General features: G+C 46.2%; 4 protein-coding genes across 4 annotated transcripts; 2 read left to right on the forward strand and 2 right to left on the reverse strand.

Annotated features, from left to right (window-relative positions):
• Positions 1–3,045: 3,045 nt before the first annotated feature.
• On the reverse strand, positions 3,046–3,951 carry LOC109780605 (protein AUXIN-REGULATED GENE INVOLVED IN ORGAN SIZE-like). Its single transcript, XM_020339186.4, has one exon. It carries the CDS (start codon positions 3,510–3,512, stop codon positions 3,195–3,197), a length of 318 nt encoding a protein of 105 aa, XP_020194775.1. The 5' UTR covers positions 3,513–3,951; the 3' UTR covers positions 3,046–3,194.
• Positions 3,952–21,577: 17,626 nt separating this feature from the next.
• Positions 21,578–27,345, forward strand: LOC109780611 (guanosine nucleotide diphosphate dissociation inhibitor 1). The gene is made up of 13 exons (XM_020339191.3): positions 21,578–21,904; positions 22,597–22,659; positions 22,867–22,950; positions 24,240–24,347; positions 24,499–24,671; positions 25,139–25,250; positions 25,434–25,514; positions 25,609–25,671; positions 25,746–25,847; positions 26,043–26,167; positions 26,277–26,487; positions 26,572–26,646; positions 26,917–27,345. Exons 1-13 carry the CDS (start codon positions 21,818–21,820, stop codon positions 26,968–26,970), a joined length of 1,338 nt encoding a protein of 445 aa, XP_020194780.1. The 5' UTR covers positions 21,578–21,817; the 3' UTR covers positions 26,971–27,345.
• A 3,874-nt stretch (positions 27,346–31,219) lies between these two features.
• On the forward strand, positions 31,220–38,501 carry LOC109780612 (guanosine nucleotide diphosphate dissociation inhibitor 1). The gene is made up of 13 exons (XM_020339192.4): positions 31,220–31,522; positions 34,335–34,397; positions 34,520–34,603; positions 34,897–35,004; positions 35,138–35,310; positions 35,734–35,845; positions 36,106–36,186; positions 36,282–36,344; positions 36,435–36,536; positions 36,720–36,844; positions 36,967–37,177; positions 37,266–37,340; positions 38,122–38,501. Exons 1-13 carry the CDS (start codon positions 31,436–31,438, stop codon positions 38,176–38,178), a joined length of 1,341 nt encoding a protein of 446 aa, XP_020194781.1. The 5' UTR covers positions 31,220–31,435; the 3' UTR covers positions 38,179–38,501.
• Positions 38,502–40,568: 2,067 nt separating this feature from the next.
• LOC109780608 (uncharacterized) lies at positions 40,569–42,681 on the reverse strand. Its single transcript, XM_020339188.3, has 2 exons — positions 41,851–42,681; positions 40,569–41,730 (listed from the first exon to the last, which is right to left on the reverse strand). The coding sequence occupies exons 1-2, from the start codon at positions 42,582–42,584 to the stop codon at positions 40,899–40,901; spliced, it is 1,566 nt and encodes a 521-aa protein (XP_020194777.2). The 5' UTR covers positions 42,585–42,681; the 3' UTR covers positions 40,569–40,898.
• Positions 42,682–71,218: the final 28,537 nt, after the last annotated feature.

A 71,218-nucleotide genomic window follows, 5' to 3' on the forward strand; every position in this document is an offset into this window, starting at 1 on the left:
CGGTCCGCCATACTATCCCAACCACGAGATGGTCTGTCCGCATTGTGTGATGGAGGTATGGGATCTGGTGCCTCCTCATCGAACTGAGGTAGCAGTCTGCGTTTTGGGTAACTCTTGGCTGGGCGCTTGAGGTCATATTCTTCGGCTACTAGGACATCGGTCCATCTATCGATGAGTAGGTCTTGATCTTCTTGGAGCTGTTGCTGCTTTTTCTTTAGGCTTTTTGCAGTAGCTATGAGCTGGCGCTTAAAGCGCTCCTGCTCGAGGGGTGCCTCGGGTACGATGAAGTCCTCATTGCCAAGGCTCTCATCATCCTCGAAGGGTGGACGATAACTATCATCATCCGCGTCATTGGGCGTGGTCTGTTTACCAGGGTTAACTTGCCCGTTGTCTTGTTCCTCCTGTTCGGATGCGGCCCCGACGGGGTCTTTATTGTTTTTGGCGTCGCCCGGAGTACTATTCTCTCCGGTGCCAGTGTTGCCGTCTTTTGAGCAACGTGACTTAGAGCGGCGTTTAGGGCGCCGGCGCCTGGACTGCGTCTCAGAGGGTTTATTCGCATCTGGCTCTTCTGTGTCGTCGCCAGATCCTTTAGGTGTATCAACCATGTACACGTCGTACGAAGAGGTGGCCGTCCAACGTCGAGTGAATGGCGGGTCTTGGCCTTGCTCCTTGTCGGCATCGTCGTCCATACCGTCGATGTCTTCAGAGCCATAATCGAGCTCGTCGGTTAAGTACTCGACGGTAGCTATGAAGTGGGTGGCAGGTGGGAAGCAAATTTCCCCATCATCAGCCTCTAACTCGAACCGAACATAGTTCGGCTGCGAGTCCTTCTCCAAGGACAAATTCTTTAAAGAGTTCAGCACATCGCCCAAAGGTGAGTGCTGGAAGACGTCTGCGGCGCCGGATTCGAAGATCGATAACCGATCTAGCTCGGTGTCCGCAGGCGTACACGGTCCGGAACTTATAGCCGGAGACGAGTCCGAAGTTTCGTTGACGCAAATATCGCAGGGTGTTGGGTCCGTGTGCGGCTCCAACGTCGCGGACTCTATGGCTTTGGATGACACGATCTGCTCTGGTTCTAAGACCGTTGCAGCAACAGGAACCATCTCCTGGATGTGATCTGATGACAGATTTAAGTCATGTTCATCGGAGCGAGGGGGAGCGATCGCCGCGGTCTCAAATCCATTGAAGATCAAGTCTCCATGGATATCCGCGACGTAGTTCAAGCTTCCAAATCTGACCTGATGGCCAGGGGCGTGGCTATCGACCTGCTCCAGATGGCCAAGCGAGTTGGCCCGCAGTACAAAGCCGCCGGGCACAAAAATCTGTCCGGGGAGGAAGGTTCCTCCTTGGACAGCGTCATTATCGACGATTGAAGGGGCCATCGAACCCTTTGCCGACGGCGCAGTCAAACTCTCAATGAAAGCACCAATGTCGGTGTCAAAACCGGCGGATCTCGGGTAGGGGTCCCGAACTGTGCGTCTAGGATCGATGGTAACAGGAGACGGGGGACACGATGTTTACCCAGGTTCGGGCCCTCTCTACGGAGGTAATACCCTACTTCCTGCTTGATTGATCTTGATGAATATGAGTATTACAAGAGTTGATCTACCACGAGATCGTAATGGCTAAACCCTAAAAGTCTAGCCTGTATGACTATGGTAATGAATGTGTCCTATCCGGACTACGCCCCCCGGTTTATATAGGCACCGGAGGGATCTAGGGTTACATAGGGTCGGTTACATAAGAAGGAATCTTCATAGTAGATCGCCAAGATTGCTTTCCACGCTAAGGAGAGTCCAATCCGGACACGGGTACAGTCTTCGGCCTTCATGTCTTCACAGCCCATCAGTCCGGCCCATGGATAACAGGCCGAACGCCCGAGGACCCCTTAGTCCAGGACTCCCTCAACAGTGCCTTACATCATCTATGTTAACGCGGCGCCGCTCTTCTCCGAGTATTCTTCCCCGCAGCTCGTCCGAGCACGGACGGCGGGCGGGGAGCACATGGTTGCCCGCACGTTGTTCGCTGCAATGCCTAGAGCGGAGGAGTCAGCGTACAACGACCCGCACAGGGAGATGCTCGACATCACCCACGACGGAGGCGAGGGAGGAGGTGGGGGTTATGAGGACGGACAGGAAGAAGTGGGAGGTGGAGAGGGCAAAGTGGGAAGGTGCGGCGGCCAAGCTGATGAAGAGGTTCAAGAACATCTTGGTAAAGAAGGAGGAGGCATGCGTGAAGCAGTCGGACATCAAGGAGGAGAAGGAGAGGTTCAAACTGTTGATGGAGGCGACGGACAAGAAACTCAAGCTCGAAAAGAGGAGGACCATGATCGAAGAGAGAAAGGCCATGCTCAATGAAAAGAAGGTGAAGATCGCCGCCAATGCGGAGGAGGCCAAGATGTTGACCTTGAATGTGGACTCTTTGGATGTCGACGCAAGAACCATCATGCCATCCGTCCGCTATTAGATGTTGCAGTGGTAGAAAGATCAGTAGTTGGCGGCGGTGGACGGCGAGGACGCGGCGGAGGCGTACGCGGACGTGGACGAGGAGGCGGAGGCTGCCTACGCGGCGGCGGCGACACCACCTTGATTAGGGAGCAGACGACTGGGATTGCCGGTCCGGCAGGGCAGAAATGCACGGACTACCAGACTGATATTCTTTTGGATTCGGGCATGTAAAAACTAAGCATAGTTGCCTTTTTTGTTGTGATCAGGCGATCCGATCCGGCACGCTGTGTGGATAGAAGTACGTTTGAATTTGAATTTATTGACAGATATATACTCCTCCCATGCCATAATATAAGAGCGTTTTTAATAAGAACGTATAAGAGCATTTTTGAATAAGAACATTTTTTACCCAAATGCTGTGTTAAATATGCTTTTATATTATGGAACGGAGAGAGTATAAAATAGCGTTGGATGACGATCTCTTATGTCCGTATGCGTGAACAGATGCAGAAGGAAATTTGTGGCTGTCGAAATGACCTAACTCAGCACTAACACTTGACAAATCCTAGTTTCGACAAAATAGTTGGATAAATCCTTACGCACAAAATGTGTTCTTTGACGGTCGCACCTGATTAAATAATGCTCTGGTTTCTCTACATGGATCGTGTTAGCAGTTAACAAAACTGTCGATCAAAACAAAAAGCAAAATGATTTCTCCACTCCTACTACCGCGCGCTGTCCTCTTCAATGGCACGACGAGGCGATGCTCCGGCTGTCGGACGGCACGAACGCCAGCGCGACTAGGACGGCCATAAGCCCCACGGGGACCAGCAGCAGCAGCGACGGCGGGGGCGGGAGCGGCGGCAGGACCAGCGGCAGGAACACCAGCAGCGCGGTCAGGCAGAGGAACAGTACGGCCAGCTCCGCCGTGAAGTACCCCGCGGTCGCGGCGGGCGCCCTCTGCCCCTGCGGCGCCGCCCGTTTCCCCTCCGCGCCGCGCGCCCGCCCTCCTCCGCCGCCGGCCATGGAACTGCTCCTCCTCGCCCTCCTCTCCGTCCACATTCGATCGGCCGGCGTGGACCGTCTCAATTCCAAGCGGAGAGCAACGAGTATGTCCGCCGCTGCCTGATTGTATCAGCAGCAGACAACTTGTACGTGGTACATATAGGGACTAACCAGAAGGGCTCGCTACTTGTTGCAATGGATTGTGATCGAAGATGGCTCTGAATTCGGGCGGCACAATGGCCAAGGACAGATACTGGTGGCGTGGGTGTGGGCGTGGCTGCGCGAGTGCGGGGTCGATCGGCTGCCCCGGATGCGCAAGTGTACCCGTCGGCCAATTGGCCTGTGTTGGGGGGCAGACCCTGAAGATTTGGAGGCCCGGGTGCAATGTATCGGGCGCTTTGGCACCTACGGTCAGCTGGTCATCCTTTGATGGCTGCTTTTCCTCCCGGTGATGCAAGCAGACGAGACAGCCTCACATGGCCGCCGATTTAGTGTTGTTAAGGTTATGCAGGTTCCTCCCCCCTGCCGAGAGAATCCCGTCCGTCCAACAATCTCGTCTCGTAGTCTCTTTGAGACTTATCGGGTGGGGTGCTAGCTATCTAATGGGGTGTAATTATGCCATGTTGACAATCTTCAGTAAGGATAATTTGAAGTTCTTTAGTATTCTCTTCGTCCGAAATTACTTGTCGTAGAAAATGAATAAAAATGAATGTATTTAAAATTATAATACATCCATTTCTCCGACAAGTATTTTCGAACAGAGGGAGTAATTAGTTTCCGGTAATGGCCTCGATGTACTGGCTGGATTGATAACCGGTCGTTGCAAGATCTCAGGCGAGATGTGCAGTATCTCTTCACCGATACTCCCTCCCGTTGGGCCTTGGCAGGGACATGGCAAGATCAAGATAAAGATAATCAGACCGGAAGCCATGGATTTTGTGCATGCACCGGATATTTCTGGCCGATTAAACAAGGCGACCGTGCTGTACTCCCAGGATCGTATCAGCGTATCAGCGGTTCAGAGAGCAGCGGCTTTTCTTACGATATATATAGGCGCGCGGCGTGTTTGCATATCTCTATGGTAAAGGCGAGCGAGCGCAAGTTGGCTGGGGCTGGATTTGGAGCATATTGGACGGGATTGCATGCGAATTAGAGGGCTTGCTTGCTTCCGTGTGCGTGCATACTACTCCATTATGCATAGTCTGTTTTCATGACATAGACTCCCTCTGCAAACCAATATAAGAATTTTTAAATCACTACATATTAGCTTACAAAACATAGTATGCGGTAAGCTATTGAAAACCCCAACATATCGAAGCGGAAGGAAAGATGTTTTCGTTCTTTTGTTCTCATTCATTACAAAATCAGCGGATCCGTAGACACACACACGCTACTCCAAAAGTAAGCCATACCATTTTAACAATCAAACATGGTTGAGTTAAAAGCAAAAAACCATCACATTTGGAGTTAGGTTTGCGGAAAACTATCCAGTACCTAATTTTTTTGTAAAAGTCACCGCGTTTTTAGTAATCTTTTTGCAAAAATCAGTGATCAATTGATTTGGCCTGTTTAATCACTTTCTGATAAGTGGGACCGGAATGTAAGAAGCTGACTTGGCAAAGAATTGACACACACGCCCCTAGATCTAAAAAAGAAAAGCAATCAACCCTCTCTCCTCCCCCTTGGACAACTGCCAAGTGGCAATGCTTGCGCGGCGAGCCGCGCATGGTTTGATCTCGTCGTCGGGCCAGGGAGATAGTCGGGAAGGGGGCAAGGAGCTCGTCAGTGTACGACGCGGCCACGAGATATCGCCGTCGCTGCCCCTTGCCGGCGACAAGAGCCAATGGGAGAGGGGGGTGTCTACGTCAAATTTGAGAGAGGGGGAAGAAAGAGAGATAGAAGATGTGTGTCGCCTCCCTGGATGGAGACAGGCGCGACAGCACTGTCGGGATGTCGTGGCGGGGAGCGTGAGCCCCGGCAGGGCGGACGCAGAGATTAGGAGGAGGTGGAGCGAGGAGGAGATGTGTAGGAGCGAGCGCGGCGGGCGCGGCGTATCCGCCCCCCGAGTGCGTCCCGGTGACGGACGGCGACCGCGAGCAGGTCGGCGCGCCCACGGCACAGCGCCACGACCTCCTGCTCGGCGCGCCTGATTGATTGTATCTGCGTTGGTATTTCTCCGAAGAGGAGAGGATGAAGCAGCACAGCAATGGTAAGTATTTCCCTCAGTTATGAAAACAAGGTTATCAATCCAGTAGGAGGATCCATGCACACTATGTAAACATCACCTGCACACAAATTACAAATACTTGCAACCCAACGCATTAGAAGGGTTGTCAATCCCTTTTCGGTATTGAGATAGATTAAATTGTATGAGATTGGATAAATAGATATAACAAGATAAAATAAATAAAGAAAAAATGCAGCAAGGTATTTATGGTTTTAATATGATAGGAAATAGATCCCGGGGCCGTAGATTTCACTAAAGGCTTCTCTCGAGAAAATAGTGATGACACACAAGTATAGGGGATCTATCGTAGTCTTTTCGATAAGTAAGAGTGTCGAACCCAACGAGGAGCAGAAGGAAATGACAAGCAGTTTTCAGTAGGGTATTCTCTACAAGCACTGAAATTGTCGGTAACAGATAGTTTTATGATAAGGTAATTCGTAACGGGTAACAAGTAACAAAAGTAAACAAGGTGCAGCAAAGTGGCCCAATCGTTTTTGTAGCAAATGACAAGCCTGGACAAACTCTTATATAAAGGAAAGTGCTCCCGAGGACACATGTGAATTATCGTCAAGCTAGTTTTCATCATGCTCATATGATTCGCGTTCGTTACTTTGATAATTTGATATGTGGGTGGACTGGTGCTTGGGTACTGCCCTTCCTTGAACAAGCATCCCACTTATGATTAACCTCCCTCGCAAGCATCCGCAACTACGAAAGAATAATTAAGGTAAACCTAACCATAGCATGAAACATATGGATCCAAATCAGCCCCTTACGAAGCAACACATAAACTATGGTTTAAGCTTCTGTCACTCTAGCAACCCATCATCTACTTATTACTTCCCAATGCCTTCCCCTAGGCCCAAACAATGGTGAAGTGTCATGTAGTCGACGTTCACATAACACCACTACAGAAAGACAACATACATCTCATCAAAATATCGAACAAATACCAAATTCACATGACTACTTATAACAAGACTTCTCCCATGTCCTCAGGAACAAACGTAACTACTCACAAATCATATTCATGTTCATAATTAGAGGGGTATTAATATGCATAAATGATCTGAACATATAATCTTCCACCGAATAAACCAACTAGCATCAACTACAAGGAGTAATCAACACTACTAGCAACCCACATGTACCAATATGAGGTTTTGAGACAAAGATCGGATACAAGAGATGAACTAGGATTTGAGAGGAGATGGTGCTGGTGAAGATTTTGATGGAGATTGATCCCCTCCCGATGAGAGGATCGATGGTGATGACGATGGTGATGACGATGGTGACGATTTCCCCCTCCTGGAGGGATATTTCCCCGACAGAACAGCTCCGCCGGAGCCCTAGATTGGTTTCGCCAGGTTCCACCTCGAGACGGCGGTGCTTCGTCCCGAAAGCTTCCTCCTTATTTTTTTCAGGGCAAAAGACACCTTATACCAGAAGATGGACTTCGGGGGGCTTCCAGGTGGCCCACGAGGCAGGGGCGCGTAGGGTAGGGCGCGCCCTCCACCCTCGTGGACGGTGGGTGGCCCCCCTCTGGTGCTTTATTCGCCCAATATTTTTAATATATTGCAAAACTAACTTTCGTGGAGTTTCAGGACTTTTGGAGTTGTGCAGAATAGGTCTCTAATATTTGCTCCTTTTCCAGCCCAGAATTCCAGCTGTCGGCATTCTCCCTCTTCACGTAAACCTTGTAGAATAAGAGAGAAAAGGCATAAGTATTGTGCCATAATGTGTAATAACAGCCCATAATGCAATAAATATCGATATAAAAGCATGATGCAAAATGGACGTATCAACTCCCCCAAGTTTAGACCTCACTTGTCCTCAAGCGAAAGCCGATATCGAAAAATATGTCCACATGTTTAGAGATAGATGTGTCGATAAAATAAAATACGGACATGAGGGCATCATGATCATTCTTAGAATAGCAACATATATATATTTTCATATGATTTCTTATGCTAAAGTAACAATCTATTCACAATGTAAAGTATGAATCAAAAACTTCATTGAGAAACTAGCAATATAGTTTCTGTCATTGAAGCAATTGCAATTTATCATAACATCGAAAAAAGTCAATATAAGAGCTTTTCAGCAAGTCCACATACTCAACTATCATTTAGTCTTTCACAATTGCTAACACTCACGCAATACTTATGGGTATGAAGTTTTAATTGGACACAGAGAAAGATAGTTTTGCCTCCCAACCTTTTACCTCAAGGGTAACGTCAACAATAATGCTTTATGAAAACCCACATCTAATTAGATATATATATATATATATATATATATATATATATATATATATATCAGGATTTTTCCAACACATAGTGCTTGCCAAACGAAAAAGTGTAAAAAAGAAAGAAAGATGAAGGTCACCATGACTCTTGTATAAGGTATAAGACAAAAAATAAAAGATAGGCCCTTCGCAGATGGAAGCAGATGTTGTCATGTGCTTTTATGGTTGGATGCACAAAATCTTAATGCCAAAGAACGTCACTTTATATTGCCACTTGTGATAAGGACCTTTATTATGCAGTCCGTCGCTTTTATTTCTTCCATATCACAAGCTCGTATAAAGCTTATTTTCTCCACACTAATAGATCATACATATTTAGAGAGCAATTTTTATTGCTTGCAACAATGACAACTTACTTGAAGGATCTTACCCAATCCATAGGTAGATATGGTGGACTCTCATGGCAAAACTGGGTTTAAGGATATTTGGAAGCACAAGTAGTATCTCTACTTGGTGCAAAGAATTTGGCTAGCATGAGGGGGAAAGACAAGCTCAACATGTTGGATGATCCATGACAATATAATTTATTTCGGATGTAAGAAAACATAACCATTACGTTGTCTTCCTTGTCCAACATCAACTTTTTAGCATATCATATTTTAATGAGTGCTCACAATCATAAAAGATGTCCAAGATAGTATATTTATATGTGAAAACCTCTCTTTCTTTATTACTTCCTATTAATTGCAACGATGACCAAATCTATGTTTGGCAGCTCTCAACAACTTTTATTCAGCATACTCTTTATATGTGAAGTCATTACTCTCCATAAGATCAATATGGTCTTTTTATTTCTTTTTATTCTTTCTCTCCTTTTTTCTTTTTATTATTCCCTCAAGATCATAGCAAGATAACCAAGCCCTCGACTCAAGACTAATCTTTATTATATATAGCTCATGGACTCGATTACATAGATAAGGATCAACACAAAAACTCAAAGCTAGATCATACTGAACTTTATTCTACTGGATCAATATATAACCAAAAGGATCAAACTAAGAAAAACGGTAAAGATAGAAGTGTGATGGTGATACAATACCGGGGCACCTCCCCCAAGCTTGGCAGTTGCCAAGGGGAGTGCCCATACCCATGTATTTATGTCTGTTTCTTCGGAGGTGGTGGTGATGGAGTTGTTGATAATGTAGGCTTGTCGTCCATCTTCCAAGGCATAGGCTCACCATCATAGAAGGATGACTGAGTCTCCGGAATCCTCAAATCTGCAGCCAAACTCATCCTCCTGAATCTATATTCATACTCACAGTTTTGGTTTTGCAGGTCATAGATCTAGGCTTGGAGGTGCTCGATTTTATCGTGAAGCTTGAAGATGGTCTCCCCAATGTTCTTGGCATCCAGCTTGTGGTTGTTGGTGAACTCCGCGATCATCATGTGGTTGGCGTTGAGTCTGCGTTCCACCATCCCCTGGCACTTGAAAACTTGTTGCTCCATTGCTTCGAGTCTTGTCTCCATGCTTCCGGTCCGCCTTGGTCCCTCAACATCGCGGATGTGCAGCACCCCCTCATGCATCTCAATGGTTTGAGGGTGTTGCATCACCTCCGCGAGGTAGGGGTTGATGACCTTCTCGAAAAATTTGTCCTTGGGAGCGCTTGAAGACATCATGGTGATCTAGATCTGTCAGAAAAACAGCTCGAAACAAAAGCAGAGGATATTTGCATGGTACGATGGTCAAAACCTTCGGGAGATTATATAGTGAATTTTTACTGACCAAAAGAAGTATCGTGCAAGAAAACGGAGTCCGAAGGGCACACGAGGTGCCCACGAGGCAGGGGGGCGCGCCCTCCACCCTCGTGGATGCCTCGTGTCCCTTTCGGACTACTTCTTATTTCCCTATTTTCTTAAATATTCCAAAACGGAGAAAAATTGCTATTAGAACTGTTTTGGAGTCGGTTTACTTACCGTACCACATACCCATTCCTTTTCGGAGTCTGAAACGTTCTGGAAAGTGTCCCTTATGTACTCCTCCGGGGTTACGGTGTCAATAACATTGGTTTCAACATTTATGGGATTACCTGAGATATAATGTTTGATTCTTTGACCGTTCACCACCTTTGGATTTGTGCCTTCGAAGTTGTTGATTTTTATGGCACCGGAACGATAGACCTCCTCGATAACGTAAGGACCTTCCCATTTAGATAGGAGTTTTCCTGCAAAAAATCTTAAACGAGAGTTGTATAACAAAACATAATCACCTACATTAAACTCACGCTTTTGTATCCTTTTGTCATGTCATCTTTTAACCTTTTCTTTAAACAGTTTGGCATTCTCATAGGCCTGGGTTCTCCACTCATCAAGTGAGCTGATGTCAAATAGTCTCTTCTCACCGGCAAGTTTGAAATCATAATTGAGCTCTTTAATGGTCCAATATGCCTTATGTTCTAGTTCGAGAGGTAAGTGACATGCTTTTCCATAAACCATTTTATACGGAGACATACCCATAGGATTTTTATATGCAATTCTATAGGCCCATAATGCATCATCAAGTTTCTTGGACCAATTCTTTCTAGATCTATTAACAGTCTTTTGCAAAATTAATTTAATCTATCTATTACTCAGTTCTACTTGACCACTAAACTGTGGGTGATATGGAGATGCAATTCTATGATTAACATCATACTTAGCAAGCATTTTACAAAAAGCACCATGAATAAAATGTGAACCACCATCAGTCATTAAGTATCTAGGGACTCCAAACCTTGGAAAAATAACTTCTTTAAGCATCTTAATAGAGGTGTTATGATCAGCACTACTAGTTGGAATAGCTTCTACCCACTTAGTAACGTAATCAACAGCAACTAAAATATGTGTATACCCGTTAGAGGAAGGAAAAGGTCCCATATAATCAAAGCCCCAAACATCAAATGGTTCAATAACAAGTGAATAGTTCATAGGCATTTCTTGACGTCTACTAATATTACCAATTCTTTGACATTCATCACAAGACAAGACAAACTTACGGGCGTCCTTGAAAAGAGTAGGCTAATGAAAACCGGATTGCAATACCTTATGTGCAGTTCTATCTCCAGCGTGGTGTCCTCCATAAGCCTCGGAGTAACACTTGCGTAGGATCTGTTCCTGTTCATGCTCAGGTACACAACGTCTAAAACACCATCTACTCCTTTATAAAGGTGTGGGTCATCCCAGAATTAATGTCTTAAATCATAGAAAAACTTTTTCTTTTGCTGGTATGTGAAACTAGGTGGTATAAATTTAGCAACAATGTAATTAGAATAATCAACATACCATGGAGCAGTACGAGAAGCATTTATGACAGCTAATTGTTCATCAGGAAAGCTATCATCAATAGGTAGTGGGTCATCAAGAACATTCTCTAACCTAGATAAGTTGTCTGCAACGGGGTTCTCAGCTCCCTTTCTATCAATAATATGATAATCAAATTCTTGTAGCAAGAGAACCCATCTAATAAGTCTAGGTTTAGCATCTTTCTTTTTCGTAAGATATTTAATAGCAGCATGATCAGTGTGAATAGTTACTTTAGAATCAACAATATAAGGTCTGAACTTATCACAAGCAAATACAACTGCTAAAAAATCATTTTCAGTAGTAGCATAATTTCTCCGGGCACTGTCTAGCATTACTCTTACGAACCACAGTTGAAGCTTTAGCATGATCCTTTATTCTAACAGGGAAAGGTGGTTTCTCAATATAAGCGGTAGGAACAATAGGATCAACATTATAAGTAATAGTCTTTTCTTCAACTTTAATAGGTTCAACTACTTTTACTTCAATGGGAGGATGATATTTAAACCACTTCTCCTTAGGGAGATCAACATGAGTAGCAAATGATTCATAGAAAGAAGCTACTATCTCAGAGTCAAGTCCATATTTAGTGCTAAATTCACAAAAAGCATTGGTATCCATAAAAGATTTAACACAATCAAACTTAGGTGTTATACCTGACTCCTTACCTTCGCCGAGTTCCCAATCTTCAGAGTTGCGTTTACTTCTTTCCAATAAATCCCATTTGAATTCAATAGTCTTCATCATAAAAGAACCAATACAAGAAGTATCGAGCATGGAGCGATTATTGAGAGAAGCCGAGCATAATTTTTTTGAATAATAATTTCTTTTGAGAGCCCATGATTGGGGCATGAATATAACATTGACTTAAGCCTCCCCCAAGCTTGAGCGATACTTTCTCCTTCGTGAGGCCAAAAATTATATATATATAATTACGATCACGATGAACCAGATGCATAGGATAAAACTTCTGATGAAATTCCAATTTCAATCGGTTGTATTTCCATGATCCAATATCATCACATAGCCTAAACCATGTCAATGCCTTTCCCTTCAAAGATAAAGGGAAGACCTTCTTCTTGATAACATCCTCGGGCATACCTGCAAGCTTAAATAATCCACAAACTTCATCCACATAGATTAGGTGCATATCGGGATGTACTGTTCCATCTCCTGTAAAAGGATTAGCTAGCAGTTTCCCTATCATACCCGAAGGAATTTCAATGTAAACATTTTCAGTAGGTACAGTAGGTTGAGGAGCAACTCTTTGCTCTACTGGTCGGGGTGAAGATACCCCGAACAAGCCCCTTAAGGGATTATTTTCCATAGTAACAAGTGACAGTAAATTTCAGCACACTATATAAATTTTTCCTTACCAAATTCCACCTACCAAAGGCGCTTCACTCCCCGGCAACGGCGCCTGAAAAGAGTCATGATGACCCACAAGTATAGGGGATCTATCGTAGTCTTTTTGATAAGTAAGAGTGTCGAACCCAACGAGGAGCAGAAGGAAATGACAAGCAGTTTTCAGTAAGGTATTCTCTACAAGCACTGAAATTATCGGTAACAGATATTTTTATGATAAGATAATTCGTAACGGGTAACAAGTAACAAAATTAAACAAGGTGCAGCAAGGTGGCCCAATCCTTTTTGTAGCAAAGGACAAGCCTAGACAAACTCTTATATAAAGGAAAGCGCTCCCGAGGACACATGTGAATTATCGTCAAGCTAGTTTTCATCATGCTCATATGATTCACGTTTGTTACTTTGATAATTTGATATGTGGGTGGACCGGTGCTTGGGTACTGCCCTTCCTTGAACAAGCATCCCACTTATGATTAACCTCCCTCGCAAGCATCTGCAACTACGAAAGAATAATTAAGGTAAACCTAACCATAGCATGAAACATATGGATCCAAATCAGCCCCTTAAGAAGCAACGCATAAACTAGGGTTTAAGCTTCTGTCACTCTAGCAACCCATCATCTACTTATTACTTCCCAATGCCTTCCCCTAGGCCCAAATAATGGTGAAGCGTCATGTAGTCGACGTTCACATAACACCACTAGAGGAAAGCCAACATACATCTCATCAAAATATCAAACGAATACCAAATTCACATGACTACTTATAACAAGACTTCTCCCATGTCCTCGGGAACAAACGTAACTACTCACAAATCATATTCATGTTCATAATCAGAGAGGTATTAATATGCATAAAGGATCTGAACATATAATCTTCCATCGAATAAACCAACTAGCATCAACTACAAGGAGTAATCAACACTACTAGCAACCCACAGGTACCAATATGAGGTTTTGAGACAAAGATCGGATACAAGAGATGAACTAGGGTTTGAGAGGAGATGGTGCTGGTGAAGATGTTGATGGAGATTGACCCCCTCCCGATGAGAGGATCGATGGTGATGACGATGGTGACGATTTCCCCCTCCCGGAGGGATATTTCCCCGGCAGAACAGCTCCGCCGGAGCCCTAGATTGGTTTCGCCAGGTTCCACCTCGAGACGGCGGCGCTTCGTGCCGAAAGCTTCCTCCTTATTTTTTCCAGGGCAAAAGACACCTTATACCAGAAGATGGGCATCGGGGGGCTTCCAGGTGGCCCACAAGGCAGGGGGGCGCGCCCTCCACCCTCGTGGACGGTGGGTGGCCCCCCTCTGGTGCTTTCTTCACCCATTATTTTTAATATATTCCAAAACTGACTTTCGTGGAGTTTCAGGACTTTTGGAGTTGTGCATAATAGGTCTCTATTATTTGCTCCTTTTCCAGCCCAGTATTCCAGCTGTCGGCATTCTCCCTCTTCATGTAAACCTTGTAAAATAAGAGAGAAAAGGCATAAGTATTTGTGCCATAATGTGTAATAACAGCCCATAATGCAATAAATATCGATATAAAAGCATGATGCAAAATGGACGTATCAAATAGCATACGGTGGGTAAACAAATTACTGTTGGGAAATTGATTGAAAAGCGAATAATTATGACGATACCCAAGGCAATGATCATGTATATAGGCATCACGTCCAAGATTAGTAGACCGACTCCTGCCTTCATCTACTACTATTACTCCACACATCGACCACTATCCAGCATGCATCTAATGTATTAAGTTCATGAAGAAACGGAGTAATGCAATAAGAACGATGACATGACGTAGACAAGATCTATTCATGTAGAAATATACCCCATCTTTTTATCCTTAATAGCAACGATACATGCGTGTCATCTCTCTTTCTGTCACCGAGATTATGCACCACAAGGTTGAACCCATCACAAAGCATCTCTTCCCATGGCAAGAAAAATCAATATAGTTGGCCAACCAAACCAAACTTTTGAAGAAGAAATACGAGGCTATAACAATCATGCATAAAAGAGTTCAGCAAAGACTCAAATAATATTCATAGATAGAACTGATCATAAACTCACAATTCATCGGATCCCAACAAACACACCGCAAAATTCATTACATCAAATAGATCTCCAAGAACATCAAGAAGAACATTGTATTGAAGATCAAAAAGAGAGAATAAGCCATCTAGCTACTACCTATGGATCTATAGGTCTTTAGTAAACTACTCACGCATCATCTGAGGGGCAAGGGTGTTGATGAAGAACCCCTTTGTGATTGTTGACCCATCCGGCAGAGTGCTGGAGAAGGCCTCTAGATTGGATCTCGTGGTTCTAGAACTTGCGGCGGCGGAAACTATTTTCTATCGACTCCCCTAGGGTTTTTGGGATTTTAGAGTATTTATAGAGCTGATAGGTGGTGGAGAAGCTTCCCGTCGGCCCTACTACCCACCAGGGCGCGCCTGGGGCCTCTGGCGTGCCCTGGTGCCTAGTGGGCCCCACAGGCCTCCTCTAGTGCACTTCCTTGGCCTCCTGGGTGTCTTCTGGGCAGAAAAAATTCTTCAAAAAGTTTCATGGCATTTGGACTCCGTTTGGTATTGATTTTCTGTGAAGTAAAAAACAACAACTGGCACTGAGCACTATATCAATAGGTTAGTCCCACAAAATAATATAAAGTTGCTAGTAAATGAATATAAACATCTAAGATTGATAATATAACAACATAGAACAATCAAAAATAGATACGTTGGAGACGTATCAGCGCCCGCGACGCAACGCCTCAACCTCCTGCTAATTGTGCCCGTGTAGCGCTTTAAAGCTCCGTCGAGCCATGGGTGCCCTCATGTACAACCCCGACTTGCTGGCTATCCGCGCGCTGCCCAGGTTGCCTGAGCGCAAGTACATTTCCATCTCCCTCATCGCCGACGTGTTCGACCAAATCCCCAAGCTCCACAAGAAGCGATGTTGTGAGGCCTGTTGGAAATATGCCCTAGAGGCAATAATATTTGTATTATTATATTTCCATATTCATAATTAATAGTTTATATTCTATGCTATAACTGCTATGTCCTGGAATATGCGATTCAGTGAAAAACTCATATGCACGTGTGGAATGATAAATGGTAAATAAAAGGTTCCTAGTCTCGCTTCTAAGACTAGCTCAAGTGTTGTTTGTGATCACATTTTCTGGATCTTAAGATATCTTTAAGTGTAACGATAGTCCTAAAACAACATTGAGATTATGACATTGGAAGAGCGATCATATTGAATCGACCAAATCTTGTTTGTTATGAATTGAGTTAATATCGTATGCATTCAATTGTAATAACACGGAGTGTTGACGTGTGATATTTCTCCTTAGACCATGAGAGTATCATGGTCACTTCTTACCGTACGGTGGGCCTTGGGGTTTCTCAAACGTCACTTGTAACACGGTGATCATAACGACAACTTACAGATGCATCAATTTTTTTGACAAGTGGGTAGATAGCTCGAGAGTGGGATTTGCTCCTCCGACGATGGAGATATATTCTTAGGGCCCTCTCGGTGTGACGACATCAATCATCATCTAGCTAGACACAAGTGACTATTTCACGGGGATGCCGGAACACAATAAAGAGAAAGAAGAACAAAACCGGCAACGAGGATTTCGGTATAGTGAGCATGGTAATGACTCGAGAGGATACCAATACATCTCGGGGTTTGTAAAGTATCGCGAAGCAATGGGAACAACACATGATAACCAAAGGTTCACTCGAATATCATTCATGTGCTCATAGGGTCGATACGGACGTCCACGGTCCCACTGTCGGCCATTGAACGAACTGTTTCGTTCAAGTCTGTGAGTTATCGAACCTACGAGGTCACAAACTTAAGAAAATCACGATCTGCTGAGTGTTAGAAGGACAGGAGTGATGAGAATATATTTGTGGAATTGTTTCATTAATATTCGGAAATCGGAATAGTTCCGAGAGGATCCAGAAGCGTTTCGGAGTCACCGGAAGGGTTTCGGTGAATATCAGGTAATACCGGGTATTACCTATATATATATATATGTGTGTGAAAATTGTTTCTAGAGATGTTAAAATATATACAAAATGGTCTAGAAGTATTTAGAACATTTTATATTTAATTTAAATATCAACGGGTCCTTAAAAGGCCAAGAGGTGGAAGCCAACTTGGGCCACAAAGGCCCAAGTTGAGGAGGCGCCCCCTTCCTTGTGGGGAGGGGGGGCGAATCGTACAAGGGGAGGAGTTGGACTCCTCCCCCTTTGGATGGCGCCCCAAGGAGGCTTTTCCCTCCTTGGTGGCATCCCTACTCCTCCTCCCCTCTAACCTATATATACTTGAGGTATTGGCCACAATTGAATATACAAGTTTTGGAGCCTCCTCTAATTCTTCTAGTTCATGTTCTAGTTGGTCCTAGTTGACTCACTAGAGCGTGGTTGCTACTTGAGCGAGGTTGCGTTGATTTTTCCCTTGAAGAGGAAAGGGTGATGCAGCAAAGTAGAGATAAGTATTTTCCTTAGTTAAGAACCAAGGTATCAAACCAGTAGGAGGTACAAGCAAGTTCCCAAATACATGCATCTGCACAAACTAACAAACACTTGCACACAACGCGAAAAAGGGTTGTCAATCCCTTCACGGTCACTTGCAAGAGTGAGATCTAATAGAGATAGATATAAAAGATAAGTAAAATGCAAAATAAAGTAAATATAAATAAATTACAACAAGCTATTTTTGGGTTTTTGGTTTTATAGATCGGAAAATATATGATGGAAATTCACTAGAGGCTTCTCTCTCGAAGAAAGCATACGGTGGATAAACAAATTACTGTTGATCAATTGATAGAAAAAGCGCAAAGTTATGATAATATACAAGGAAATGATCATGAATATAGGCATCACGTCTATTGATTTGGTTTGGCCAACTAGATTGATTTTTCTTGCAATGGGAGAGGTGCTTTGTAATGGGTTCGATCTTGCGGTGCTCAATGCCAGTGACAGAAAGGGACATGACACGTATTTGTATTGTTGCCATTAAGGATAAAAGGATGAGGTTTATTCATGTGTGAGTTTACTTTGTCTACATCATGTCATCTTGCTTAAGGCGTTACTCCGTTCTTAGGAACTTAATACTCTAGATGCTTGCTGGATAGCGGTCGATACGTGGAGTAATAGTAGTAGATGCAGGCAGGAGTCGGTCTACTTGTCTCGGGCGTGATGCCTATATACATGATCATTGCCTTGGATATCGTCATGATTATTTGCTTTTCTATCAATTGCCCAACAGTAATTTGTTTACCTACCATATGTTATTTTCAAGAGAGAAGCCTCTAGTGAAAACTATGGCCCCCAGGGTCTACTTCTATCATACATTAAAAATCCTAAAAATACGCTGCTGCACTTTTACCTTATTTATTTTTAACTAAAGGAAATACTTATCTCTACTGTACTGCATCATCCTCTCCTCTTCGAGGAAATCCCAACGCCGTTCACAAGTAGCACACGCTACAACTATATGATTTGTTGTAGCGCGTGGTGTAGAGCTCGCGCTGCTACTAATGCTCGACCCGGGGTACCTGAGAGCCCGCTTAGCAGCAATGGTTGTTGGGCCACCACGCGCTACTACTAACATATACCTGTAGCGGCGGCCTTACGCCCGCGCTACTGCTAAATATCTACCTATAGTCTTTTCCCTAGTAGTGAAAAATAGCTGTGATCCCTCGTAGTGAAGGACATAAAATGGTGAAGCATGGATGTGCTCCAAAAAGGTGTAGCACGTGTGCTTCATCGCAAAGCGTAGGTGTGCTTTGGTGGATGGAGCACGGGTGTGGGCCACATAGGTGCTCCAAAGGCGGAGCACATGTGCGATTCACCATAAACATAGGTGTGTTCCGACGAATGAAGCAAAGGTGTTCCTTAGAAAGAAAAAAAAAAGGTGAAGCATAGATGTGCTCCACGGTTGAGCACATGCATGCTTCATTGCGAAGCGTGGGTGTGCTCCAGTAGGTGGAGCATGGGTGTGCCCGCGAGCACAAAATGTGTGCTTTGCGATGAAGCACAACCTTACTCCCTAGCAGAGCGCACCTATACTTCTTTTGGTGGATCGCATCCAAACCGAAAAAGGCAAAAATTCAACGCGATCCCCACTCTTTCCGCCTTGTGTCAAATGCGGAACACACCGGAGATCGACCTCGACGCACGGTGTTGCACCTCTTTTCGCGCAAGATAGCGAAGCGGGGTGACCCCGCAAGGGCTAACCATGATGCGCTTAGTAGCCTGCATGGGGTCCAACCAGGATCTCGTGATGCAGTTTAGCCCTTTTGGTTGCATGCCTTGCACAATCATCTCGTCTCACATGACGTTTAAAGCACCTTTGGGCCTGGTTAAGGAGGAACACTCGAGTCAAATGTTTCGAGCGAGGCAGGCCCGAGCGATGCAAACAAGCTGACATGAGTGGGTCTCATGGTGCAGTTATATGCGAGCTCGTGCAAGCTGAGTGCATCTTGTATGCCAGTTTGCATGTGTTTTATTGTAATCTCCTTCCTTAATCTCTTTCACCTAACCCCTTCTAATCTATACAACGGTGCATCTATTCAAGATAATCTTTATACACAAAAAAGATGCAAATCAACCTTTTAGTTTCATTCAGAAGATCGATTCCCAACTTCATGGACTGTAAATCTTTAATTTTGTACTAATGTTTGGAGGTTTTTTGGATGAATTTGGCAACATCTTCACACTCGGTCGAAAATTTGAAATATCTTTCACCACTAGTTTCATCTCGTTGTTTCACATGACTTATGTATTGCACGTTTTCTATTTCGGCGATCGTAGACAAGTAGATCTACATATCCCTAGCGAACTCTCCAAATGCATACGTGTGGTCTGTTTTAATGACACTTCTTAATCTTCTTCATCAAGTCCCTTCTAATCTACAATATGATGCTTTGATCCGAGATAAGTTGTACATGAAAAAGATACACATCGACATTGTGGTACCATTGAGAAGATCGATTATTTTTTACTTTCATTGAATGTAAATGTTCAAGTCATGTTCATGTTTGGAGCTATTTTGGACGAATTTTGTCAAACTCGTCGTGTATGGTGGACTGTTTGAAATTTCCTTTGACCAGTAACTTCATTCCACTGTTTTCACACGACTTCATGTTGCACATTTTCTATTTTGACGGTCGTAGGCGAGTATATGTGTATCTCCCTATTGTACTATACTAAGGTGTTATTCTCATGGTTTAAACGAAATTCGGAGTGGCTTCCTTCTGTTCTCATTGATCATCGTCAACCTTGTAGCATGGACAACATGTCCTGCCTGGTGCCGCCGCCAGCGTTGTTCATCTCGGCCTCCTCGCACGCGGCCTACTACACTGACGCCGGCATCGCGTGCAACTGCATTTCTTCTCCCCGTCCTCTGCCTCGACACCCTTATCCTCGTCTCTCCTCATGGACTTCCCATGCGGTGACGACGCTAGCAACTGGTTTGCCACGCCGCCGGCAGGATCGCTCGCTTGCGACTTTGTGCTCGTCCGTCGGAGGCAAAGTCGCGGCCACCGTCTGTCCCCGTCACCTAGGCACTCTATTATAACTCTTTGTGTAGTGTGTAATTATTAACACTTAATTGAGTCTAATGTATGCAAGTATGCAAGCAAACTTTATGTAATGCATCAGCCCAGCTCAACACAGGCCACTAAACGCCAGGAAAAAAATTGCTTCCCTAATGCAGCCAACCTATATGCCACCTACCAAACCATGTGTATATGTGTAGAACATGGTTTACCCTGTATCTACTCAGCAACCTCAACCGAGTCACAGACGCAAAGAGGCAAAAAAAGGTGTAGCCTACCAAAGGGAGCTCCTGTTCAGCGCCTTAAGCGCCCTAATAGTTCCCTGGTGCTCATGTGCCCCCGCTCATGGGCCGCCCCAAGAAGAAGGCGAGCGCTCGATCATTCGTTCACGAGAAAAAGTTCGTTTGCTTGATCGCATTTGACCAGTAGATCGGTCAACCGTTGAATTTCGAAAAAAAACACAAAAAAAATAAAAAAAAGGAAAAGTAAACTCGAAGAAGTTTATGAATTCAAAATGTTCACATATTTTAAAAACAGTTCACAAACTTTGAAAAAATTCAAGAATTTTAAAAATGGTTCTTCAATTTTGAAAAATGTACATCAAATTTGAAAAAAGTTCATTGATTTAAAAAAAGTTCATCAAATTCAAAAAAAATTCATCGATTTTGAAAAGAAGTTCATCAAATTTGAAAAAGTTTATCATTTTTTTAATCATCAAAATTCAAAATTTTCATCAATTTTAAAAAATGAAAAAGAAAAAGAAACAGGGAAAAAAGAAAACAAAAAACTGTAAAACTAAAAAAAGAAAAAAGGAAAAAACTAAAGAAAGAAAGAACACCAGATGAAAAGAAAATCCATAGAAACCCAGCCCAGAAAACCGGTGGGGGCTAGAGGAATGAGCTGACAGCTCAGGTCGGACTAGCGTGGGTGTGCGCCCACTACCAAATACACTGTATTAAGGCGCCAAATAGGAAACACGCCTACCAAGCGCGAACCTAGTGATTTTGTGGATAGTCTTAAATATGTTTTTTAGGATGTCTTAAATATGTTTTATACACTATATATATTTTCACGCTGGATTTCAAAAGTAAGTCGGCCTAGCCCACATCTCAGAAAAAAATCGGCCTAGCCCAGAAAGAATTGCCCGGCTACAGAACAGCTACCCCAGAAACCCGGCCCACGAACGTCAAAAAAAAAAGAAACCCGGCCCACGTGCGTTACTTCTGCGGCGTGCTCGACCGACCACTCCGCTCACGCACTCACGCCCCACGCGGCCACGCCCGCGTGGCCAAAAGCAAAAAAAAAAAACCTAAAAAATAAATGAATCTCAGTAGATAAAGGCTCCCGGACGCGCAAATAGCCGATCGTCCCAGGGACCTGCACGCAAAAACGCCGTGCCGTGTTTCTGGGGATCGGCATCGCATCGCACGCACGCACCCGGCACCTCCCTCCCCAAATCCATCCATCCCACCGCTCTTTTAGCACCTGCCCCCGTTGCTTGCGTCCAACTCAACTCCACTCCTCCGCCTCCTCCTGCTCCTGCTCCCATCTGCTGCCGCTCTGCTCGCCTGCGATCGCCGCGGCCAGCCAGCCAGCCCCGCCATGGACGAGGAGTACGACGTGATCGTGCTGGGCACGGGGCTCAAGGAGTGCATCCTCAGCGGCCTCCTCTCCGTCGACGGCCTCAAGGTGAAGCCCGCCTCCTCCCCCCCTACCGATCGATCTGTGCCTTTCCCCGTTCCCGCCGCCTGCCGTGAGGCCGCTCAGTCAGCTCCCGTGCGCGTGCTTTCCGACGGAGCCCGCGCTCTCGGCGCGCGGGCGGGGTGGTTGCTGCTGCTTCCAGGTAGTAGATCGGGCGATGGTACTGGTGCCCGGCTTGATCCGGACCTGATGCCAGCAGATGGGCGATTGTTTTGGCTGCCACACCGTGTCCCCCTGCTATTGGTGGTAGGAACTGTTGCGAAACTTAGGCGGTCGTTCGACTTGGGGGAAGCAGCCTGTAGTGATGTGGAGGTGGGGACGCTGGGGCGTGGCTGAATCGGAGGGTAAGCTGCAGTGACGGCGACCCCAGCCGTGGTCTCCCTGTCTCGCTCAGTTTATGCTAGTAGATGTGATCCATGCTTGTAAGGCGCCGGTATGAGTTTGCAACGCTGGGGCACATCAGTCGGTGAGGAAAAAGGTAGGGCGTGGTTTGAGTTGTGGTGGCATGACATGCTTACCCATTTTGGAGCATGATCTTTTATGGTGTATTAATTGGGTGAGATACTGCTGATCCAAAAGTGGCGGGATGCTCGATGCATGTTGTAGTCTGAAGGGGTGCAAAAATGGTGATATTGCTAAATGTGTTCTAAGGATCCTCTTTTGCTTTTTTTTTTTTGCAGGTTTTGCACATGGATAGAAATGACTACTATGGAGGAGATTCCACCTCCCTCAACTTGAACCAGGCAAGCAGCTATATGTCTCTATCGAGTGGTTTAAGTTAAGATCACAACTACCTAGAATGAGGTTATAATTGTATCAATGGGTACTTCTTGAAAATATATGTATATAAACAAAAGTCACTCAGTTTGTTTTGGTAGTTGATATGATTGATTTATTCTTGTAGTTGTTTTTAGTTATACCTCTTTAATGTTTGCATATGTTGTCGACAGCTCTGGAAGAAGTTCAGGGGGGAAGAAAAACCACCTGCGCATTTAGGTGCGAGCAGAGACTACAATGTAGACATGGTTCCAAAGGTGTGACATGCCCCTTTTGATTAAACCCATCTTTCTGTATGCAGCAAATATTAACTGAGTATACAATAAATGTACTCTTTCCATTGCAAAAATATTTACAAACTTATTTGTGGTTCAGTCGAGTGATGTAGCAATAAGGAAAACTGTTGGTGTATGATCAGTAAATAGTCTTTCAAACATGGTTACCGGAGTTGCGTAACACCCTTTGAAACCTGTCTGTTCGAAATAGATGACAAACAGTAAGGATTTGGTGTCCGATTCATAGATGGGTGCCAAACTGCCTAACCAATGAAATCAAGATAAATTAGAAGATGGGAGGATATGATTTCTTCCAGCTGCCATCCGCCACTAATACCGTTCTTAGGAGCAGTGACAGGTAGGATGGGGCTGTGGCCTGTAGCCTGCAGCCTTGAGACATTGACCACCTGGATCTGGTGAGGATCGAGGGTTGGAGACTTTCTTTAACCATATCGTCTTTTAGATGGAAAGGCGGCGCTGGTACAGCAGAGCGCTAGGGAGATAGGTTACGGTATTATGTTTCTTTAGAAGGTTCCGTCGGTACCTTAGGGTTCCCTTCCTAACTAAAAGACGATATGTGGATGGGCTGATCAGGCTCATGTGTCATGTTTTCTCCTTCTTTTAATGGGGATGTTCTCTAGTAAAACCTTTGTGCCTAAATATCTGGTTTGCGTATCCCATCTCCATCTTTGTCCGTGAATCAGAAATGTACACCTATTAGGGAACCCAAGTTTTGTAAGTGGCAAACCCATTGATCCGCGAATCTGGTAACCATGGTTCTAAAAGCAGACTGGGGAGTGATGCGTGGGCCTGATGGAGTATTTTTAGCAGATAGAGCATGCAACCTTGTCTAAATCAAATTGGTCCATGCTAAATTTAGCATCATACTAGTAGGTGTCAAACTGTCAATGGCTTTGCAACTCCTTCAAGAGGCTTGTGGCCAAGAAGTACTTAACATTTTTCAATGTTTCCTTGCATTTTTTTGCTTCATTTTAATGCGGCTCCTTTGTATACAGTTTTGACCAATAACCGCTCAACTCTCTTCCTATGTTGGAACCCTTGCAATGACTCCACAATCCTGATAGTGTTTCCCGTTACTTGTATTGTACTATTGTTATTTTTATTCTTTTGAGAGAAACTTGTAATTTTATTAACAATAAACAGATGCTTGGTTCAGATTATGAAATGCTACAAACCTACAGGCTACATGTAATATGTCGAGATTATAAACACTTGATAAAAATAGTATCTCTCTTTCTATCTCTGACCAGTTTATGATGGCGAATGGAACTTTGGTTCGTACACTCATTCACACTGATGTGACGAAGTATCTGTCTTTCAAAGCTGTTGATGGAAGCTATGTCTTCAGCAAAGGGAAGGTATTGCTTTAGCTTACCCGCATACCTCCTATCTTGTATGGATGGCACCTTTGCTGGACTCGTCATAAGCCATTCTTTGATCTCATGTATTCTAAACACCACTATTCAAATTAGTCACCTACGTTCTGTTGCTGTGTTGCATTTGCATCAGATTCACAAGGTTCCTGCCACTGACATGGAGGCTCTAAAATCCCCTTTAATGGGCTTATTTGAGAAACGTAGAGCAAGGAACTTCTTCATTTATGTCCAAGATTACAATGATGCTGATCCAAGAACACATCAAGGATTGGACCTTACAAGGATGACAACTAGAGAATTGATCGCGTAAGTATCTCATCTGTTATGGCATCAATGGTATATATCAGATATTTTCTTTGAGTTAAAAGGACTATATAAGGTACTCCCTCCGTCCCATAATATAAGAGCGTTTTTGACATTACACTAGTGTCAAAAACGCTCTTATATTATGGGACAGAGGGAGTAGTTGCTTATTCTGTTGAGTGGCTGAAATGTACAAAAACTAGTTCTGTCCGCCTCATTGTTAGGAAATAATACATGCTTGTTCTAATCGCACATGCATCTTCTGCATTACCTTGATTCTTATTGCTTTTTTTTTCAGAAGTAGGGATTGGTTTAATAATTTACTCTCTTATGAAAAAACAGTAGAGTTGCAGAACATTTGATTTCAGTATCATGTACTGATCTGCACTTGCCATTAAAAGTGGAAGGATATCCCTTGTTACTTCCTGCACTACAAGTAATCTTATTTGTTTTTTGTTATTTGTTTCCAGGAAACACGGATTGAGTGATGATACTATAGATTTCATTGGCCATGCGCTTGCTCTTCACAGGGACGATCGCTACCTAAGCGAGCCAGCAATTGATACTGTTAAAAGAATGAAAGTATGCCCTGACTAATTTTTTTAGTTTTTTCTTTTCTTAAGAAGATAGAAGGTTTCTGGCTTGTTAACATCAATATAATTTCTATGATTTGCTACCCTTGTTTATTTGTTCTTTGGCGATATTTCTGCTATTTAAATGTATTTTATCAATGGAGCATAATGAAACTTTGCTGCTTGCTGCTAGCTCTATTCTGAGTCTCTTGCACGGTTCCAAGGAGGCTCACCTTATATTTACCCATTGTATGGGTTGGGTGAGCTGCCACAGGTCAGTTGTTTTCCGATTACTTGAGCTAATATATTTTCCACTGCCTGTTTGCCTTTAAGATGATTATATGCTAAAGTGCTTTCTTACTGTTCAGGCTTTTGCACGTCTAAGTGCTGTTTATGGTGGCACTTATATGTTAAATAAGCCAGAGTGCAAGGTTGGTCTTACCCCATCTGTGCTAATCATTTATGCCATTGTGTGTGAATTCTTTTACCCAATACTCTTTTGCAGGTTGAATTTGATATGGAGGGGAAAGTGTGTGGTGTTACGTCAGAAGGTGAAACTGCTAAGTGCAAGAAGGTTGTCTGTGATCCTTCTTACTTGGCCAACAAGGTATATATCGCTGTTTCCAATTGATGTTATACTTTTGTTTGGACATGTTTGTACCAAATTCACTGAAGCTCCCATGGTCCATCTGAACTTACTTAAGTTTTGAACCTTCACGGTTTGGTCTCTTGTAATTCTTATTGTCTGCATACTATTTTGCTACATACTAGCATTCACCCATGACGTTTACTCTGTGAACAGGTAAGGAAGATTGGAAAAGTTGCACGAGCAATTGCTATTATGAGCCACCCAATTCCAAATGCAAATGATTCCCACTCGATTCAGATTATTTTACCACAAAAGCAACTTGGGCGCAAGTCAGACATGTGAGGGCTCACTTTCTGTCTCAGTTCTCAAATAATTATCGCTGGATAAATTTCTAAATTCAGTTTCCATTGCTTCATTGTGACATGCATGCTGGTACATATATTGTAGGTATGTCTTCTGTTGCTCGTACACTCACAATGTCGCGCCAAAAGGGAAGTTCATTGCATTTGTGTCTGCTGAAGCAGAGACTGATAACCCACAGTCCGAACTAAAGCCTGGAATTGATCTACTTGGTCCAGTAGATGAATTGTTTTTTGATATGTATGACAGATATGAACCCGTCAATGAACCTTCTCTTGATAATTGCTTTGTCTCATCGGTAAGTTTTGCTTTATATGAGAATACAGTGTTAGTCTCATATTGTGGATGTTCATGGCAGTTTTTTTTCTTTCCCTCTTTGCAGAGTTATGATGCCACTACTCACTTTGAGACAACTGTGACAGATGTTCTTAATATGTACACACTGATTACTGGAAAGGTAAGCTTGAGATTCACTCCTTTTACCTTTGCAATGCTGGTGGGCGATTATTAGTTTCTGTTGATGTGGGGTAAACTCTGAGAATTCACAATTTGTTCCCGAGGACTGCTGTCTATATTTTATTCACTAGTGATTCTCTATTGCCTCTTTTTTCTGTAGAATTCGGACGTATATATATCTAGCTCTTGTATCGGCAATTTTGGTACCTAATAAATTTCACATTTTTGTGGCTGAAAGCTGTTTTGGCATAACTCTCTGGTCTTCTTGCAGACTGTTGATCTTAGCGTTGATCTCAGTGCTGCCAGCGCTGCAGAAGATTACTAGATCTCATCAAACCAAGCATTTTCTTCAAGACTATACTAAATGGAGGAAACACCATCGGAATCCTACTGCAGGATGGTCATGTGTGACATGAGCTGCATATTGCGTAGGGGGTTCAGGTCCACGCCTGCCAGCAGCACTATGCGAAATTATTATCTGTGGAATGCTGCTGGTTTCCTTCGTTAACTTCCATATTGATCCACTGGGTTGTAAACGTTATTCTATCGTAACGATGGCTTTAGCATGCTCGTGTTCGTCTTGTTGATGTATTCTACAGTTATACATATTGGTGTCTTGGACGTATTTTCCTTCCGAGTAAGGTCAAATGTGGTTTATTTTCTTTTGTTCAAGAAAGTAAGCATGCAGATGGTTTTGAAATGTTACGTGAGAAACAGAGTGAGTGGGTTTGAACCAGGGATGCAAAGCGGCGCCCTGATCCGTCCTGCTCCGTATACAAAATGAGTAAGGTTAGTTGTAGCTTTTGTTTGATAGAGTTAGTTTATTTTGTACTAGCTGATTGATTTTGCGGGACTATGCGGGATGCCCGCCTGCATCCCTATTTTGAACCAAAGAAAATATCAAAGTTTAGAGATTGTTTGATTTATTTGCAACAATTGTCGATCTTCTACATAAAAATTGGTAACAAGGAATATTGCACTCACTTGGGCAACAAGGCTGCTGTAGAAATAGTTAAGGATATCTTTGTGCAGTCTGGCAAAAATCATCTTATTTGGAAATGTGTGTTTCCTTGCAATGGAAGTGTGTTGTACTTCCTCTGATGATCTAAACGGTGTTATATTTATTTACAAGGGAGTATATGTTTGCTGTGTTTCACACATCTGGTTTTTGTTGTTGCTGCACGTGTTTTGCTAGTCTTTGGATAAGTTGATTTTGTGTTGCATACATCTAGCATTTTTGTTGTGTCAGCTTAAAGTTTTTGCACGCATCAATTAGAATTTAGTTCTATTTACTCACAATTCGTTGCATGAGTTAAAGATTTTTTGTTGTGCGGTGAGTCAATAACATCATTTCTTTACAAATTTGTATACTTTTGTTGTGTAGTGAGTCAATAACATCATTGTTTTTACAAACTTGTTGCATGAGATAATATGGAATATATCTAGTGGTTTGGAGGTTTAGTTGCCTTATCAACGCTATAATTTGCTGCCTAAGTTTTTGTTTGCTTATCGTATGTCTCATTCTATCATCTTTTTAGTTTGTTGCCCAAATGTCTCATTTTATGTCTCATTTCTATCATCTTTTTGGGAAGCTACCGGCTAGTGTTCAATGCTCGAGGAATAGGCGACGGAGCCAGTGGCGGATCTAGGATCTGACAATATGGGGGCAACCCTGGACAACATTCCAATGACTAGAATTTTTTTATTATACTACACCAAAATTATTATATGATGGATAAACTTTACACCAGTAAAAGAAAATTTGCAAATTGTTTGTGGGGGCAATGACGCTAATGGCCCTCACACTAGATCCGCCCATGGTCGGAGCCCTTTGAGTTTGAGTTGAAAAGGGGAATTCATGTAAACTTGTGTACGGGCAAACCTTCCTTGTCTGTGCACTGATTATTTGGGTTAAAAGTGAGGTAAAAAAGAAGGGTTGACCAAACAATTAGCAGATTATTAAGCAGAGCGGTTGGATACTACTCCCTCCGTCCCATAATATAAGAGCGTTTTTGACACTAGCGTAGTGTCAAAAACGCTCTTATATTATGGGACGGAGGGAGTACTATTCATGGGTTATTCACGACCAAATTTTTATGGTTGCCGTTTCGAAGATGTGCCTTAGGTGCACTCCTCTCTTTAGGTAAAAATAATACGAACGAAAGCCTAATAGTCATAAATATTTCCAGTAAGGCCTATGACACACCAAAAAGGTCATGAATATAACCAAATAACATAGGCCTTACTTATTTCAAATTTAGTTCCTCTCTTTAGGTAAAAATAATACGAACGAAAGCCATAAATATTTCCAGTAAGGCCTATGACACACCAAAAAGGTCATGAATATAACCAAATAACATAGGCCTTACTTATTTCAAATTTAGTTGGCTTCAAACCACCAATGGATTCACTTCACTAGCAAAATTGATTTGTAGAATCAACTTTGCCACTAAAGTACATCTGAACGTGCTTTAGACAATTGCACTGAAAATGGGTCTGAAACTAGACTCAGCTTTAGTGGCAAAGCTGATTTCAAATAGTTCTTTCTTTCAGCTTCTGATTTTTTATAAGAATCTGTTGCCTAAAGCTGAAACAAACATGGCCTAAAGTCTACGTCACAAGACACTTTTGCTATTTATTTACCATTCACACAGACATTGAGAAACAAATATAATCGCTTGTGAACAACATTTGGAGAACACAATTTGAATTATCCACTACTCACTGTTTGTTGTGTGCATATCAAAATTGAATTCAATTGTTTTGATATTGTAAATTCAGTATAGAGTTAAGAATATAAAAAAATCAAAATGTTTGAACCTAAATATGGGAGCCACAAATGTTCATCTCGGCGAGCTTCTCGCGAGTAAATAGCATAAAACTACTACTTTATAGGTTAAGGTTCAAAAAAACTATCGAATTTATTTTTTTCGCTGATAACTATCAAGTCAGGGGTTGGCTGTTTTAAAAAACCCCAAATCCTCTTTGTTAAGAAATTAAACATGTTTATGATAGGTCGGGCCCGCCACTAAACGCACCGTTTGGTTGACCGTTTGTTTGACCGTTAACTGACTTGTGGGGGCCACATGTCAGCGCCTCATCCACAGATTTTTTTACGGATTAGCCCCTACAATTTTTTTTAAAAAGCAATCAGGTCCCTGGAATCATTTTTAAAAAGCAATCGGGTCCTTGGACTGTCGCCGCCGCGCCTCCAAAGGGCTCTACCCGTGGTCGCCGCTGCACGCCGCCATGGGTGGTCGCCACTGCGCGCCGCCGCCATGGGGTTCCAACCGCGGTCACCGCGCGCCATGGGGCTTCGCCCGTGGTCGTCACCGCACGTCGTGGGGCTCTGCCCACGGTTGCCGCGCGCGCCATGAGGGCTTGTGTGCAGGCCGCCGCTGCCACCACCAGCCAGAGCAGCTCGACCCTGCCCTCCTCCGCGCCGAGGATGGGCACGCCGCCACCACCTCCAGTCGGGGCCAGTGGACCGAGCTGGTCGAGCTGCTCCACCCACCTGGAGCCAGCGCGAGCAAGAGGGAAGGGAGAGAGGCTGCGTGTCGGGGAGCTCTGCGGCTGCGCGCGCTGTACGACAAAGGGCGATGGAAAGGAGCTCCGTGGCGGCGCCATGGATGCTGGCCGGCGAGCTCCACACAACAGCTGATGGCCGGCGAGCAAGGTGCGGGCGCCCGCTCCTCTTGATCTGGAGCACAGCCACGGAAAAGACCCGATTGCCTTTTTAATTTGTTTGTAGGGACCTGATTGCATTTCTTAAATATTTACAGGGGCCTGATTGATTTTGTAAGAAACACTGACATGTCGGACCCACATGTCAATTAACGGTCAAACAGACTGTTCGTTTAGGTGCGGGCCCGACATGTCATAAACATGTTTAATTTTTAAACAACGGTCATCTGGGTTTTATTGAAACAGCCGACCACCCACTTGGTATTTATCTGAAAAAAATTAAAAACCGGTAGTTTTTTGAAACCATAGCCTGTAAAGTAGTAGTTTTATGCTATTTACTCGCTTCTCGCAGTGATTGTAGCATATACAACTTATGGCATCTACGAAGACTTTACACTTGCTCTTGATTTTGTCATATATATATGATGATTGTTGACGTGAAGGAGAGAGCATGATGCGAGAGAGTAATAGAAACTATCTCATTCTCCTTGTCCATGTATTTTAATGATAACTTCTGACGTAGTGCTCATTAATGCACATTATTGTTTGAGTGGGAGGCAGCGTCTCTATTAAAACAACACGTCATTTTTTTAGCTAGGTGACTACAGCAGTACAGCCTACAGTAGAGACATGCATGCGGGGGAGTATGAGAATTAACAAAGTTTCATCTAACTCCTACACTATTTGATTAACAGATACAAAAATTAGAAGAAAAAAATCCTCATGAATCTTCGTGTAAAATTCAACAGTGTAGAGGTTAGACAAGACATATAGTTATTTCTCATCTAGAAGAGGTGTGGTGAGCAATATTCAAATCATTTTTTAACCTAAATCATTCAAACAAATTCATATAACGCGGAGAGACCAAGTCTGGTTTTATGATTTATCCACAGGGGCCTGCACGCGAAAGAGACGGGTCGTGTTGTTCTCCTCTGAGTGCCATCGCATGCGCGTCCGACTTCTTCCGGATTCCCGAACGCCAAATCCCATCCCCACCCCCAACTGCTGCCCCTTTGTCAACCCCACTTCTCCCCACCGCCGTCCTCCGTGCTGACCCCTCTCGCTCCCCGGAGCCACCGCGACAAGCTCGCCGAGAGGTCGCTGCCATGGACGAGGAGTACGACGTCATCGTGCTGGGCACGGGGCTCAAGGAGTGCATCCTCAGCGGCCTCCTCTCCGTCGACGGCCTCAAGGTGAGTCGCCGCCGATCGACCGCTCCCCCTCGCCCGTCCCGCCCCCGATCCGTCGCTTCCATGCTCGGGTTCCGCGTCCCTGTCACCGTTCAGCGTTCCCTATCTCGCTTCCGCTGCCCGCGGTGGACTGGATCACTGGAGCGCGCTGCCTGGTACACCAGGTGGTGCTGCGCATGTTTGATCTGGACTAGATTTGCTGCTAGATGAACACTTCGTTTGTACTAACTGTGTTTATCTGCGCCTTAGTCGATCCAAAGGGGGCCAGCCACTGATTCGCTAGTTTTGCGAGTTTTCCATGCTGAGCGAGGTGTATTCCGAAGGGAGAGCAACATCCGTGGTTCTGACTTCACTAGCCTGGTTCTTCATGTTGGATGTAAACTAGCGAGGCCAGAATTCGTGATGGATCCAGGTGTTTTTGCAACATTAAGTGGGTGGTGTGTAATTGCATCTCAAAATGACACGCTGGTACCAAATCGGATTATTCATGGCGAATCTGGTGCCCGGAGCGATGCCCAGAAGTAAGGACCTGGTCTGAGTCGATCCTCAGTGAAGCCATGCTAAAGGCGCTTCGGCAGCTCCCCCGCCATGCCAGACCCCCTTATGCTACCTAGTGCCTCAAAAAGGAGGAGGAGGAGGGGGAATCCCCGGTCTCTGCATATCCATTTGCTTGAACCATCTTTATTGCAAAGTATTAACAATTCTTACAAAAAATGGAAAAATTTGCTCGAGGTCTAGACCGAAATGCAAACAAGATTACATGTCACACTCATGCAGCAAAAACACTTGCTACACCACCATCCATATTGGTTGAACATAGCCCGTGCTACCATGTCCAAGTGGCTGCACCCATAGGCTGGAGCCTTTCGAAATTCTGTGTCATTGTGACACTCTTCTTCTTAATACAAAATGGCATGCACTTAGATGTGTGTTCAAGGAAAAAAAAGGAATGATTCACATGCCTCCACAGTGCTCCAACTGGTCTCTTCATAGGAGTAAAGATAAAGATTAGTGAGTTACTATTAATCGTTACTAGAAATGGCGCATCATGTAGAATTTATGCATCCATTTGGTGTAGATACAGAAACCCTGGGTACTGGCTGCGGACCGGTGGCTCGCTGTCGCCGCCCCTCTGGTGCTCATGGTGTGCCTCTGTGCCAGTGTCCTTTGCCACCACTTCTTGATTTGAGCTTCATTTCAAACTCGATTCAGTCTACGCCAGGGGCAGAGCTGTGCAGAGAGACGTTGGCTTCAGGTGAACCCAACAACAACAAACAACAACAAAGCCTTTAGTCCCAAACAAGTTGGGGTAGGCTAGAGGTGAAACCCATAAGATCTCGCGACCAACTCATGGCTCTGGCACATGGATAGCAAGTTTCCACGCACCCCTGTCCATAGCTAGTTCTTTGGTGATACTCCAATCCTTCAGGTCTCTCTTAACGGACTCCTCCCATGTCAAATTCAGTCTACCCCGACCACTCTTGACATTCTCCGCACGCTTCTTATTCTAAAAAGACATCTCCATAAGAGTGGCTGAGTTTTTACGTTGGCTCGCCAAGCCTATCACAACCCTCCTCCTCTACCCGGGCTTGGGACCGGCTATGTTGAGACAACATAGGCGGAGTTGCTTCAGGTGAACCCAAAGAAAAAAAATGCGAATCAAGAGAAATTAGTGATACTCATTATTGATTTAGAGGATATGACACCAGCAGTCTGCCGGTCCAGATTCGCGCACGGTAGACGCCAAAGTCAAACAGCAGCAACAGAAAATGCAAGAATAGAACAAAGCCAGCTATGCCTACGTGCCTATGCGAGAAAGAACATTGTTAGAGGGAAAACAGAAAGAGAGATGGAAGGAAGTCATAGGACAGGAGAAAAGGAAAGGGAGACTTGTCGGGGCCACTATCCGATGTAGTGCCATGTCCGGTCTTCCTGCGCAGACAAGGTTCAAGTCGTTTGTCTTAACACAAACATTTGATACAAAGGTGCATATTTCCTCGTGTTCCGCAAAAAGTTCTTGCTAGAAAATATCCTTATGATGAAATTAGAATAGACAAGGATGTCAGTTTGTTTGGGAGATTTTGTCAGATGGGATACTGAGGTGAATTAGTTAGTTGGAGGAATTTGATTAGGTGTTTTCTTACTATTTTTCCCAAGAGTATAATTTTGACATAGGTTATTAATATTTGGTTGTGTGAAGCAGTTTTCTGTAGGAGTTTTCACTTAATTTTATTTTAGAGATGGGATAAAGAATCAGAGGAAGGTACAAGTGAGTTTTTTTTTTGCGGATAAAGGTACAAGTGAGTTCATATGCCTTCCTCTCCAGCCTATTGAACACTCCCCACAACCAGAAACCACTGAGGGGAAATCTTCTGAAAACGAACTTGCTAACAATCTTATGCCTTCAAGCAAATTCCTTCTAGCAAAGTGGCCTCATTATTTTTTCATCGCTAACAATATAATCTCTACTAACAACTACCCCTTGATCTGGATACGCTTTTGATACAGATATGAACATAATCATTTCTTTTAAAAAATAGGAAATTTTAGTAGTGCTTTTTTGCTATCCCAAAAAGTGCAAAGAATGAATTTTGAAACACATTAAGGGCCTGAATATTTGTTTACTGGCAACGACATGCTACACAATTATAGGCATATATGAGTATTTGTTCTGAGTCAGGATCTTGAGTAGCTCATGAGCCTTGTATCTTTTTATGGCCCTCTTTAAAAGCACTTGCATTTGTAAAGCAATGTAGTAATACTGAAAATTCATCTATAGAACCCCCTTACGAACATGTGTTTGATGATATTGCAGGTTTTGCACATGGATAGAAATGACTATTATGGTGGAGATTCCACTTCTCTCAACCTTAATCAGGTAAGCAAGTCCAATGCTGGAGGTTCGAGATTTTGTGAAGTTTTTACACGTTGTTCTTTAATTGATTTTTTCAGAGCTTTTATCATTTATATTAACCCCAATAAATTCTTGTTTGGGGACAGCTCTGGAAGAAATTTAGAGGGGAAGACAAGCCCCCGGCACATCTAGGCTCAAGCAAAGATTACAACGTAGACATGGTTCCGAAGGTGCAACAGTCCCCTCCCATCCAAAACTATCTTTACAACACAGCTACACCACCTATGTTTGCTATGATTACACAAATAAACCCTCATGATGGTGCATAGTTTTTTTCTTTATGGGAAACATGCGGAGCTTCTTTATGTAATTAATGTGGTGATTCACTGATGATTCAACAAAGTATGGAAATCTCATGTATTACTAACAGGAAAAATAGAACAAAACGAACAACCCTGTAAGGTAGCTGTCCAGATTTATGTTTATTTGTTCATTGATTATCACAAAACGTTTCTGTGATCAGTTTATGATGGCAAATGGGACATTGGTTCGAACCCTCATTCACACTAATGTAACGAAGTATTTGTCATTCAAAGCTGTTGATGGGAGCTTTGTCTTCAGCAAAGGGAAGGTACATTCTTCAGCTTATTTCCTTTTGTTTTTATCATCACATATCCTGTATCTTCCATAGGTTGTTAGGTTCTGTAATCTGATCCTATGCTAGAGGTGCAACTTACCTTGTTTCTGTTATCATGTTCGATCAGATCCACAAGGTTCCCGCGACTGATATGGAGGCTCTGAAGTCTCCTTTGATGGGCCTTTTTGAGAAACGCAGAGCAAGGAACTTCTTCATTTATGTCCAAAATTACGATGAAGCTGATCCAAAAACACATCAGGGATTGGACCTTACTACGTTGACAACTAAAGAATTGATAGCGTGAGTGCATTGATGATTGCTCCATTCTGTTCATTGCTTTGTCAGTAATGTTAGTCGTAAACAAATTGCAACACTCCCAAGTCGCCGACAATTATAGTGGTGTCATGGTAGTACACAATGCCTGGGAACCATGCTTCCAAATGTGGATGACCTTTTCAGGAAAACAAGTATGAACACAAAGAGTTGGTTCAGTTGCATGTATACAGTATCATTCTTGTCCAACTTTTCAGTTTCCTCAGAAATTCGCTTACCGTATTGTCTTCCCTACTGTGAACCTATTTCAGTTACTTTTTCACTTCTTTTAATAATGATAACTAGTCCCTGGCCTTCAACCTTCTACATGGTGTGAAAGGATATTTCATGTGCTTGTTATTATCCCTTTCTGCACAAAAATAACTATATTTTCTGTTTGTGTTTTTGCAGAAAGTACGGCTTAGTTGATGATACAGTGGATTTCATTGGCCACGCGCTTGCTCTCCATAGGGATGATCGTCACCTCAATGAACCAGCACTTGATACTGTGAAAAGGATGAAAGTAAGTCTTGACAAAAACAATGGTAGATGATCCTTGTTTGGTATTATAAGTTCATCATGTACTCCCTCTGTCTCACAATATAAGATGTTTTTGCAAGCTAGAACAGCTTGCAAAAACCGAAAAACGTCTTACATTGTGGGACGGAGGGAGTAGTTGCCAATCATTCATAATCCAGTCCCTGTAGTTGTTCTTCCTTTTAGCAGTGTCATTGCTTTTATTTGATTGCGTGACTCATGGATTTCGATTACATCTGCTTTTAGTTATATTCGGAGTCTCTTGCACGTTTTCAAGGGGGCTCGCCTTATATTTATCCTCTATATGGGCTGGGTGAGCTGCCACAGGTCAGTGTGTTTTCAGTTTGCTATACCTTTATTGTCATACTGCACGTACATGTTACTAAGATGCTCATTTGTTACAATGCTTTCTTATGCTACAGGGTTTTGCACGTCTAAGTGCTGTTTATGGTGGCACTTACATGTTAAGTAAGCCAGAATGCAAGGTATTATTTGTCACCTGCCTATTAGTATAACCGACATGATCTGTATGGTAAATCACAATTTCTTTCACCTGTGCCACCTAATTCATGTAGGTTGAATTCGATATGGAAGGAAAAGCGTGTGGTGTTACATCAGAAGGTGAAACCGCAAAATGCAAGAAAGTTGTCTGCGATCCTTCGTACTTGACCAACAAGGTGAATATTCTTCTTGCCTGCATTCTGTCAAGGTTAATACATGGCAAACATTTAGTCTAAATTTGGCCTTTTATCTTCATTATTCCCTTCCCTTCTTAGAAGTTCATATTTACTACAACCTCGTCTGGAGCTTTTGTTATGCATTGCTTCCAATGATGATGTTTTGCTCATGTTTTTCAACAGGTCAGGAAGATCGGCAAAGTTGCACGTGCAATTGCTATTATGAGCCATCCAATCCCAAATACAAATGAGTCCCACTCAGTCCAGATTATTTTGCCACAGAAACAACTTGGACGCAATTCAGACATGTGAGCCCTATCTCAAGCCCAAACAATTTCATTTGATGGATGACTAGATTTACAGCTCATCACTTGATTGAATGATTACGCGATCCTCATTTATGATATTTCTATTGGTCTGCTCTTGTTAGGTATGTCTTCTGTTGCTCATACACCCACAACGTCGCACCAAAAGGGAAGTTCATTGCATTTGTCTCTGCAGAAGCGGAGAGTGATAATATACAATCCGAACTTAAGCCTGGCATTGATCTACTTGGTCCAGTAGATGAGCTCTTTTTTGATATGTATGACAGATATGAACCAGTGAACGAACCATCTCTTGATAATTGCTTCATCTCAACGGTAAATTTTGCAGTATATGTATCATAACAAGAGGTTTTGTTTATTTTTAGACTGTTATAGATGTTTATGACAGTTTGTTTCTCTGCAGAGCTATGATGCTACCACACATTTTGAGACTACTGTGACAGATGTTCTTAACATGTATACAATGATCACCGGAAAGGTAATATTTCATCTTCATTTTCCTCTAATGCTTAATAGGGGAAAATATCAGGTGATAACACCACTTAGATGCTCCCATGGTACCAATTTGAAAAATTCGAATTTAAATGTTTCAAAAATTCTGAGAAAAATCATGAATGCTCACAGCACATGTATCTGCAACCCCTAAAAAATTCAGATCTAAATTCGATATATACTACCTCCGTCTCAAAAGCCTACAAAAACGTCTTACATTTTGAGACGGAGGTAATACATTGAGAAACATAAAAGACAAATCCAAATGTGAATAGTGTAGTTTTTCACACTATTCATATTTTTGTCCTTATTGACACTATTCATGCTGGATTTGTATTTTTTGTTTATCAGTGTGTACTTTGAATTTGGATCTGAATTGTTTAGGGTTTGCAGACACATGTGTTGTGAACATTCAGAATTTTTCTTGGAATTTTTTGAAACATTTAAATTATAAATTTTCAAATTGGTAGCATGGGATCCTAAGTGGTGGTATCACCTGATATTCCTCCCTGCTTGATAGTAGTTGAAGCTAACCACGCCTGTACATGCTGTTAGTATCTCCTTTATTATGGTATATAAGTACCTTTCCTGCACTCTCCTCCTGTTCCGTTGTATGGTTTGTTAAACAAAGGGAGTAACACAAGAACACCATGTAAAGGTGTTAAACGGGTCACGAAAAGTGGTGCTTTTTTTTTTGCGAGATACGAAAAGTGGTGCTGACTAGCTCCACTTTACATTCTAACTTTATTCTTGATTTCTCATTGCAGACTATTGATCTCAGCGTTGATTTGAGTGCTGCTAGTGCTGCTGAAGAAGAATACTAGATTTCATAATCAAAATACGGCTGTTCTCTTCAAACACTGCAGGACAAACCATAACAAATGTCCTGACTATTTCACCCGCAGATCAAAATCTGGTGTTATGGCCATTGTCTTCCGCATGCTTGTCGCTTGCAGCAATATGGAAAAAATGCTGGTTCCAGACGATTGAACCATCGTGGTTTTATTTACTACTGTACTAGAAGAGTAATTAGTGAATGGTGTGAACAGTGAGCAGGGTTGGCTATGAACTTCGTGGTTTTATGTATGTATCATAATAACTGTTAAAGTAAGTTTAGTCTGGCTACGAACAGGGTTGATATTCCAAATCGTTTGCACGCACCAACTTTCCGACTCATCTTTGTTTCCAGAAAAGTAATCAAGCAGCAGGCCCGATCCAGCGATGGCAGTGACTACTTGGTGGTATTGCCAAGGTCAAACTTGGTCGCCTTGGCCTTCACATTGGCAAAGGTGTGTCCCTACTAGCGGCGTCTGCGACGGATCTTGGCGGTAGAGTCCTTGACCGTCTTGGCAAGCCCATGGAACTTGCACAGCTCGAACTCCTGCTAAAGTTGGATTCCATTTCCAATTCCAAGATTCAAAGTTGTTTCCAGGAAACTTGCTCATCCAGCAGAGCAAGGCGTGTATGGGAAAGCTGCATCCGCCTCTCCGCATGGTGGTCCGCAGACGGGTTCGAAATCTGCTCAACACACATTGCCCAAGTCCTGAATTTTTGAGATGTTCCAGTCATAGGCCATTCCTCTTTGCTTCTTTCCTTGATGAAATCAAGAAGACAATCCTTTTAGAAGACGATCTCTTTAGAACTTAGAAAGATGAAACCCAAGAAAGTAATAATCTCTGCTGTATCCTCTTCAACAGCGTATTCAATGTCAAGAAAGTTATCTTCGTCAAAGTTCCAGTCAGGATTTTAAAACATGTCCTCTCTTTTACACATAGGACCCCAACATGCCCTCTCTTTTACACATAGGACCCCAACGATGACAACAAGAACACAATTGGGTACTGTACACATAGCGACATCACCGGAGATGCTTTGGCCACCATCTCCGGTGCAATCCTTGCCGATAGCAGGCAAGGAAATAAGGGCCTCCCTATGGAGGTTGAACCGATGTTTTTCTTTTCTCGTTTCTGTTTTTACCGGGGTGACTAGGTAAAACTGGTTATCCGAAAATCTTGTAATATTTGAATCTTTTTGCTTGTAATATCCAATGGAAATTGAATTTAAAATATTTTAGCACCCAAATATATGGCATTTAATGTATAATGTATAAAAACTAATTGTTGTTCTAGTGGTTAGTGAGCTGCCTTTTCTCCCCAAGGGCGTAGGTTCAATTCCTTACTCATTCGCCAATCATCTTTTTTCCAAGTGCGAGCACACTCGTCTCCAACTTGCCTATAATAGTTTGCCTTTATAAGCCATACAAATTCTATTTCAAACCATCCCGTCGTAAGACACCAATTTTTCTGGGGACCAACGGGATTTCTAGTAACCGGCCCGTTACTGGAAAATCCAATCGAAAAAAGCACCTTGGGTTGAAAAGCAGAATTGGAAGCATTTTTTCCTTCGATCTTCAACTTACGAAGCCAAGGCCAGTGCGGTGGCTAGAACAAGGTCAACTTCAATACCCTATGGACTGCCAGATCTAAACGAGCAAGTGTAGATCCGTCGTCTTCCCCTCCATCTCTATGCTGGCCAAGGAAGACGGGAGAGACGATCGCATCAGCTTGGTCTCACCAGCCGTCGAGCTTATAGGAGGAGCCTTCACCAGATCCACCACCAACGACCATCATCAATCATAGAATATGACCAATAGAGAGAGCCGATGACCACCAAGAGCCGCTAGTGAGCGCCAGGGCACAACTCAAGTACGGCATCAAGCCAATTGCCCTAAGGCGAACCTAGACCTAGACCTAACCCTACACTAACTAGGCAAAATGGCGGCCCGACTACTTCTCTTATCCCCGCTGTGTTGCGCAATGTGTGTGATCCCCCAATTCGAGAATGGCAGATTGGTGAGAACTTTCCCTGTGCGAAACTGCATCCCATTTGCTTTAGTAAGGACATTACTGATTAATGGAGGAAATGCCTCAGTATTGCAACATATAACCACTTTAAACGATGGAATTGGCAAATGGTAGTATACATTATAAGGCGGTGCTTCCCTGGTTCTGATTTTACCAGTACCCACAAAGCAACAGACCTCATACCTGATTACTAACTGAGATGACAATAGTATACTTTATCCTAATTAGGTGGCTGCAACACGAATGGTCAAGATAACCCAAATAGGACCAAATGCAAAACCTTATTACACTAAAAGAACACAGACGAATGTATATTGAGTTGATTAGAAGTGGCAGCATCATCACATATAGATAGCAAAATCACTTTTACTACTAGAAGGAACTATTTATATTACAAAATATCCCACTAACTTCAGCGGCAAATGAGGTTTTATTTGTGTATCGTAACAGTCAAGCAATTTTACAGTGCCAAAGCCCTTCAATAGCTGACGAGTCTGGATCCACACACCGAAGGAAAAAAACAGCTTCGAATAATTCCTACTGAGAATGTAGGTACTTTGACTTATTCAAGCAGCTTGGATCTGGCAATGGTAGTTACTAGCTCCGCTGTGGCCTTACGAAGCTCGAACTTGGTTACCCCGGCGAATCACGGTGAACTTCAAGTCGGTCAAGGTTGGTTCTTACCAAGCCGCCATGCGGCGTCTACGGCGATTCTTGGCGTTAGAGTCCTTGACTCTCTTGGTGTGCCCACGATGCTTGCGCAAATCGTACTCGTCCATAAAGGTAAAGGTGGCTTTCTCTTTACGTTGAGATTTCTGTTCCAACTTTTTTCTATATAGTTTCTCATCTTCAAGTAGAGATTCTAATTCGTTACCAGCAAACTCGCCCATCCAACAAGGCGTGTATGGGAAAGATGAGTCCGTCTGTCCGCATGGTCGTCCGTTGAAGGGATCGTAGTCTGCCAGACATGAAGTGCCCAAATCCTGGAATTTCGAGTTGTTCCAGTCATAGGCCAGTCCCCTGGCTGATATCCCTGATGAAATCAAGAAGACAACCTCTTTACAAGGATGAAACCCAAGGAAATAATAGTTGTCACGGCACCCCCCTTGAACATCATCTTCAATGTCAAGAACGTTATCCTCGTCGGAGTTCCAATCATATTTCTCTTCCACCGGCGCTTTGTAATTTGCATGTCTTGTGTAAGCAGCGTCCTCAGGGTATTTGGAGGACCACTTGCGGTAGTTAACATCCTGCAAGATCCATCGTTTGGCCAGTTGTCGAGCATAGTCCTCACGTTCAAAGGCCTTTCCAAGAAAGGTATCATGTTTTAACACCCATTCAATTTGACCGCACGATTCATTGAGATACCAAAACTGAAGTTGATTCCAGCCATCATGTATCGCACAATACACCCCTCCAAGTGATCTCCCCAGATGGTGGTTGGGATAACCTCTCAATTCACAGGCACCTGGTAGCTTGATTACTGTATACGTGAGATCTGATAAGGACATCCTGCAAATATGAACAATCGGATAAACAACTTAATAACAACATAAGTGGATCATACTAGCTACTAGTATATATTTGCTAAATTAGGATGACCACCGATGAGCAAGTAAGTAGTTACAGTACCTCGCAAGATAGCCATGCTGGCAATGAATGTAGAGCGTGCTTTGCCAGTAGACGGCATGATAACGATGCCGATTATACCACAAATCTGAATCCATGTTGCCGACGATCCCTGCAGCCTCCCCTTCCCGAAGGAAGGTCGTCTCGTCCCATCGTTGTGTCACCGAAGAGAACACATGCATCACGTATGACGCGGGAGGCCACTCCGACTCGTCGTCGTCGTCGTCCGTTTCGCCGGCCGCTGGCAGGCGTGGGATCAGAAAGACCTGGTAGTGCGTCGACACTGCGGGATCGAACGCGAGGTAGGCGGTCTGGTCGAATCCCGGCATGTGCGGCGGAGGGCGTCGGGGCAGACGTGCCCACCGACGCGTCGCCGGATTGACGACGTACTCGCGCGGCAGCGCACGGTCCTCGTTCATCCGTTCGCCACAGAGCAGGAGCCCGTTGCAATGGCCCGTGACCTGGACGCCCATGCAGGGCAGGAAGTCGAGCCCCCCGCAGATCGCCGGGCCCGTGGAGGGGCGGGAGAAGAACTCGGAGAAGCAGCTATGCTGGGTGAAGTTGATGAAGATGCCGCGCACCGAGCGCGAGAGCAGGCTGCCGCGCAGGCAGGCGTCGACGGTGTCGCGCCACGCCTTGCAGACTCGCCGGGCCGCGGCCAGGACGTGCGGCGCGAGGCGCCGGAGGACCTCCGCGAGGGCGTCGTCGGGTAGAACGGCCGGCTCCGGTGCCATCATCGGTCGGTCGCTCGATCTCGTCCGCGCCGCTCGGTCTGGTTTCCCGTCGTCCGCGATCGCGCACGCGCCGCGGTGTTCTAGGGCTTGGAAGTTGTTGGCGAATTGTATATTGGAAGGAGGTGCAAACAAACCTCAGATTGTTGATGTATCGGACTGCTTGCCGGCCCGGAGTATATGTTGGAGATCAAAGCTGAAGTTCGTTGGAAGTCTATCCGTAGGATTGCGGATGCTAGGGCCGCCTTTGAATGGGTCTCGTTTTCGCGTTGACCGTACGAAACCACTGGATCCAGCCGTGGCACGAGTCGACAACGCGCCAATGTTTGACACTGACCAAAGGATCAGCACTAGCCCACCGTGCACCTAGCTAGATGAGGTAATATCACCGGAAGTTATTGAACTTGCGTTGCACGTTCAGTTTGGTTCTAAAACTTTGAAAATACGGTTATATGGTCACTTAATAACTTAACTCAAACGTGCAGATACGGTCACACTACGCATATGCGGGCGTATCCATGTGTATGACCGCACTTGTTAGTGACTGATGGCGTTGGGCGTGATGTAATTTTACACAACACTCTGAAAATAATTATTTTCCGAAACAATCAACCACAACGACGTATTTGTCGGAATCAGGGCTCCGCGGACCCAAAACAAGGTTCGAACTCTAGGGCGTGTGCGAAGATCTACCTAAGCTCTAATCTCACGCTCGTCACCTTGTAGCTTGGCCTTGTCGAGTTCGTGCGAGCGGGGAAGAGGATGGACACAGTAGTTTACCCAGGTTTGGGCCACCTTGCGGTGTAAAACCCTACTCCTGCTTTGTGATGGATTAGTCTCGCGAGGAGGTTTGAGGATGAACTAGTACAATGGGTGAGCTGGCTCGTGAGGGCTCAGGGAGTGAAGGTGGAATGGATCCGATCCCTCTCTATGGTGGAGACTAGCCTATACTTATAGTGGCCTTGGTTCTCTTCCCTCATAACTTAGGCGGGAAGGGATCCCACAACGGCAGGTTTGAAAGGGGACAAGAGGTACATCTTATCCTGACGAAAAATGGTCTTGACCTACAAAGCTTCTGGTCGTGACGCAGAGGTGGCTCGGCGATGACATCCGTCCTACCGAGCTCGTGGTCTTGGTCTTGTTACACTGAAATGGAAACCTTTGGGGGATTCCTTGGGAACCCGCGTATGTCCTTGCCTCCTTAGCGTCAAAGAGGAATCTGTCCTCCTCTACCCCCGCTGGTGCCCATCTGACCCTGGTTGTTATGGCTCACGTCATCAGGGGCCTCGTGAGGCTGGGTACCTGCATAGAAGTCTCCGCTCCTCGGGAGGCAGGCTCGAGGAGCTGCCCCTCGGGAGGTCTTGGCGTCGCTCGCCTCGCGAGGCCGGGGGCCCTCGCGAGGATCTTGTCTCGGGGTTCTTGGAGCTGGGTCGTACCAGGCCGACGAGGGGGGCACGTACTGGGCCGCAGGCAGGCAGGTCTGGGTACCCCCGATCCCAAAACGCCGATGGTAGCCCCTGGGCCCAAGGCGCGCTCGGGCTGGCTTCGAGGCGAAGCCAAGAAGGAAGGCTGAAGTGCCGCGGGCCCCAATCGCCCGCGGGCCAGGCTAGAAGCGTGGCGCACGACGGGACGCGCCTTCACTTCCCCACTTCGCCTCGGCAACTGCCCTTACTGACAAAAAGCCTGGCGCGCACCGCGGAACCATCATTGCTCCGCCGCGCGCCCGCCTTTTGCTCGTTCCTCCCTCTGTAAGCTCGCGCCTCCCTCGCCAGATCTCACGCCCGTTCCAATCCGCCCCTCCGCCATGGCTCCCAAAAGGAAGAGGGGCATGGCCTCAATGGCGGCGGAGCCTCAGTCGGGGCCGGAGCCCGCACTGGGCCGATCCACCGTGCTCAATCTCGAAGGGCTGGACAAGGTCCGGCATGCGATCGCCGTCGACACCAACGAGTGGAAGGCGACGAGGATCTGTCCCGCCTCTCGATCTTTAGCTGATTAGGAGGCCACCAACATCCCTATTCACCTTCACGCCCTCTTGTCCGGCTTGCTGCCGCCGTTTTCAGATTTCTTTAACGCCGTGCTCACACACTACCAAGTCCATGCATTGCACCTCGACCCTGGGTCCATCGTCCTCCTCTCCGCCTTTGCATTCTTTTGTGAGGCCTTCGTGGGTGTCACCCCGTCCGTGGCTCTGCTCCGCCACTTCTTCTCCCTCCAGATGGTTGCCGGCGGGCAGCGCTCGGGGTGCGTGTCGCTCTGAGCAGCGGACACGGCGGCGGGCATGGGCATCGACACTGAGCTTCACCCTGATGCGGAGGGATTCCGGAGGCAATGGGTGTATGTCGATGCCGCCGTGTACAGCCCCCTGCTCCAGATTCCGGCAGCCCCAGCGAAGCCGAGCTCTGGTTGGGAGCACGTGAAGCTTGTCGACACGCGGCTTGCGCGGGTTATGGCCAGGCTGGTTGAATTGAAGAAGGCCGGCGTGGCGATGGCGATGGTGGTGAGGGAGTTTGTCCGGCGGTGAATTGCTCCTCTCCAGCGCCATTCTCGCCCAATGTGGGCCTTCACCGGCTGCGAGGACACCATGAGGCTTTAGGAGCCTTCCCTTCCTTCCAGCACGCTGCGCGGGGTACTTCATCTCCTGACCGACGAAGAACCCACCGCGCTTCCTCCGGAAGGGCTCCTCTTGTACAATTATCCGAACGGGGGAGCCTTTGCCAAGGGGATGCCATGCTTCGATGAGTGGGGGCTGCTCCCCAAGGGCCACGCGGGGCCTCGCGACAAACCCCTCCTGGTGGCCCTAGACCATAGGGGTCCTGAGGTCGACGTCCTCCAAGCAACCGTGGAGGGGCGCGCTGAGCTGCGCGTCCCTCAAGCATCCGCCTTCGCCCCTCCAAGTAGCGGAGGAGACGCCTCACCCGGAGGTGCGGCCGCCGTCCTTGACGCGGGAGGCCGCGCGCTGGACCCCAGCGTGTTGTCTTTCGGTCCCCGCGCACCTCGGAGGAGGAAGGAGTCTGGGGGCCGCAATAGCCCTGCCCCGAGGGCGCTGAAGAAGAGGAAATGGATTGCCATGGATGAATAAGCACCCGACCTTCCTTGGTTTTCGCATGGTGTGCCTCTCTGAACTCTTGCTCCTCAGGTCCCCTTCTGGCGAAGGAACGAGCGTGTCTCCGCCACCACCTCCAGAGGGCGCAGACCCCGTAGTGACCTCGCGCCTCGCAAGCCGCACGGCTGCGCGCAAGAGACATCCGCACCCGGGCCGAGGCCCCCCCTGGGGGGCCTCGGGTCTGCATTTCTGGCGTCCTTCTTCAGGGGCGGCCTCCAGCTTGCAGGGGCAGTGCCGAGGTCTCCCCCGCTGATTCTCACCGGCGACTGGATGCCTCGCGCGCCGGCGCCTTCTTCGAGCGCGCGCGGAGGGCGAGTTCGCACCAGGCCCTGCCCCAAGCTGGAGGGCTGGACGATGGAACCTCAGCCCCCGGGTCCTTGCTGGAGATGGGTGGGCCTTCATGTGCCTTCCCTGTCGCCCGGGGCGCGGAGGGAAGCCCCGATCAAGGGCTAGAGCTCGCGTGCAGCCGCAGTGCCATCCGACACGACCTTCAATTCGGGGCCCGGTGAGCGCGTTGGGTCGCCTTGGGGTGGAGCTTAGCGACGTCGACTCGTACCTTGAGGCGGAGCGCCTGGCTCGCGAATGGCGCCGGCTCGAGGTCGCCTGCAACCCGAGCACGCTCGTGTGGAAGCTGAGGAATCCCTTGCCGTGGCGAGGGAAGCCCGCGACCGTGCCCTTGAGGAGGCCCGGGCCGCGGACTGCCGGCGCGAGGCCGCAAAAAAGCGCGGGAAGGAGCTCCAAGCTTCATATGCCGCCCTTGAGCGGCAAGTCCAGGCACGTAAAGCCGCCCTTGCCGCCTCGGTGGGCGGGCCGTCCACGGGCGAAGCGAGACTCCGCACACTCGAAGACATGCTGGCGCTGGAGGCATTGGAGCAAAGCCTAGAGCGCGAGCGGCTGGAGGTGATGGAACGCCAAGTGACCGCCGTCGAGGACCTGGAGGCGAGGATCCAGGGAGAGATCGATGAGAGGGTAGCGGGGGTCCGCAGGGCTCTCGCCAAGGACTACTGCCAGAAGCTAAAGCTTCAGGAATCCCGTTTCTGCAAACGGCACGACGAGCTGAAGGGCGAGGCTGTCGGCCTCAAGAAGAAGTTAGCCAAAGCGGAGTGGCGCGAAAAAGCTGCGGTGGACACCCAGGCCGCGGCCGAGGCCGAGATGTCTTTCCTCTACAGGCAGGTGGAAAACGTTGAAAGATCGTGGATGTCGCCTAGAGGGGGGTGAATATGCGCTTTAAAATAATTACGGTTTAGGCTTGAACAAATGCGGAATAAACCTAACGGTTAATTTGTCAAGCACAAAACCTACAACAACTAGACTCACCTATGTGCACCAACAACTTATGCTAAGCAAGATAAACTACCAGGTGAAAGCAAGATATATGACAAGAAACAATATGGCTATCACAAAGTAAAGTGCATAATTAAAGGGCTTGGGTAAGATATAACCGAGGCACGTGGAGACGACTATGTATCCCGAAGTTCACACCCATGCGGATGCTAATCTCTGTTTGGAGCAGTGTGGAGGCACAATGCTCCCCAAGAAGCCACTAGGGCCACCGTAATCTCCTCACGCCCTCGCACAATGCAAGATGTCGTGATTCCACTAAGGGACCCTTAAGGGCGGTCACCGAACCCGTACAAATGCCAACCCTTGGGGGCGGTCACCAAACCCGTACACTTTGGCAACCCTTGGGGGCGGTCACTGGAACCCGTCAAATTGCTCGGGGCGATCTCCACAACCGAATTGGAGACTCCGACTCTTGCCCGGAGCTTTACACCACAACGATTGAGCTCCTAACACCACCAACCGTCTAGGGCACCAAGGCACCCAAGAGGAACAAGCTCAAGGGTACCAAGCACCCAAGAGTAATAAGCTTCTCAACTTTTCACTTCCACATATCACCGTGGAGAACTCAAACCAATGCAACTAATGCAATGGCAAGGGCACACGGAGTGCCCAAGTCCCTCACCCTCAAATCCCACCAAAGCAACAAAAGCTATGGAGGAATATGAGAGGAAGAACAAGAAGGAGAACACCAAGAACTCCAAGATCTAGATCCAAGGGGTTCCCCTCACATAGAGGAGAAAGTGATTGGTGGAAATGTGGATCTAGATCTCCTCTCTCTTTTCCCCAAAAAACTAGCAAGAATCCATGGAGGGATTGAGAGATAGCAAGCTCGAAGAAGGTCAAAATGGGGGAAGAACTCGAGCTCAAGGGATAATGTTCAATGGGGAAGAAGACCCACTTTTATAGGTGGGAAAAATCCAACTGTTATGTGCTCAGCCCGCACCACGCGGTACTACTGCTCAAGGGAGCGATACTACTGCTTGGCTGCAACAGGCGGTACTACCGCTCAGGCGAGCGGTACTACCGCTGGGGACAGAGCACACAGGGGAGAGATGGAGAGAAGGACTACGAGCGGTACTACTGCCGCTGAACCCGATACGAAAAACAGACCCTAGAATGAGCAGCAGTAGAAGCCACGGAACTTCACAGCTGAAGTACCGCTTACAAGCGGTACTACCGCTCGACGGGGACTGTACTACCTCTTACAAGCGGTACTACCGCTGCCCAGAGCGGTACTACCGCAGGGGTGCATCAAGCAACCCCCAAGCAAAACAGATGCACCTGGTGACGATGACATGTACCTAGGGTAGGGTCTTAGGCCTGACCTATAACCACACAAGAGGCCTAGGCCTACGAAGACAGAAATAAGATACCGACTAGAATCATCACAGAGTGCAACTCACTCGACAGAAGATCCACTCGGACACTCCAATTCCACTCGACCGTCATCATTCACTCAGAGTACAAGAATCCACTCGAAGGACAGAAGACCTAAGGTCACCTGTAGATAGCAAAGGTCGGTCATTCACTCCGCCACCATAAAGGTCATTAAACGCGGGCGTTACTAGTAACGTATGTGACTTTACTCCCTAATTGAACCCTTGCGTAACTAAGGACTGCGAGGGGTCGGCGCACTCTATATAAGCCACCCCTCCCATCTGGCATAAGGGTTCGCACCCCCTATAACTCAACACTCCAATTAACAAGCCTCCGCGGCACCAAGACGTAGGGCTGTTACCTCCTCCGAGAGGGGCCTGAACTCGTAAAACCAAGTGTACAACTTTGCCGTAGCTATGACTCTGCCCTCTCCTATGTACCCCCTATCTCTACTGTCACATCTGTTCCCACGACAGTTGGCCCCCACCGTGGGGCAGGCGTCTAGGTGACTTCCGATGAGGTTGCAATCTTTGATTTTTTTCAACATGGTTTCCGGCGGTGGATTGTCTTTGGGTCGCGAGATCCGTCTCGACGCGCTCACCTTCATCGTCGACGATTCGGCCCGGCTCCAAGAGGCCCCCCTTGACGTCAAGGCGCTCCCCATTCGCGGGGCGGCGCACTTCCGCGCGAGTGCCTGCAACGTCTTCCTGCGGCAGCCATTGACTCAGTATCGGTCGGCTCCCGCGGCATCTTTGCTTCCCGCGGCCCATCGCAGCAAGCGATCCGGTCGCTCGCGGCTCCATCGGTGGATGAAGCACGCGGTGTCCCGTCAGTCGGCCACACCTCAAATCGCGGCAATCGAGCCTGGTGAGTCCCTATATGGCTTGTTCGATCTGTCAACTGGTCACTCGGATACTCTCTTCGAGTGCGAAAGCAACGCCCCGCGGCGGAAGTCCTCATGGTTGGTCCCCAGCGCAGCCCGCCAGGATTTCCTCGTGGCGCGGGCGGTAGCGGCGGTCCGTCGCGCGACAATGACGAGTACTATCCCCAAGCCCTCACTGCAGAACAGAGGGAGGAGTTGCAGCGCAGAAATGATCAAGCACTCAAGACCCCCATCGTTGGGGAGACCCCCGAAGCTCAGGCCTTGGAGGCTACGCGCGTAGCCACTCTGGCTGAGCGTGCACGTCTGGAGAATCCTCAGCAAGCACTCGACAACCGCGCCCGTAGACACATTCCAAGTTCTAGTCGACGGCAGTGGCAATGGTTTCCAATTGGACCTCAGGATGAGTGTCAGGTATACCGTACTCCGATCCAAAATGTTGGAGCAGCTGCGCGTATCGTAGATTCGATCCAACCGCCCCATTCAGAGGCTGGTAGAGGCTCACAGAAGATTCGAGCAATGCTCAGGGCGGCCGGAGAACAGAACTCGGCTGTTTCCCAGTCGCGCAATAGAATTCAAAGCAGGTCTGTCTTGGCAGACATAGTTTAGTCGGCACACAACCCAAAGTTGCCTCTATGGCGTGAAGATCATGGTTATCACCAGGAACAGTACCTGGGTCGAGGCCACAAGCAGTTTGACCCTCGATACCACCATGATGATCACCGTCGAGTGCTTACGCCCCCTCCGAGGGGTGGTTCGTACGTGCCCCGACGGTATGATGAAAGGCGCCCGTACGACGACGAGCGGAGGATCCCAATCGACCCCCGAGAGCTCGGGTTTGATACAAGGTCAGTCCTTGTGCAGGGCCTGGTTGATAGAGGCAGAGCTAACAGAGAAGGTTTGGACAGAGATTACCTGAGTGGGAGCAGAGCGTTTGTCTCTGGGCCCGAGTGTTTCAGCAGAGCCATTCGAGCTGCTGAGATTCCTCCCAACTTTAGATTGGCCGCAGGAGTAAGCAAGTTTACTGGCGAGTCAAAGCCAGACACATGGTTGGAGGATTACCGAGTGGCAGTGCAGATTGGTGGAGGCAACGATGAAGTAGCCATGAAGCACCTGCCCTTGATGCTTGAAGGCTCAGCTAGGGCTTGGTTGAATCAGTTGGCCCCTGCTAGCATTTACTGTTGGGAAGATTTGGCCCGAGTGTTTATCAAGACATTTGAAGGCACTTGCAAGCATCCCGCTGGGTTGTCTGATTTGCAGCATTGCGTCCAAAAGCCGAATGAAACTTTGAACGATTACATCCAGCGGTGGACTACACTTCACCATCTGGTGGAGAATGTTTCAGAGCACCAAGCAGTCTGCGCTTTCAAGGAAGGCATACGGTACAGAGAGCTCACACTGAAATTTGGTCGCTCCGGGGCCATGACTCTAAATCGGATGATGGAAATAGCCACTCGATACACGAATGGCGAAGAAGAATACCGACTCCATAATGGAAAAGAGAAAACAGTCGACCCCGATGATGGGGGCGGAAATCCCAGTCGGAAGCAGAAATGCAAGGCTGAAGCCGCAGGCCAGGCCGAAGCTGCAGTAGTGAATACCCAAGCAAAGTTCAAGGGAAAGCCCATGGGGCCATGGATACCCAAGAAGATCAAGGACCAGTCGGGTCAGGATGTCTTGAATTTACCGTGTGCCATCCACACGAAGAAAGATGAAGAGGGCAACCTGATTTTGCCCAAACACACCACTCGACAGTGCAGATTCCTTATCCATCAGTTTCGTGAAGGACATCAGAGTGAGAAAGGCTCTGATAAGGATGAAGATGAAGAAAAGGCAAATGTTGACCCAAAGGTTAATGCAACTTTGGTGATTTTTGCTGACGTTGAGAGCAAAAGTCGACTGAAAGTTATCAATAGAGAGGTGAACATGGTTGCTCCGGCAACTACAACATACCTCAAGTGGTCAAAGACTCCTATCACCTTCGACCAATCGGATCACCCAGCCCATGTTGCTACCCCCGGGCGGCAAGCTTTGGTGGCCGACCCAGTCGTTGGTGGCATTCGACTGCGTAAAGTTCTCATGGATGGTGGCAGTGGTTTGAACATTCTATATGCAGAAACCCTCCAGAGGATGGGCATTCCAATGTCCCGACTCAGTGAGAGCAACATGCAGTTTCACGGAGTCATCCCAGGAAAGAAAGCGAAATCACTCGGGCAAATTGCTTTGGATGTGGTTCTCGGTGATTCAAAGAATTTTCGCAAAGAAAAGCTGACGTTTGAGGTGGTAGATTTTCACAATGCTTATCATGCTATTCTGGGCAGACCGGCGTATGCTCGTTTCATGGCCCGTCCATGTTACGTGTATCTGAAACTGAAGATGCCCGGGCCCAAAGGTGTGATCACGGTCACTGGGAATAGGCAGAGAGCAGAGGAATGCCTCCAGAAGGGTTCCAAGATCGCTGACGAGCAAATGGCAGTGGTGGAACTGGAAGAGTACAAGAAGAATGCTGATCCGAATGATTTGCTCCGTTCCAAGAAGCCCACTTCTGAATCCGCATTTCAGTCGGCTCGCGAGACGAAACCAGTTCACATTCACCCGGAAGATCCCACAGCTGCTCCGACCCACATCTCAACAACACTTGACAGCAAATAGGAAGCCGCGCTCATCCAGTTCCTCTGTGAGAACTGGGACATCTTCGCATGGAAACCATCCAACATGCCAGGTGTACCCAGGGGGCTGGCTGAGCACCGCTTGCGTGTCGACTCCAAAGCTAAACCTGTCAAAGAGCATCTCTGTCGGTCCGCCACGGAGAAGAGGAAGGCGATTGGCGAGGAAGTGGCTCGGCTCCTGGTAGCTGAGTTCATCCGCGAGATATACCACACCGAGTGGCTCGCCAACGTCGTCATGGTCCCTAAGAAGGATAGTTCGATTCGTATGTGCATTGACTTCAAGCATATCAATCGGGCATGCCCGAAAGATCATTTTCCGCTCACTCGCATCGATCAGATAGTCGACTCGACTGTGGGGTGTGAGCGTTTGTCTTTTCTTGATGCGTATTCCGGATACCATCAGATCTGACTGTATGGGCCAGATGAAATAAAAACGGCCTTCATCACCCCGTTCGGGTGTTTTTGCTATGTCACCATGCCATTCGGTCTCAAAAACGCTGGCGCCACATTCATGCACATGATTCAGAAGTGCCTGCTCACTCAGATCAGTCGGAATGTGGAGGCGTATATGGATGATATTGTGGTTAAGTCGCGCAAAGGTTCTGACCTGTTGACTGACCTCGCTGAAATCTTTGCAAATCTAAGAAGATACGACATTAAGTTGAATCCATCCAAGTGCACATTCGGAGTACCCGGAGGAAAGTTACTCGGTTTTCTCGTTTCCGTACGAGGGATAGATGCCAATCCCGAGAAGATCGGTACAATTCTCCGAATGAAACGCTCTGTGCGCGTGCATGATGTTCAGAAGCTCACAGGTTGTCTCGCTGCACTGAGTCGATTTATTTCTTGTCTCGGTGAAAAGTCACTGCCTCTTTACCGACTGATGAAAAAGTCTGACACATTCGAGTGGACTCCCGAAGCCGAAGCAGCGTTTGTGGAACTCAAAGCCCTGCTCTCCACCCACCCTCTACTCCTATACATCGCAGCCACTGGTCAAGTTGTCAGCACAGTGCTCACAGTGGAGTGGAAAGAAGAAGGCAAAGCCTATAAAGTCCAATGTCCAGTGTACTATATCTTTGAAGTCTTGACTCCATCCAAGCGGAGGTATCCACATTACCAGAAGCTTGTTTATGGAATTTACTTGACTGCGAAGAAAGTTGCACATCATTTCCAAGACCACTCAGTTTCAGTCGTCAGTGATGCTCCATTGTCTGAGATCATGAACAATCGAGACGTAACTGGTCGAGTGACTAAGTGGGCAATCGAACTTCTCCCTTTGGACATCAAGTTTGAAGCGAAGAAGGCGATCAAGTCTCAAGCGCTCGCAGATTTCTTTGCCGAGTGGATTGAACAGCAACAACCGACTCAAGTTCACTCAGAGCATTGGACTATGTTCTTCGATGGGTCTAAGATGTTGAATGGTTCTGGTGCCGGAGTGGTCCTGGTGTCCCCAAGAGGTGATAAACTCAATTATGTCCTCCAGATTCACTTTGATTCCTCCAATAACGAAGCTGAGTATGAAGCACTCCTCTATGGGTTGCGTATGGCCATCTCACTCGGCATCCGTCGCCTGATGGTCTACATTGACTCAGATTTGGTGGTCAATCAGGTGATGAAGGAGTGGGATGTCAGGAACCCTGCCATGACTGGATACTGCAATGCAGTGAGGAAATTAGAGAAAAAGTTTGAGGGATTGGAGCTTCATCACATTCCCCGACTCAAAAATCAAGCAGCTGACGATCTGGCAAAGATAGGTTCCACTCGGAAACCCATCCCCAGCAACGTGTTTTTAGAACACCTCCATTCCCCGTCAGTATAGGAAGATCCTTTCACTGGAGAGCCTCCCCAGGTGAAAAGTCCTTCCGATCCGACTGAAATCGAGATACCTGTTGTTATTGACTTGGTGATGGAGATCCTAGTAATCACCCCCGACTAGACAGTGCCATACATTGCATATCTGCTCAGGAAGGAACTTCCAGAAGATGAAGTCGAAGCAAGACAGATTGCCCGCAGATCCAAAGCATTCACAGTAATCAATGGGCAGCTTTATAGAGAGAGTGTCACCGGCGTCGCCCAACGATGCATTTCCCCAGAAGAAGGTCGACTGATTCTGGATGAGATTCACTCGGGGACCTGTGGTCATCATGCGTCCTCTCGAACAATTGTGGCCAAAGCATACCGAGCAGGATTTTACTGGCCGCATGCCAATGAAGCTGCAAAGGAAATTGTTCAGAAGTGCGAGGGATGCCATTTCTACGTAGACATGTCCCATAAACCTGCGTCCGCCCTAAAGACCATTCCACTCGTTTTGCTGTTTGCGGTGTGGGGTTTGGACATGATTGGGCCACTCAGAACCGGGAGAAGTACCTTCACTCATTTACTTGTCGCAGTCGACAAGTTCACCAAGTGGATTGAAGTCAAGCCTATCAAGAACCTAGACTCACGCACAACCATCAAGTTTATAAAAGAGCTGATATTTCGATATGGTATTCCGCACAGTATTATCATAGACAACGGCTCAAACTTCGATCCGGAAGAGTTCAGAGCGTTCTGCGCTTCCCAGGGCACTCGGGTAGATTACACATCCGTTGCGCACCCTCAGTCGAATGGGCAAGCTGAAAGAGCAAATGGGCTAGTTCTCCAAGGACTGAAACCTCGACTCATGCGCAACCTTGAACACGCAGCTGGAGCTTGGGTGACTGAAATGCCATCTGTTCTGTGGGGATTGAAGATGACTCCTAACAGATCCACTAACCGAACCCCTTTCTTCATGGTGTATGGGGCTGAAGCCGTGCTTCCTAGTGATTTGTTTCACAATGCACCCCGAGTGGAACTTTATTTTGAGGCTGAAGCCGAACAAGCACGCCAAGATGTCATTGACCTTCTGGAGGAAGAACGAGAGATTGCTTTGATTCGGTCGACTGTTTATCAGCAGGATCTTCGTCGATTCCATGCGAGAAACGTCAAAGGTCGAGCATTTCAAGAAGGACACCTAGTGCTCCGAGTGGATCAGCAGCAACCACATAAGCTTGCCCCGGCGTGGGAAGGCCCTTTCATCGTCACCAAGGTGCTTCACAATGGGGCTTATCATCTTTACAACCTGAAACAAAAGAAACACGAGCCGCACTCCTGGAACGTAGATCTTCTTCGTCGTTTGTATACTTGACAGTCAGATTATCAGGATGTAATAAGAGTACTTGTTAGATCATTTATCAAGACATGATTCCTGCAGTCTCTTAATGATCTCGCATAAACATGTGTTCAAATCCCCCAGTGGGTGACTTAGCTGCGGAACCCGTTTTCGCCTAAGTTAAAAATCTACTCCGAGTGAGAGAAATTCTCCCACTCGGGGGCTTAGCCGCGAGCCCGTCCTTGCCTAAGTTAAAAAACTACTCCGAGTGGAGAGCAACCCTCCCACTCGGGGGCTTAGCCGCGAGCCGGTACTCGCCTAAGTTAAAAATTTACTCCGAGTGTAGAGTAATCCTCCCACTCTGGGGCTTAGCCGCGAGCCCGTCCTCGTCTAAGTTAAAAAACTACTCCGAGTGAGAGCATCCCTCTCACTAGGGGGCTTAGCCGCGGGCCCGTCCTTGCCTAAGTTAAAAAACTACTCCGAGTGAGAGCATCTCTCTCACTCGGGGCTTAGCCGCGAGCCCGTCCTCGCCTAAGTTAAAAAACTACTCCGAGTGAGAGCATCCCTCTCACTCGAGGGCTTAGCCGTGAGCCCGTCCTCGCCTAAGTTAAAAAACTACTCCGAGTGAGAGCATCCCTCCCACTCGGGGGCTTAGCCACAAGCCCGTCCTCGCCTAAGTTAAAAAACTACTCCGAGTGAGAGCATCCCTCCCACTCGGGGGCTTAGTCGCGAGCCCATCCTCGCCTAAGTTAAAAAACTACTCCGAGTGAGAGCATCCCTCCCACTCGGAGGCTTAGCCGCGAGCCTGTCCTCGCCTAACTTAAAAACTACTCCGAATGAGAGCATCCCTCCCATTCAGGGGCTTAGCCGCGAGCCCGTCCTCGCCTAAGTTAAAAAACTATTCTGAGTGGGAGCATCCCTCCTACTCGGGGGCTTAGCCGTGAGCCTGCCCTCGCCTAAGTTAAAACCACTCCGACTGAGAGCATCCCTCTCACTCGGGGGCTTAGCCGCGAGCCCGTCCTCGGCTAAGTTAAAAAACTACTCCGAGTGAGAGCATCCCTCTCACTCGGAGGCTTAGTCGCGAGCCCGCCCTCGCCTAAGTTCAAAAAACTACTCCAAGTGAGAGCATCCCTCCCACTCGGAGGCTTAGCCGTGAACCAGGTTCGCCTAACTTAAAAAAACCATTCACATGAAGCATTCTGCAAACAGGAAAGCAATATTTGGATAAATCCACCAAGTTCGGATAAATCCGTCAAGTTCAGAATCGCAAGCAAAAGTACTCGGGCGTCAGGCCCGAAAGATTTTAACAGTTACAAGATCACTCAGCATTCCGAGGCAAATAAATTCAAATCATCAAGTTTTTTTTTACTCGACAGGAGGAGAACGCTGGATCGACGAAAGTGTCCAGGTTGATGCCTTCAGCTATGCAAGTGGCTGCTTCAATAAATCTCACCATGAAGGATTGAAACTGGAGCTTCGTGTTCGCCACCTGGAGAGCCTTCAACTTTTCTTCTTTGGCATCCTTGCAATGGACTCGGACAAGTGAGAGAGCCACGTCAGCTCCACAGTGAGCGGCTGACTTCTTCCACACCTGCACTCGACCAGGGATTTCATTGAGCTGAGTCATCAGTGACTCGATGTCATTCTGAAGCACATCCTCTGGCCACAGCTCTTTGTCCATCCTTGTCAGCGCAACCTTCAGTCAAGCAATGTACTCCAAGACGTTGTTGAGACGAGCTTCAAGTCGCAATACATTCATGGCAGCTTTGTCTTTGATGAGTGACTTTGTGGGGTCCAGGCCTGGTTCAATGCGTTCGGTTTCCTGCTCAAAATTTTGACAGAACTCTGCGCAAGGAGGGAAAGTATGAGTCAGCAGCAACATTATGTAGAATTTTTTTAGATTCAATCGGATGAAGAACGGTACCTTCAAGCATGATGAACATCTTCTTTGCAAGGCCCCCCAAGTAGACCTCGAGCTCATCCATCTTCCGAGTGAGCTGGTCCACCTTGTCAGCTAAGACAACTTTCTCTTCTCTCAGTTGTGCAGCTTCCTTTTTCACCTCATCAACAACAGTCTTTAGAGTAGCATTTTCCTCCTCAAGCTTACCGACTGAAGCCAGCTTCCTCTCTGCGGCTTCAGTCTTCTCACGGGCTACCTTCTGCGCCCCCACGAGCTCATTGTCCTTCCTCTCCAGCGCATGCTTGATAGTGTCTAAAGAAATAACATTCTTTAGTCGTTCTTGGAGTTGGCAGTTTTCACTACGCACATCTGTTCGAGTGGAATCACTCGGTTCAAAGGACAGAAAAGAAGAAATTTCAAAGCATACAGTCAGCAAAGTATTACCTCCCATGGTCTTCACTTCAGCCTGAGCGTCCTTCAGGTTCTTCTTGGCAAGTTCCAGATCAAGTTGGAGTTGGATATTCTCCTTCTCCAGGGCAACGTACTGAGTCCCAAGTTCACAAGATTTCTGAAATCAAGAAAAAGACAATTCAGTCGACAAAGACAAAGACCCTTTACTTCCAAGTGGAGAAGAGCAAATCCAGATTGCTGTTATCAAAAGAGTTCTATGCCCACCGCCGAATCAAACATTCAACGGAGGTCTCGGGGGCTACACCCAGTGGGTGCACTTAGCGTGCCCCCACTGGATCAGTTTCCCACTCCTGCCCGGCCTGAGTGAAAAAAAACCTTGTTCTCAGACACCCACCGACTGCCCACAGTCGACAGCGGTCTCGGGGACTACACCCAGTGGGTGGACTCAGCGTCCCCCACTGGATCGGTTACCCACTCGGCATGGCCCGACCGGCCCGAGTGAAGAACTCCAAACAAGCATATTCTAAGACCCCCGCCGAATCAAACATTCGACAAGGGTCTCGGGGACTACACCCAGTGGGTGCACTCAGCGTGCCCCCATTGGAAGAACTACACAGTAAAAGAAAACACCCAGTGGGTGTACAGCTTCAAGACGAAGAAAATCCAATCGGAAATCAACTTACAATCGTACTTACTCAGACATTGGTCTGAAGGGCAGAACTAGTGTCGTAAGCAGCCTTGCTGGATTCGTACACCTCCTTCAGCTGCTGCATCATCATGCCAGCTTGGATCATAGCCTCCTTGGTAGCTCCTGTTTGTTCCTCCAGGACATGATGCAGAGCGAATTCACTCGACGCAGGAGTTGGTGACGCAGCTGGAGGAATCAGCATTTGAGGCTGCCTAGTCGGACCTGTAGCTTGGGCAGTCGACATCGGAGGCTGGGCAGTCGACAAAGGGTCAGTAAAAGAGACACCAACTCGAGACGAACTACCGAGTTCTTGGACAACAGGTTCGGGCGGCGGATGAGACGTCCGACTGGAAGACACCCTCCGGGCGGGGTTCCGCGAGGTGGTTGAGGCCCTGCCTCTTCCTCCTACACTCCTTGGTGGCTCCTCCTCGTCGTCGTCTGGAAGTTGGATAACGTCTGCTGGCACTGTAGTCACTCGACAGTAAGATTTGAATCGACCACCAGGACAATTGACAAGGTGTGAGCTGATCTTACCTGCTCGAGAAGTGGCAGGGTCTACAGTCTCCGCGTCAGCCTGCTCGCCATCGATCTCCATATGGGACGTCCCAGAGGTAGCAGCCCTGGAGACCCAGAATCACACTCGGTCAAATAAGCAAGAAGGTCCACAACAACAATGAAGAAAAAATAAGAATAAACACTTACGCCGAAGCGATAGGCACAACAACTTTGATCCTGGGCAGAGCCTTCCGAGGTTTAGGAGGAATGAACTTTGCTTGCTTGGTGGTTTTCTCTGTCGGATCGGGAGTCGACGTCCGAGTGCGCTTCGGAGTCCTCGCACTCGACGCCATTGCCTTGCCATAGTCAGCTGCGGGATCTTGTGATTGCTTGGTCCATCGCTTGGTGTGTGGTGGAGACTCGACCTCCTCACTGTCGTCAGAGTCATCGCTGTCATCGTCACTGTTTTCTGCATAATCCATATCGGCGCTCCTGCCCTCGCTCTCTGCTCCTCCGAGGTGCTGTTCTCCGTTCGGCACGGGCGAGTACATCTTCGTGAATACCTGCAAGGCACAGATTGCACAGATCAATCGGATTCCAGTACAGCTGCACATCGAAAAGTAAAAGATGAAACACTCGACAAGTCATGTCAAACCTCTCCCGGAGGGTGCTCAGCGTCGAATGGCAAGATCCGTTTTGCTCCGCGCGAGTTGTCCTTGTTCCCGCTGATGCTACGAAGCCACTGTGCCATCGTCTCCTCTTTGACCTCCTACGGATGGGTTCGAGCGGTGTCTTCTATACATGAGTACAACCACATGGGGTGGTCGCGAGCTTGCAAGGGCTGGATGCGTCGACTGAGAAACACCTCCAGCAAATCCATGCCTGTCACTCCGCCCTGGATCAGCGCAACAACCGCATCGACTAGGATGGCCACCTCACCCTTCTCCTCTTCTTCTACAGTCAATGAACGAGGAGCGCGGAGTCTCTCCAGAGAGAAAGGGGGAAGACCAGTCGACTGACCTGGAGTTGGGACATCCTTGCAGTAAAACCAGGTCGACTGCCACCCCCCTAACAGATTTAGGAAAGTTCATGGGAGGGAAAGAACTCCTACCCCTCATTTGGATTCCTAGGCCCCCACACATTTGGATCACATGAGTCCTCTCATCAGTCGGATTCGCTTTCTTCACCGACTGAGAGCGACAAGTAAAGATATGCTTGAATAACCCCCAATGTGGGTGGCATCCCCGGAAGTTCTCACACATCGAAACGAATGCAGCAAGATATGATATGGTGTTGGGGGAAAAGTGATGGATCTGAGCGCCAAAGAAATTCAAAAATCCACGGAAGAATGGATGAGGAGGCAGGGAGAAACCTCTTTCCACATGGGTTGTGAGGAGGACCCGCTCGCCGTCGCGTGGCGCAGGCTCAGACTCCCCCTCCAGCAGCCTCCAAGATCCCTCCGCAATCAGCCCATCGGCGACGAGCATCTCCAGATCCTCCTCTGAGACCGTCGAGGGGATCCAATCCCCTTGGATCCAACCCGACGGCAGAGTGGACCGAGAGGTCGATGATGTCTGCTTGAACTACGTTGGTATTTCCCCAAAGAGGAAGGGATGATGCAGCACATCAACGGTAGGTATTTCCCTTAGTGATGAGACCAAGATTATCGAACCAGTAGGAGAACCACGCAACACTACGTGAACGACACCTGCACACAAATAACAAATACTCGCAACCCGACGTATTAAAGGGGTTGTCAATCCCTTTCGGGCAACAGTGCTAGAAATTGGCAAATGGACGTGAGAAAGTTGTAATAAATTAATAGATAGATCGCCAAATAAAATAAAGTGCAGAAATGTATTTTTGTATTTTTGGTTTAATAGATCTGAAAATAAAAGCAAATAAGAATAGATCGCAAAGGCAAATATAATAAAGAAGAGACCCGGGGGCATAGATTTCACTAGTGGCTTCTCTCGAGAAAAATAGCAAACGGTGGGTGAACAAATTACTGTTGGGCAATTGATAGAACTTCAAATAATCATGACGATATCTAGGCAATGATCATTATATAGGCATCACGTCCAAGATTAGTAGACCGACTCCTGCCTGCATCTACTACTATTACTCCACACATCGACCGCTATCCAACATGCATCTAGTGTATTAAGTTCATGGGAAAACGGAGTAATGCAATAAGAACGATGACATGATGTAGACAAGATCTATTTATGTAGAGATAGACCCCATCTTGTTAACCTTAATAGCAATGATACATACGTGTCGGTTCCTCTTCTGTCACTGGGATCAAGCACCGTAAGATCAAACCCATTACAAAGCACCTCTTCTCATTGCAAGATAAATAGATCAAGTTGGCAAAAAATATATCAGAGATGAATACGAGGCTATAAGCAATCATGCATATAAGAGATAAAAGAAGACTCAAATAACTTTCGTGGATAAAAAGATAGATCTGATCATAAACTCAAAGTTCATCGGATCCCAACAAACATACCGCAAAAAAGAGTTACATCATATGGATCTCCAAGAGACCATTGTATTGAGAATCAAAAGAGAGAGAGGAAGCCATCTAGCTACTAACTACGGACCCGTAGGTCTACAAAAGAACTACTCACGCATCATCGGAGAGGCACCAATGGACATGATGAACCCCTCCATGATGGTGTCTAGATTGGATCTATGGTTTCTAGAACTTGCGGCGGCTGGAATTGATTTTCGTCGAGTCTCCTATGGTTTCTGGAATTTAGATACATTAAAACTGAGCACCTTTCCTGCCCTCTCAGGCCATTAGCATTTGTATCCGTTGGATCATCACTTAAGGGAGTTTTCAGCCATCCGATTATCTCTTAATCCCACCCCGAGTTGCTTCGTTCGATCCTAACGAGCGCTAACCCTTCTTGGGCCGCTACTCTGGTGGCATTTTTCAGCTTCTCGGATTAAATTGGGCCTACTGGGCCTGTAACAGCCTCCGGACGTGCAATCCAAAAGAAAACAACACTCTTTTCATCCCTCGCGTGAGGCTGGCGAGACTCTCTCACGCCTCACCGCCGCCGCCATGTTCTCCGATCTTGCAGCCCCTGTCGTCATCAACTGATCTGACACCACTACAATTCTCCAACTCTCCCGCGACCTCAATTGCGTCTTCTTCGACCTCAAATCCCTTCATCCCTCCCCGCAAAGTTGTCTGGCCGCCCTCGGCCTCACCATCATCAGATGTAGGTGACTGACACCCACGTCCATCTCCCCTTCCCCTGCCTCTAAACGCCATCGAGCAGAAACTCCTCTCTTCCCCTGTCCCATGGCATCTTCTGTTACCCTCCCTGCACAACATCTAATCGTGAATTTCCTCTTGTAGGTCATTTGGAGCAGTAGATAAATTTAGGTTTGCAAACCACTACGGGACTGAGGTAATTCAGCATATCATTTTTTTCATGCTTGTGTAGTTGTGTTGTATTTTATATTGTTGTCCCTGCTCGCAATGTCCTTCTCTATCTGTATTGCTCTTTTCTAAGCTCACTAGAAACACTATTGGGATGATATAGTTGTAGACTTTCTCGCTTAAGAAATAAGTAAAGTCTATTTTCTATGTTCACTAGAAACACTATTGGAATGATATAGTTGTAGAATTTCTTTCTTAAGAAATATAAGTGAAGGGCCACATGCTTGACAGTCAGATCACAATTTGATGCGAGAGAGTCGGATGCGGGCGCGGATGGTCCTCTCAAAGAAAGGGGAGGACTGATTGAAGCATCACAAGGACAACAAGCAACGGTGCTACTGCTGATGGTAGAGGAGATCAACGGCAAGGGACGTAAGGGAAAAACTGAGGGTGTGAAACTGAGTTTATTCTAGGTATGTCTTCTTTTGCTGATCAACTCCATCTCAATCCCCATCCATCTTCTTCTAATTTTTCTTTTGTTTCTGTACAGGTCAGGTCAAAGAGAGTTTACAACTAGCTAGGTATAAAGTTTCATGAGGACTCATCTCCTTGGGATGGAAGATGATCAGTTACTGTTAAGTTGTAAAATTTCTATATTTTGTTGATGGTACCGACTGGGAGTTCTTTCAGATTTACTTCTATCATGCGTAGTAAACTTATGTTCAGCTTATGTGGATGATGCATGGGTACTGCAGTAAATACATTACCTATAAACTGAACTGTGATTTAGTAATTTTACTTTTGGTCCAATGATCGATCAATTGGTGAGGCTATACTGAACCACAAATTTCTTCCTAGGGCAGTATTATAGATCTACCTCTTATTAGAAATTTAAAAAACCATAGGTTATTCAGAAGCTTTCTTAGAAAAAGGGTGCTCTTTAGAAACTACTACATGTATACGCTCACATCACATGCATGTTTTCTTAATTTTCAAGTGCTTGTGAATATCTGCGAAAGTACAGTTGCCTCTAGCTTTGTAGGCGTTGAACTAAATACCAATCCAAGTAGGAGTGGAAGAAATGTAATATATTCCCTCCATTCCTAAATATAAGTCTTTTTAGAGATTCCACTATGGACTACATACGAAGCAAAATGAGTGAATCTACACTCTAAAGTATGTCTATATATATATCTGTATGTAGTTTGTAGTGAAATCTTTAAAAAGACTTATATTTAGGAATGGAGGGAGCAGGTTTTCATCTGCCAAAAGGTCAAGCAATGCTTATTTATTCTCATTTCAGTTAAGATTTACCTCTAAAACATTGCATGAACTCCTGCGCGTATTGGATACTTTATTTATGCACCTTCTTGCATTTTAATCCCATGTATGTTGTATACTCTATTTAATAAGTTATTTGTCCTTTGGCTACAAATAGTTTTACCAGATACACTACACACATCTCCGCAGGGACAGTTGCAACTTGCAAGACATAGGAAAAGACACGAGTCAATCCAAGATGACATTAGCAACCAAAGGTGAATCATTTGTATAAACCTTTGGTTTTTCTGATACAAGAATAATCATGTGTGGTTTTTTTGAAGGTGTATAGTTTTCTTTCAGTGTGGAAATTATTATGATGTTAATTCATCAGAGATGCATACATGTGTTATTTTCTTTGCACAAAGCAATTCAAGTTTGAATCTCAGGTTCAACAATTATTTGACATGTCATGAAGTGTGCACTGCATCACTCACAAAAACCATAGCTTCCATCTAGGGGATTTGGCCGAGTTAATCATTGCATTGATGTTTCACCATTTCCTGAAGTTATATAACTCTTGCGGTTTCCTCCAGGTTAATGCGGTTACTCTATTAAGTAAAGGTTAGCTGTTGCTCCTTGATCAAGGCTATTAATTTATAGATGTGTTTTCGAGTATACTCATAGTAGTCGACTGACGAGTATAAGTTGAAGCATGAGCTATTACATTAAAAAACATTTTCATTTGAAAGTAGCCGTCAGATAGAAATGGCCATACATATATTGTGTACATGAAACTGAAATGTGTATAACATGTCCAGCTTAGTATCATCATCTTTTTGGTTATACGTAGTACTGTCCCTTTCAAGACAAAAGAAACTTTTGCCAATCAACTTTTAAGCCTATTTTACAATTTTCAATAGTTTATATTTCAATTATGTTTACCTCTTGTCACCTTATATTTATGGAAATTCCTATCAACCTATTGACAAAATAGATGGGCGCGGCAACGGGCGCCTTCAACGATCTAGTATTGGGGTATTTATAGAGCAAAGAGGCGGTGCGGGAGGCCACCGAGGTGGGCACAACCCACCAGGGCGCGCCTGGGCCTCTAGATGTACTGGCCCACTGGTGTTCCAAAAAAATCCACAAAAAGTTTCGTTGTGTTTGGACTCCGTTTGGTATTGATTTCCTGTGATGTAAAAAACATGCAGAAAACAACAACTGGCATTGGGCACTATGTCAATAGGTTAGTACCAAAAGAGATATAAAATGACTATAAAATGATTGTAAAACATCCAAGAATGGTAATATAACAGCATGGAACAATCAAAAATTATAGATACGTTGGAGACGTATCAGCATCCCCAAGCTTAATTCCTGCTCGTCCTCGAGTAGGTAAATGATAAAAACAGAATTTTTGATGCGGAATGCTGCCTACATGTTCATCACATATTCTTTTCTTTGTAGCATGGACATTTGGACTTTTATATGCTTCAAAGCAATAGTCTAGTTTTGACATGCGAATTTCAATACATATCAACAAGCAACCATGTCTTTCAAAATATCAATGCTAAAATAAGTTATCCCTAACCCATTATGCTCAATGATTGATCCATTCATGAAACACACTCGCATATTAGCGACACCCAATGCTCAAGTACGATCATAGTGCCCCTTAGTTGGTGCTTTATAAGAGAAGATGGAGACTCAAATAAAAAGAAAAAATTGTATAAAGTAAAAGAAAGACCCTTCGCAGAGGGAAGTAGGGATTTGTAGAGGTGCCAAAGCTCAAAGTGTCATAGCCCTAGCTCAGCCCCTGTTGTCCTTGCTTGATCTTGTTGCATCATGTTTAATTTTTATTTAAAGTTGAAATGGGGATTGATCAAACCCTAGCATCAATTAAATCAAATAGGTTCAACCTAAAATAATCTTCAATGAACCCAAAATGCCCTTTGGAAATGTTCATGATTTTTGATAAAGGTGAAAACCTCTGCCAAAATGATGAGCATATTTCTTGGCCATTTATGGATTTTTGAATTAAGTCATATTGTATTTGAATTGGGGCATTTAAATTCTATAAATATTTTAAATGCTCTAATAATTCTGAAAATAGTTGAGGGCTGTTGGGAATAATCCAGTATGTGCCCACAATTTATTTCAGGATTTTATAAAGTGGTTAGTATTTTACTAATTCCAAAAAACAAAGACAGAAAATAGAAAACATAAATAAAACAAGAGAGAGAAAATCCACCTAGGCTTACCTGGAGCTGGCCCAGTTGGCCCAGCCCACCAACCTACCTTGCCAGTCGTCTCTTAGCTTCTGCCAGGAGGACGACGTCGTGTCGACGCGCGCGCAACTGAGCTCCACGTCCTGCTTCCACCTCCTGCCTCCCTGCTGGCCTCCCCAACGCGTCCGGACGACGCCACGCGCCACCCTGGTCCCTCTATCCCACTCCCTCGCCCTTTCCCCGCCTCTGCTCTCTCTCTGCAGCGCGCCCGAACACCCCGCTGCACGCCGACGAGCACCGCCGCAGCCACGACCATCCCCTAGCCCAACCACCGTGACCAATAGCTCCGAAAGGACGCGAAGCATCTCCTCGACGAGCCATGCAATCTGGGTTTCACCGCAACACCGCCAACGATGCCTTCTTCAACCTCAGGACCGCCGGCCATCTCTGTCAAATTCGTCGGCTCTGGACCGTCCCAGACCTCGCCGAGCGTCCCCTCGTCATCGCTGTGAGCCCCTGACCACTTACCCCCTACTCCCCTCGTCGAATTCATGCCGCAGCCATCGATCCCCGCCGTGCCAGAAGCTCACCGCCGCTCGGCCTTGTCGCCTCCGTGGCCTGAGCTCGAACGGGTCGCGCCCGTGCGCCTCAACGAGCTCCTGGCGACCCCAGGAGGCTGTGCAACGCTTTACTTTGCTCGCCCGTGCTCCGCAACGCCGTTTTCGCCGAGGTCCAAACTCCGGCCACCGCCTCGAGCTACGTTCCGGCAAGCTCCGGCCACCCCAGCTCCCTCCGCCGCCACCTCTAGATGCGCCGCACCCCCAGCTACCTGTAGCTGCAAACCGCGTCCGAAACCGTCCCGTGTAGCGCCTTCCCGGGACGTCTCCGTCGTCGGTTTTGGTCGTCGCCGGCCGAATTCCGGCGAAGCCGACGTGGCCGCGTAATTAGCGCTAACCACCGCCAGCTAGATCACCCACAGACGCTGATAGTAGGCCCCAGAGTGGGTCAAAGCTTGGTCAGCGCCGGATTAAACCGGGTCAGCCTCTGTGGCACTGACCAGTGGGTCCCACAGGTCAGGTTTGACCCTGCTGACCTCTGTTGACCTGCTGACGTCAACATGATGTCATGCTGACGCAGTAATGATTTTCTGGTTTTAAAATAATCCAGGAAATTTTAGAAAATGTCTAAAACTTCTAAAAATCATAGAAATTAATCTATAACTCAGATTGAAACAAGTTATATATGAAAAATGATCAGAAAAATCCAATCTATCTATTTATGGCATTTTCATGCATGACAAAGCAACTTAACCTTGCTGTATAAGTGAAAACATGATAATGGCATTTTAAATACCCCTTATGGAGTTTGCATATGAACCCTTGGTTCATATGGACTTCATTTAAATTGTTGCTAGATGCATTAGTACAAATCATAGCATATTGCCATGTCATGATCATGCATCATATTGTCGCATTTGCATTGATTGTGTTCTTCTCTATTGCCGGTGCTTGTCCCCTCTTGGTAGGCGTATCCCAACGATGAGTTTGATGACACCGATGAAGAGCTATAATATCTTCAGAAGTGCCTGGCAAGCAAAACCCCCTTGCTCATTCTGATACAATCCCACTCTCTCGCTCCTGCTCTCTTTTACTGCATTAGGACAACAACGTTTCAACTGTTACATGCTGCGGTAGCTGAACCCCTTTCCTCTGCATGACCTGTCATTGCCACAGTAAATAGATGAAACCCACTAGCATGAGTAGGAGTTGTTTGAGCCCTGAGGTGCCTACTCATTTATGCTTGTTGTCATGCCTGCTACTGCTTAGAGTTGAGTCAGGTCTGGTTCATCAGGGATGAATTGGAATGTGGTGAACATGTCCTACTGTTGAGAGCTAAGTGTGTGAACACGATTTGGTAAAGGTAGCGGTGAGAGGCCATGTAGGAGTACATGGTGGGTTGTCTCATTGAAACCGTCCTTAGGAACTGAGTTATGTGTTTGTGATCCATGAACAGTTACTACCACACATTGGGTTCTGGTAACTCAGCCCCTCTCGGCTTATTAACCAACTCGATCTCTGTCCAGGAGTTGCAACTAGTTTCTGGTCTCTGTAGGTAGTGTTAGTAGTCTACCAAGTGGCACCCGGTACAGGTGGGCTTGGGACAGACTCGGCACCGTGGTCGGGTATGCCAAGCGTCGCCCGTTTGGTGGGCTTGGAACCCTGTACACATCGTTTGGGGCCGTGAGCGACACCCCGGTCGGATCTCCTTGCGGATGGAACCCAAATAGGCGATAAACCTGGACTAGAGACTTGTGTGGTTAGTCAGGTCGTGGCCGACTCCCTCGCCAGGCTTCCGCTTGAAGGTTGCCAAGATACACGACGTGTACATGGTGGTAAGTGGAGAGAGCGTGTGTGAAGAAGTACACCCCTGCAGGGTTAACATGATCTATTCGAATAGCTGTGTCCGTGGAAAGGGACTTCTGGGTTGCCTGTACAGTTCATAGACTAGTGAAAGTGGATACTCTAAAATGCACAAGATAAGCGTGAGTGCTATGGATGGCGTTCTCGTAGGGAGACGGGAGCGGATCCATAGTGGTGTATTGGTATGGTGAATATGTGGACTTGTGTGCGCCACCTCAAAAGAGTTACTTGCAGTCGTAGTTCAGGATAGCCACCGAGTCAAAGCTGGCTTGCTGCAGTTAAACTCCACCACCCCTTTGTTGATACCGATGCATATGTAGATAGTTCTGATGTAAGTCTTGCTGGGTACATTTGTACTCACGTTTTCTTATTTGATGTTTTGCAGAGAGACTTCAGTCTCGCTAGTAGTTCCGCATGGACTTCGATGTTTAGATTGTTACGTCAGCTACGATCTTGTACCCTTGGAAGGGTCTTGTAGATAGTAAGGCTTCTCAGCCTTCTTCATTTGTAGTTGTCTGTACTCAGACAAGTTAAGCTTCCGCATGTGCTTGTTGCTTGTATGCTCTGTATGTTGGGTCATGAGACCCATGTTTGTAATACTTGGCTCCTCGGAGCCTAATGAATAAATACTCTGAGTCGTAGAGTCTTCTTGTGATGCCATGTTGTATTTGCACATATTGAGCATATTGTGTGTATGATTGGAATGCTTGGTATGTGTGGGATCCGACAATCTAGTTGTTTATCCTTGGTAGCCTCTCTTATGGGGAAATGTAGTCCGGTGCTTCCACTGAGCCTTGGTAGTCCGCTACAGCCCGGTTTACCGGAGTCCTGCTAGCCCTGTTGCTACTGCTCTGGAACACTTAGACTGGCCGGCATGTGATCCACTTCGTTCCGGTGTCTGTCCCTTCGGGGAAATGTCACGCGGTGACTTCCGGAGTCCTGCTAGCCTGCTACAGCCCGGGTTCCCGGAGTCCTGTTAGCCCAGTTGCTACAGCCTGGGTTCACACGCTGATGACCGACACGTTCGATGTTGGTTCATGTATGCCTGTCCCCGTAAGTTAGTGCCACTTTGGGTTCACGACTAGTCATGTCGGCCCGGGTTCTCTGTCATATGGATGCTAGCGACACTATCATATACGTGAGCCAAAAGGCGCAAACGGTCCCGGGCCATGTACGGCGACACCCGTGGGAATACCGTGCGTGAGGCCGCAAAGTGATATGATGTGTTACATGCTAGATCGATGTGGCTTAGGATCGGGTCCTGACAGATTTGGTATCAGAGCCTGACTGCCTGTAGGATTACCAAGCCAAACTGGTCGAAGTTGAGTCTAGAAATGCTTTAGTTATATAAGGAAATTGATTGTGGAAGGGAACGTAAGGCTCTTTTTACTCCTTTACCTTATGCCCTTCTGATCTGAGTCAACCTCTTCTCTTCTACGGGGATTAAGAACTAGGCTTCTCATCTTTCTATCAGGATCACGTGTTACTAATCCATAGACTTGTAGGATTGTTGGTCTCAAGCCTCAGTTCAGTTTCTATTACTTCCATGTGTTGACAGTTGATCTCCGAACCTTGATATTGTGCTTCTGAGTGGTCATGCCACCATTTTTGCAGGATGTCTCAAATATCTTGAGCATTTATAGCCGTTATGCTGTCCGAGTCATCCCAGGTTTCTAAATAGTCTGATGCATTTGCAAATCCCTTCTTTCCATTCTCGATGTTCCTTTGGGCCAGATTAACCACACTAATCGTCGAGTTGAGGTACTTCGTTGCCTCAGCATATATGTTGAAGCCATTATTATGACCCTAGGTATCCTAGAGAACCACCCATTAATCTAGCAATGCTTTGTATCCCCAGTGTGATGATTCTGGCCATTATTCTTGAAAGCATCCCGTGATGCCATTTAGTTAGTAGGCATTCTATTTCTGGGTTTTTGAGCCCAAGATTCACTCTACTTACTTCGTGTTGATAGTGTTGCTCGTACCTTTAGGATATTAGTAACCTTTGCGATAGTCCTTGAGGTTCGTGGTATTTCCTTCTTCCAAATACCATGAACTACTTATGGCAGAAGTTCCTCGTTGAACCGAACGATCACAACCAGAGTGCTCTTGATGAGTTCTCGATTCTATATTATGAATCTGCCAGTTCTACCTTTCTGCATGGGTTATCCGGAAGAAATGTTGAGCTTTGCTCGACATACTAAGCTATGCATCCACAACTCAGAAAGATATATGTCCCTTTGAGTTGTCCCCTCTTAGTTGTTAACTGACCTTCGTCTGCCAATTGTTGGTCAAGAGTAGTTGTCCATTCGTTTTATCGATGCCTATTATTCCTGTGGTCCGTCAAGCCGTTCTATTTTAGAATGACTAGGAGAAACAAACTCCAGTACCTCATCCATATCCAGGATTGGGTCAAAGTAGTTGTGTTCCATAGATCAAAATGCCAATCTAGTTTTTGTTCTGTTCTACCTTGAAGTATTACCATCTTTATGTCAAGGATATCATGTGAATTGCACACCATCCTATGAACTCTTGATACAGTGGTACTTCTCGCCATCATTTTTTCATTCCTCGGTCCCCGTGTTGTTGCAACCGGAATGACGACAAGTGAACTATGAAGTGTGAAATCAATACTACCAGCAACTCCGTTGCTTGGTAGTTAATGGACAATAACCTCATTCTTAGCATGTTGGTTATAGAATCATCATTCTAAGATAGATTGTGCTACCTAGACCATTTTCCTGGTGCTTTCTTTGATCATGAGTTAGGATTGTGTCAATCCCTCTCTCTTTAGATCATATCGTCTTGCCCTGAAAAGCAAGATTGTTCTTGAGTTTAATAACATATCGGTGGTTCGTGATTTTCCGATTATCTTCTCGGAAGTATTACCAGGCTGTCACCTGACCGCTATGTTGAGTTCGTGATCATGTTGGTTTTCCTCCAAACCACCCATTCTCCAAGATTCAGTGTTGGATACCCTGAACTAGTCGGTTGAGCTAAACAACAACTTGGAGAGTTGGAATATGAAAGCTTGTCCCACTTAGTTCATCTCTAAGGGATATCATCTATGTGTGTGTTGAAGAAAGATGATATTCTCATCGATTGGTCCTCGTGATCAGTTGTTGGATCTGTTGTCTTGTCAAAACTTTGATTTGAGTGTGGGCTATCGTCAAATCAAATCAGAACCAACGATGTTCGTAATGTTGTCTTACCCGTGGTTGTTTCCTCGGGCATACACCGTTATATCCTTTTGGTCTGACCGATGCTATCGCCTTGTTCACATAGTCGTGGAATTCCATGTATATGGAACCTCGATAAATGTTGTCGAGCCCATT

The sequence above is a fragment of the Aegilops tauschii genome, chromosome 1 (genome assembly GCF_002575655.3).
Source record: "Aegilops tauschii subsp. strangulata cultivar AL8/78 chromosome 1, Aet v6.0, whole genome shotgun sequence".
Classification (NCBI taxonomy): domain Eukaryota; kingdom Viridiplantae; phylum Streptophyta; class Magnoliopsida; order Poales; family Poaceae; genus Aegilops; species Aegilops tauschii.

Coding starts and splice junctions, on each gene's coding strand:
- LOC109780605 (XM_020339186.4), bottom strand. CDS start 3,512: ATGTGGACGGAGAGGAGGGCGAGGAGGAGCAGTTCCATGGCCGGCGGC.
- LOC109780611 (XM_020339191.3), top strand. CDS start 21,818: ATGGACGAGGAGTACGACGTGATCGTGCTGGGCACGGGGCTCAAGGAG. Junction 21,905..22,596: donor TCTCCGTCGACGGCCTCAAG/GTGAAGCCCGCC, acceptor TTTTTTTTGCAG/GTTTTGCACATGGATAGAAA. Junction 25,251..25,433: donor ATACTGTTAAAAGAATGAAA/GTATGCCCTGAC, acceptor GCTTGCTGCTAG/CTCTATTCTGAGTCTCTTGC.
- LOC109780612 (XM_020339192.4), top strand. CDS start 31,436: ATGGACGAGGAGTACGACGTCATCGTGCTGGGCACGGGGCTCAAGGAG. Junction 36,845..36,966: donor CTTGGACGCAATTCAGACAT/GTGAGCCCTATC, acceptor TGCTCTTGTTAG/GTATGTCTTCTGTTGCTCAT. Junction 37,341..38,121: donor ATACAATGATCACCGGAAAG/GTAATATTTCAT, acceptor TTCTCATTGCAG/ACTATTGATCTCAGCGTTGA.
- LOC109780608 (XM_020339188.3), bottom strand. CDS start 42,584: ATGATGGCACCGGAGCCGGCCGTTCTACCCGACGACGCCCTCGCGGAG. Junction 41,731..41,850: donor CAGCATGGCTATCTTGCGAG/GTACTGTAACTA, acceptor TCATATTTGCAG/GATGTCCTTATCAGATCTCA.